The sequence below is a fragment of the Chenopodium album genome, chromosome 1 (assembly GCF_948465745.1).
Source record: "Chenopodium album chromosome 1, dcCheAlbu1.1, whole genome shotgun sequence".
NCBI classification, from domain to species: domain Eukaryota; kingdom Viridiplantae; phylum Streptophyta; class Magnoliopsida; order Caryophyllales; family Amaranthaceae; genus Chenopodium; species Chenopodium album.
The window spans coordinates 87,401,561-87,469,503 of NC_137834.1; the positions used below are offsets into that span (position 1 = coordinate 87,401,561).

Here is a 67,943-nt window from a genome sequence, read left to right on the forward strand (position 1 = left end):
TGGTTCTTCTGGTGGTCAGTGATGATGGTGGCCGTGGCAGTTGTAGGAGGGGAGAGAAGGAGTTTTTTTAATTAGTTACGTATAGCCGGGGCGATGCCCCAGGTTACTACTTTTTTTTAAGTTATGCAACTATTAGGAAAATGCTATACATAGCCCTAAGGGCTTTATATAAGCATTAAAAATACTCTAGAAAATTGTTTTAATTTCGGAAATCATGACAAAAACACACTAATTACACTAATTTGTGCGTGTTTTTGTCATGAAATCCTAATTTTATACAATTTTCAAGGGTATATTTAATTGTTATATGTAGCCCTAAGGGCTATATATAGCGTTACCCATTAATTAATTTTTTCAAATGACATATAATAGTTTAAAGGAAATTTTTTAAATTACCACAAAAAAATGTAACCATTTTTGAACTAACCACCCGTTTAACTTTTTATTTTAAATTACCACCCCTTAAATTAAATAAATGCTCATATTACCACCCATTTCAAAAATCCGATGGATTTTCCGTCTGTGGGCCCGACCTAAAGCTTATTTTGACTGATTTTTCCCCCCCGATTTTTCTCTTTAAAAACACTCTCCTAACTTCAATTCCCATTTTTCTCTTTGAAATTTGGTAGAATTTGGTAAAGGAAATGTGAATTAAAGTTTAGAGAGCGTTTTTAAAGAGAAAAATCGGGGAAAAAATCAGTCAAAATGATCAAAATAAGTGACGGAAAATCCACCGGATTTTTGAAATGGGTGGTAATATGAGCATTTATTTAATTTAAAGGGTGGTATTTAAAATAAAAAATTAAACAGGCGATTAGTTCGAAAATGGTAGCATTTTTGGGTGGTAATTTAAAAATTAACCTAGTTTAAATGTGTTTTTAACACTTTTGCAGTATAATATAAATTTGTGTGCAAGATTATAACATAATTGACAATTACTTAGATGGTTAAACAATTTGGGGAGTATATTTTATCGTTTATCTCTTACTTTAAAACACATTCAAATTATTTTATCATTTTTTTCACAAGGGCTGGTGATAAGAATCGATCCCAATATCTCTTGGAAACAAGAGGAGAGCTCTAACCACTTGAACTATCTCTCACTCTCAAATATTATAATATTACTATGTGTGTATATATATATATATATATATATATATATATATGCACATGCTTTGATATTGAGCTTGAAGTCTCGAGGTGAATAGAGTCATAACTAATAATCTTACTGAAATGATAAATATGACACTTGACAATCTTGGTGAATCCAATCAATCCATAAATGGTGACAAATGAGCTATTCAACTATTGCAAATAAATTTTCCTTTTCGAGGGCATTCTCCAATTCACTGAATTTTTCTTCAAACAGAAGGAGCTGAGTATCAAGTTCTGTCACCACAGAATACCAATCAAAAGCACAGTCATTCTGTTTTACAGCTTTCAGTATTGGATCAACAGATGCATGCCTTTCCATAGCTGTAAGCTGTCTGGATGATCCTATCTGCACAGGAAGGCAATCCATTCTTAAACCATAATTCAATCTCGCAAGCCATGATATCAATTAAAAACAATGACCAAAACAAAAACGGAAATGTAATAAAGGAATTGTAGTGTTATAATCAATAAGAGCAGTTTTTTTTTTTTTTTTTTTTTTTTTTTTTTTTTTTTTTCACATAGAGGTAATGATGATTATGCAAACCACCATCATCAGTCAGATGATCGGCCGCCACAATGAGTATGTGATCATTCACAAATCACAACCCTACACGAACTTTGTTTTAACAAGAAATATAAACTTCGGAAATCCAAATCAGAATTATTTCTCTCTTCTAAACTTCAAAACTCCAATTAAAAAGGTCTAGCCATGCCATATAAGTTTCGCAAATGGTTGTGTTATAATTCCAATTTTCAGGGATAGAGAATGGGGAACAATAAACATTTAAAAAAGAACAATGAGGAGAAGTTGTGGCATTTACTAGCATATATGAGATAGATGATTTTGGATGGACACTCACTTGAGGATACTAAAACCCAACAGCAATAATGAGCAACATAAAGACTTTTAGTTCAAATTCTTCTTTCACTCTTCTACATACCTTATAATCTTATATAGTGTAGCAGGCCAACATGTCACAATCCAATTAAAAGGAAGCATTGAGAAACGATATCATATGCTTCGACAGCAAAATTCAAGGGATTATATGTAAAAGTAAGCTACAGAAATTACTTGATTATGCTGATTTTCGGAATTGCTGTGTTTCTCCAATGGCACAGCTAGCTTTTCAACAGCCTTTATTTTGTCAACTACCTCTCTGAATCGATTCAGGAGTTCCTTCATCTTAAGAGAGCATTCCTTAAGTTGAAGTGCACATTTTTGTTGCAGCGGAGAGAGTTCATGGAACTTAGCCTACATCAATTGCTAAAAATTAGCAAGGGAGATAGAGAGGAGTCAAAATTAGAGATGAAGGCAATAACGCATCATCATTATTTTCAAAACCTCTGTCACATCTATAGTATTTATTCAAAATAATAAGGAATGCTCCTTTATTCAAGTCACATCTATAGTTACTGCCTTAACCTGTAACTGAAAATTCAAAATTTCACGAACTACGGCTATTCAAAGGCAGGTATACTTGAGAATTAATATTCTGCTGTCTAGACTCTACTCCTCCTTTATTTAAGACTGCCCTCTTTTATGTCCTCTTGTCATTAAATCCTTTTCATCTGTAAGTTATAATCAGAAATTTAACACTCAATTGACATACATCTACAGGATCTTACACATATTAGGAGGGGGGGGGGGGGGGGTGCGAGGAGTTTTTTTTTATTTTTTTTATTTTTTATATTATATATAAAAAAAGGGGCAGAACCTTTATATACTCATCTGGAATCCTTGATTGTGCAATTGAGAGGGTTCCAAGACGCTCAGACCTGACAGAAAACAGAAAAAGTCAACATTGCTTAACAACCTATTCCAGTTATATTCTACTCTGTAAATTTATAATTAGACAAGCAAGAGGATGATTTTTCAAAAGCCATACTAATTTTGTAGATTTGTAGTCATTAAAATACTTTCATCTTCAATGTCCACTATCTACTATTTGATATACACCGTTGGGTTGTTTGACTAACAAAAAAAATTTATAAATTTCTTTGGGGAATAAAAACCATTTGATAGTTTTACTGCAATTGCTTCTGAAATTGTTATGATGATGATTCAAGTGTCTCCTACAATAGTTTGCTGCCATTGAAGACAACTACTCAACAATGACAGGAAAAAATATCAGTATACGCACCGTACTCCTTTCCCTTGCCATTTTTCTCACATCAGCCTTCCCCAAATACATCCCTACTATCAATCCATTAACACAGGTTTCTATTCCCTCCATTATTTTAAGTGCATCGGTTTAACTAGCACGTTAAAAAAAAAAAAAAAAAAAAAAAAAAAAACTTGAAGAGAAAATTTCCAAAAAGAAAGTGTTGCACTAAAAAAAAAATAATAATAAAAAAATAAATAAAAATTCATGCACTTAAAAAAAGCGGAAGGAGTGGTAGCCAAAATCTTTATCATCTCGTTTTGGAAACATCCTTCAGCCCGTTTAAATTAAAAGTAAGCCCACACAAATAATGACACCCCAATAAGGCGGATTCTCACTGAATTTCGTATTTCCTGCAACCTTGAAATTAAATAGACCTTCAGAATGCTCAAAGCCATCAGTTTTTTCTATAGTCTGCAAACTAGATTAAGCTAAACAAGGAAAAATGCACAATCACCCAAAAAGGGAAAATCATAGTGCAACTTGAATTGTACAACCTACATATTAGAATATGAAAGTTCCAGTCTTCCAGAGCGCCACCATGTCTATAATAGAACTATTTTGCATAATATTCTCTATATGTGGAACCTTTATGTACTTCCCAATTTGAATCTTAAAGTGCCCCAAAATAGCAGCCTATGCTACTCATACTACTCGATAAACTTGCCATGCACAGATTACACATAAAACTTCAAATGGGTGTTCCTAGTCCTTCCTACTGCATTATCATCCCTCCAGTTCAATAGATAACATAAAAGAACCTGACACATTCATGTTGGACACTTTCCATGAGTGCAACCAACAGGTTTGAATTTCACCGAGCCACATTGATAGAAGCAACTAATTTTGTCTACTGCAAAAACACAATTTTAACTATTCAAAGAACTATTTTAATCAAGGTACCAATAATAGTTGCCACTTGCCAGTCAGTGGTAGAAGATGCTAGAGTAGGAAATATAATACATGGGTGTGTACACTAGGCTCTTAAAAGCTTTGGCGGTTGCTCTACAGCAGTTGTGGTAAAGAATGTTTCTTCTCCATTCATAAATTGATTGAAGGAAAATACTAAAGGGAAACACTGATCTAAATTCCATAACATCTGTTTTGTGTTAGATAACATACCATGATAACATGAAATAGTGTTTTGTCTGAAATAACATATCAAGAAATAAAGCACAAAACAAGTTTTCTTACAAAGGAACAAAAATAGTGATTAAATACATACCTGTCTTTCGGCCAGAGCCAAGATTGGGGCGGCCAAAATAAATTAGAATAGCCAAGGGGTGATTCAAGTAAACCAAGATGAGAAGCATCTTCCAAATGCCAAATTCTAATATGAAGATAATTAGATACTGATGTCATAAATTTAACATAATCGTCATCGTATCCATCGTAGTTCAAAAAACTTTGTTCATTAAAAAGAATACAATTCTTTCCATAAGAACCATGGAGCTTCTCAGCTTCCACGGAAAAGGAAAATTCAGGACTAATGAAAAAAGTTTGATCACCAAGACTATTAACCTCAACCCATTTCTTGTTATTGAGCTCATAAACCTTGCCATTCTCCGCACTAATATTACTGCGATCAACTAAATACAAGCGCCCCAACGACTCCACTAAACGTTTCCGGTTTCCACCTCCATCAGTGATGGGAGAGAGGATGGCATGATTCGCATCCATTTTCAAACGGTTAGCACAACCTATCTTAATCTCATACATACTTCCTCTACGATCAATGCCTAAAACCCGACCCTTAAATTCAACAATATCATCAAATTGAATTCCTTTACCATCATGTATAATTTCCCATTCTGTTTCAGAACCCACATTCTCAAAACTTAAACCCAACCTAAGCAACCCCAATTTCCCAAAATCAGAAAGTACAACAACAGCCAAACCATTATCATTCGAAAACAAAACCACTTTATGAACAATCCCAAAAACAGATGGTTTAACACTCCCTTTAGAAAGATAACTAAGATTGTAAAATCGACCCAATTCAGAAACGCGATAATCAAGCAAATTTAGGGTTCGAGGGAAATTAATAGGCATAGAATACGGAATCCTACAAAAGGGTTTACGAAAACTGACCTTTCCAGAAACAGATTGATCCAGAAAAAGAAGCGAAACCCTAGGCATCCATGATGGAAAATCTTCATCGATTAAAGGGCGATAAGCGTAGATAACAGTGGCAGATAAAACGACGGCGTCGTCAGTTGCATTGGGGTTTAAAATAGAGGAGAAGCGATTTAGAAGAGAATTGGGCGGAGATGGGATGGTGAGAGGCAGAGGAGGAAACAGAGTGGAAAGAGGGGAGGAGAGAGAATAAGAAGAGGAAGAATACCATGATTTACAAACACTGCGGAAGCTAAGGATGTCAATGGGGTTCAAGCATTTGGCTATGGAGGTTAGGAGTTCTTCATGAAGGTCTGACCATGGCGGAATTATACCCATTTTACAGAGAGTACTGTATCAGTTTACAAGAGTGTTACTCCGTATTGATTAGGAAAACTCAACAATAATTTATACAGTAGTAAAAAAAAAAAAAAATTAGTACCTAGGGTAAATTCAAGTTTATCTCCTAAAAAAAAAAAAAAAATTGTTCAAGGAGCAATTTAAACAATAATAAAATTAAAAAAAAAACCTAATTATATTTATATTTTGACTAGGATGGCTAGCAAGCATGATGCTTTTGTAACAAAAAAAGTGCACTTGATGCTAACGTGCATGAATGATGCATGCGTCGTCATGGCTAATTATCTCTATTGATTTTACTTAATGTCACAAATTTAGTTGTTGACATCATTAGTGAGAAAAAAACATTTAAACTAATAATTTTACATCAGCTTTTATATGTGGCAAATCATCTAGTATGACCAACCATAATAGGGTTACTTCGTTAATGCTAGAGGAGTTTACTCGATCACTAACCCACTATGGGGGAAGGTTCTTAGGTTGCAGGGTCAGATATTTGAAAAATAAAGTGTAAGCTAAGTTTAATTCAATTTGCTATACCATTTATGATCTCCACAACTAAAGATGTTAGTCATCGATTTTCATTTAAGGCTTAACATGACTGGTTTACCATATCATGGGAAGAAGACAACAGTATACAACTATGATAATAATGATACTGTAGCATAACACCATTGTTATTTTCAAAAGAAAATATCAAATTATCAAACATGTGTTGCTATCTATTCGTTGTGGAAGATGAGTCGTCCATTCTTTTCTCACGCTGAACAGACCGAGGAACAAAGGCCAAGCCACGGTTGTGGCGACGGCCAAAGCTGATGGACGAAGGCATGGAGTCAGAGGTACTTAATTGAGAGATAGCAGAAGTAAGATCTTCCATGGTGTCGTCAACCTCAGCATCCAATGGCATTACATTTGAAGTTTCCTCTTTGCAAGAAGCTTGTTTACGCCACTGCTTTTGCCTCTGTTTCTTAGACAGGTGCACTTTCTTATAAAACTCAAATGTTGTAGGAAATTTGTGCTTGTCCACAAGATGTTGATGTCGGGCTTTGTAACTTTTGAATTTCAACCCGCAAGTTTCCACCAAGCACTCGTACTGAATATGAAAATAATCAATCTTAATTTCTGAATTTGGCTTTTAAAAATGTGCACTAAGTAACAAACACCACCTATTCATCATAACTTCTAACAAAAGTGCATTGACAAACAACTTTTTCTTAATTGGTAGTTAGTTACGCAGCTACATTGCCACCACTTGAAAGTGAGGAAAGTAGCATAACTGAACCATTCTGCCATAGTGCCATCCTATCAACCCCCACCCTATGGTCTTATAGTGTGCTCGTGAGAGATAATTAATCGTCTCCATTGCTACAGTTAAGTTTTCCAAGATTATAAAAGATGCTATCAGTTTAGTAATATCTGTGTGCCCGAGTACCTTCAGAAGTAATATCAAGTATCACCAAGAGGAAAACTTCAAAATTTAACTAATGGTGGGGGGAATATGTGTGATTAGGTGAAGATACCAAAGCATATGTGGATAGTTAATACTTACCATAGGATATCCCCTTGCAACTTTGGCCTTGAAGTAAGAATCATGCACTTCAGACACATGTATGCTAAGCAAGCGTTGCGTAGGGTATGCTTTATGGCACACTGAACAGGATGCAGTATGGCTCGCATTATAGTGATCCTCAAAACCCTCCAATGAATTTAACCGTGCGCCACAACCAACAATTGGACAGAAAATCTCCCTGCTATCATATCATCACATTAGCTAGGCTCATCCGATAAAAAAAAATCATACAAGCAGGACAAAGATTGAGCATTTAGTCATCTAATTATCATATTTAAGCTTACCCATCTAGCTGGAAAAGGAAGAGAATGACTAAAGAGCATATATAAGCTCCTTTTTTAGCATTTGAACAAATTAGATTGGAAAAACAAAATACTTGAAACAACTGATAATATGATACTGTATTACCTTTCATGATTGTCCATGTCGATAAGTTGTTTCTTTTCATCTTCAGTCAAGTCAATTGCAACCTGGAGAAAATGGATATAAGTCAAGAAAAAGAAAGAAAAGAAGCCACTTTGTTATTAACCTCAATACAGGGTCTATATTACAAGAAAGCTTAACCAGGAATTGAAAGGAAACCGTAAATTTAATAGTCAGAGTACACAAATTGGAGAATGCTAGGATGTTAAACGAACTAATTCTGCAGTATCATCTCTAAGACTCTAATATTAAGAGAACTTCCCAAAGAGAAGCTTAAACTAAAAGTCAGGATTCATTTAAATGAACAATGAGTAAGAGCCAACACTTATCCCAATATGCCATTATGTATTTATGTTATGAAGAGTAATGAGAAGACCGTTTGATAACTCATGGTTTTCCATTTTCATGAAACCCCCCTCTCTCAAAAATTAGCTTCCTCATGATGTCGGACAAAATTTGTTATCTTTCACCAAATAATACCCCAAAGTTCCACATAACATTTGACTCATGGTTTATAATTGGATTTTCCAAAATATCCAACTTAAAATGATGCAGCTATCATATACATCCCTTAAAGTAAAATCATACCATATCCTTAATTACGAGGGAACGGGACAAGGGAGGCAGTTACGAGCTAAATAACAACTGTACTTTCAGATTGAGTTTATGAATTACAAATGTATATATACTCACTTCATCTGTTTATTTTATTAGTTGCAACTTGCAACTTACCTATGTTACTCCGACTCTTCAACTATCACGTATGTCAGATTGTCACCTCATAAGTCAAAACTCTCAAGTCACAATATTATTTTAAAACATAAAATTTTCATAATTTTACTTCGGAGTATAACATAGGGAGAGTATCAAACTTCATTTTTTAGCAGCTACGCAAATCTCAAACATTAATTTTCCTTTCAACTCTAACAGAGAATAGGCTAAACTTTAATTACTTCTATTTAAGTAAGAAAGCTGTCTCATTAAATCTCAATTATTAACTATTGGAACAACCAATTAACTACTTAATTCAAGCAAATTAAAACCTAATTATAAGTTTATAACAGCAAAAAAAAGATTACAACACACAATATTGCTCAAAAATACTGTAATTTAAGTAAGAATGAGCTTAATCGAAGTAATTAGTGGCATAAATTATGAAATTTGACAAGGATAAAAAAAGAATAAAGACCTGTTTATGAAGAAGTTGTCGTTCAATATCGCCGGAAGAGAAAAAGGAAGAATCAGGTGCGAACTTCCGACAAATAGGCTTCCAGTAACAAAACTCTGATTTGGATGTACCTTGTTCGATTTCCATCGCCATTTTTATGTAGGAAGAGAGAATTTGAGGATGTATTTCAAAAATTTCTGGATTATTCTACCGTTTGACACATTGATTTTGAAGAATTTTTGAATCTGGGATATTTGGGTTTTTGCTGAGGTGGTGTCTCATATTGGGCTGGGCCTGTATACTTTAATATTATTCTATGGGCTGAGCCTCATTCAAATATTAAATGTCCTCAAAGTCCAGTTCAATGTAAATTACTATGTACTTCCTCTGTCACAAATTAGATACGTGTTTATACAAAATATTTTACTAGTATTTGTATAATGGAACATTAAGGATTTAGTGGTTTGTCAATAAATATACCAAAAATTTGTTGGAGAACAATGTTGGGATTTGTTGTGGCGTTAATACTGTTGGTGCAAGCCAACACTAGCTCAAAACCCATACGTCACTCTAATTACAAACAACTCTGTTCCTCATTAATTATTCTAGATCGATTAGCACGGTAGCACCATACAATATCACCAAAAAAAAAAAAAGTACATACACAATTGATAATTAATGTTTTATTAACCAAATTGCACCAAACAACTTATTCACCTTAATAATTATAACTCAAAATAGTGTTGTAAATTAATTATGCATTGTTTAGTATTACTATTTTAAAAGTGAAACGTAAATTTGATGGTAAATTTCTTACTTATGTACGAGTGAAACTCTATTTAAGACAACATCACTAGATTCACTCCTAAGTCCTAACAGAGAAGGCCAGGGCTTTATATAATAAGTTGGATGTTTCGACCATAGTGTACAAAATTCTTGTTTCTCTTCATCAAGCTCAATTATATTATTACTAGCAACCTTTAAGAAATTCTTTCAAGAGAGAAAGCAAGAAAGAAAATGGAAGACCAGAGAATACTCTGCTCAATTTTGGTGATCATTATGATGGTTATTGAGGGAGGAGAAGCTCAACTATCGGAAAATTTCTATAGTGCTTCCTGCCCTCGTCTCAAAAATATAGTGAAAAAGGTTGTAATTAAGAGATGCAATCAAAATTTCGTAACAGCTCAAGCAACATTACGTCTGTTTTTCCATGATTGCTTTGTTCAGGTAATGATCTCCATGATATTTCAAATTAACAAGGTTTGTAGCTACATTTTTAAAACACTACTCCCTCCGTCCCTTAATTATATGCCTATTTCTTTCCTTTATTATTCACATAATAGATGGAAATAAACATATAACTAAGGGACGGAGGAAGCAATAAACATTTTCAACAGTGTTTATGCGATGAGTTAAGAGGGTATAGGCTAAATGATCCAACTTCAGAATAAATGAATTGATAGTCAAATGAATTTGCACCAAATCAATTGTAATAAAGTACCCTTGAAAGAATTGAAGCTCTAAGACTACTAGACAATGAAAATAATATACTTGTACTACGTATCTATTCTTGAGTGAAAGCGTTAACCTGATAATCCCTTTTGTGTTTACAGGGGTGTGATGCTTCAGTCATGATTTTCTCTCCAAATGGCAATGCAGAAAAGGATTCAGAGGACAATCTCTCGCTAGTAGGAGACGGCTTTGACACAATTGTAGAGGCCAAACAAGCCGTTGAAGCTGTTTGTCCTGGTGTAGTCTCTTGTGCTGATATTCTGGCTCTCGCGACCAGAGATGCTGTAGTTGTGGTAAGTCCATCCCATTTGTACCTAATGAATCATCCACATTGGAAACTCTAACACGCGTACATTTACATATATATTACATACACCTCATCAATCAATTACACCCCTTCAATCTATTTTAAAATTTTCTGATTCATGATTAATTATTCCATGTGTTTTTAGACAGGAGGTCCTTCATACAATGTAGAACTTGGACGTCGAGATGGGTTAAGGTCAAAGAAATCAGATGTCACAAAACATTTACCGGATCCAGACAACAAGTTTAACGAGCTACTTAACATGTTCACCAAGCATGGCCTGAACCAAACTGATCTAGTCGCGCTATCAGGAGCTCATACAATAGGTGCAGCCCACTGCTCCAAGTTTTCGAAACGTATCTACAATTACTCTCAATCCAGCCCTGTTGATCCTACCATGAACCCCATATATGCTCTACTGTTGCAGCAACAATGCCCACCAGGTGTAAACCCAAAAAAAGTTGTCCCCATGGACCCTGCAAGGCCGAGATCGAAAACATTCGACAATTTGTATTATCAAAACTTAATTGCAGGAATGGGGTTGTTTACTTCAGATCAGGAGCTCTTTACTAACCCAGCTTCTAGACCAACAGTTATTGATTTTGCCAATAATCCTGACAACTTTAACGCAGCTTTTGTTACTGCGATGAGAAAGCTCGGTCGAGTTGGTGTAAAGACTGGTAAACAAGGTGAAATCAGAAGGAACTGTGCATCTTTCAACACTTGAATCCTAAAGAATTTACGACAAAATTTAGAGAAAAACCGTAAATGTTCAATAGTTAGCTGTCTTAGCTCTAATATTAAATAAATCATCAAGTAATCATACAAGCTATAACCTAGCAAATCTATATCAATATGGAAGATATATTCGACAATATATTGATTATATCTCATATTTCTAACAATATACAAGTATATGTACTGTGATATATACAAGTATTAAGTATATATTCATTGTTTTTCTGATTTTATCAACCTACATGATTTTTTTCCTTTTGCCAAACATCAATATAATTAATAAGACGCATTATATAATATGGTGATTGTGTATGCCTTGTTCTAGCATAAATTGTCTAAATGATGAAACACAATTACAGAAGTAATGAAGTTTTTTTATTTATTTGATGATTTAGACATTTTTGAAATAAATGCAGCTAGCAAATAATAGGTGGAACATTCAAATAAACCTATAGTAGCTAAAATCCGTAAAAGCTATCCTTTAGCTTAAGAATCAAAGAATATCAGCATTCATTTATTCATGTCAACTGTCGAGTCATATCGACCTTAGCACATGAAGGAGTAAGAGTAAGACTACTACTACATAGGTATGTTGCTAGCTTAACTATAAAACACTAACACAATACATATAGCTTGACAATATTAGTGGTCCGAATTGGAGTATTAGAGATTTAGAGATAATGAAAGTAACATATCTTGTTTAAATGTCTTAATTTATGGGGTCTAAAATCCAGAATTTTAGCATATTGAATGGTGCATAGGTTGCACTCTTGGCAGTCCAAAAAGGGCTTTAAGCACCTAAAGTTGAAATTTTCACTTGTTTGTCCATAAATGTGCAAACAGTACGTACTCTTAATAGACATAACCTTAACTAGGATATTATGTTGTATTGATGGATTCAGTGTATAACCCTTATGACCGCCATTATGAAGTTTCCCTATAGAATTCTCATTGTGCAGCAGTATATTAGTAAAGCGTTGCAACTCCAAAATGGGGACTATATTATGAAACGGAGAGACTATTCTGCATTTATACAAGCCTATGACCTTTATATATGTTCAAATGAATCATCTATAAGACTATAAGGCAAAAACTGGCAACTAAAACCAAAGGCCTCAATTCTGGGGTGTTTGGGCTTTGCTGAGGTGTTGTTTGATATTGGGCTGGGCCTTGTAGTCAGCATCACATTTTCGTAATAGTTTCAGTAAGTGTGAGATCCATATTTAATGAAAAGTTACTAATTTATTTATATTTTTACCAATTAATAAATATATATTCCGTATTATATTTTGCTTGGGGGTTGATAAATTTGTATTTTCACCTATAGTATATGGGTCCACACTCTCAACTTCTCAAGGGCCTCAACCCATTTATATATTGTCAAACGCGGGTCTGGGCCACTTCACAAGTCCAAGGAGGTTCCATCCCAAAACCATATGGCAATAGGAGGAGTAGCCCCTTAGCCTTATAAAGTGTTTAACTCTCTCTTCTTCAACCAATGTGGGACACTTACATGTGGTGACACTTGAGAGGTTTATTCTTCAACATATATCAATTATTAATTTATTATCTTTTGCTATCTAAAATAAGTGATAATATTATAATAATGTGTACTTACACATTTCATGACTATTTTCAGTAATCTAAAATGTATAAGCTAGCTTAGCTACTCTATAATAGAAGAACTCTTGTGGAAAAAGTTAATGACAACCAAATTAAAAAAAACGAGTTCATAATTATTCTAAAGAAGCAGCGTATATAAAAAGATATACCAATAATATAAAGTGTAGAAGAACAATGTTGGGATTTGTTGTAGTGTCAATATCAACCTTGTTGGTGCAAGCCAACACTAGCTTAAAACCTATACGTCACTCTAATTATAACATACAAACAACACCGACCCTAATTAAATTATTCAAGATTGATTAGCACCATAAAAGTACATACACACTTGATAAATATATTTTCCTATATTCCTAACATTTATAGATAATTCGTGGAAAATTAGAAATAGTGAGATGATAATTAAATGATTTATATACCAAATTGCACCAAGCAACTTATCCGCCTTAATAAAAAGAGCTCTAAATAGTGTACTCCGTAGTAGATTATGAAATTACTTACCACCTACATTAAATATTAGTTGCAATTTTAAGGTATTTTTTATGAGATACTATAAAATATTCTAAAGTTACAATTAATATTTAACGGAAGTATATTTCCTCAAAAAAAAAAAATTTAACGGAGGTATTAGTATATACTCTTATTATTAAACACCATCTTTGTTATTAGAAAATTTTCATAAAATACCCTTGTACATAGTTTAAAATAATGAACCAACAGGTACCCCGGCAATTTAAAATACTAGTATGCATCATGTGCCTCTCAGATTTAACAGGTCTACGTATGAGTTAAGCTAATCAACCAAGCGAATGAGTCAAGCTAGTCAACCATGCATATAATGAGTACTTATCGAATAAACTTCTATCCTTAACTTGGAAAAATCTTCAGAATTTAGGACACTGATATAGTAAAGTTATAACCCTAAAATTGGGGCAATGGAACAAGTAAAACTAATGAAGCCAAAATTCCAGGCTGTATAAATGAAATTGTCCAATTTGACCTTTCTAATGGAGAGCCACGTAGAATAGAACAAAACTGACGTGGCTTAATTTAATTGATTAATCACAACAGTTTAGGCCATAAGACAACATCACTATTCACTACTACAAAGGATTTATATAATAAGTTGGGTGCTTAGGCCATAGTGTACAAACATCTTATTTCTTCTCTTCATCAAGCTTAGCTTATTGTACGGAGTATACATTATTATTACTTATTAGCAACCCTATTGAAATGTTTTCAAGGGAAAAAGCAAGGAAGAAAATGGAAGATTGGAGAATACTTTGCTCAACTCTAATGATCATTATGATGGTCATTGAGGGAGGTGAAGCTCAATTATCGGAAAATTTTTACAGTTCCTCTTGCCCTCGTCTCGAACGTATAGTGCAACAGGCTGTTAAGAAGAAACATGATCAAACTTTCGTAACAGCTCCGGCAACTCTACGTCTGTTTTTCCATGACTGCCTTGTTCTGGTAATGCTCTTCCATGCAATTATGACATACCACATACCTATCATCTTAAATGCAAATAAACATTTTGTATAGTGTTAGTGTGACGAGTTAAGACTATACAGAGTAAATGATTTACTCGTATTATGCAATGTTTTAACACTATTTTACTCAAACACCCTTGAAAAAAATAAATAATAAATAAATAAAACTTTAAATATTGGTCACTGTTTCAACTATTAGGTAGCTAGGCCATATGGTTATAAGGACGCCTCAAGTTAGTTCTTATCTTAAGCCATTATACGTGCACCAAAACACTCAACAGAAAAATACAGTAGTCCAAGACTAGTAGACAAATAAGAAAATACTCAAATTAAGTACTACTTAAAATTTTATCTACTCTTGAGTGTGAGTGTTTACCTAATAATCCTTCATTTTTTTACAGGGGTGTGATGCTTCAGTCATGATTTTCTCACCAAATGGCGATGCAGAGAAGGATTCAGATGATGATCTCTCGCTAGCAGGAGACGGATTTGACACGGTTATAAAGGCCAAGCAAGCAGTTGAGGCTGTTTGTCCCGGTGTAGTCTCTTGTGCTGATATTCTGGCTCTTGCTGCCAGAGAGGCTGTAGTTCTGGTAAGTCCCACGTTATATTGGGAGATCTAACACGCGTAAAGTAACATATTGCAATACCGCCTTTATATATTACATACGACCCATCAATTACAGCCCCTCAAGGCCTCAATCGTCCCTTATTGATAGTTAATTTCGTATGTTTTCAGACAGGAGGCCCTTCATTCAGTGTAGAACTTGGACGTCGAGATGGGCTAAGGTCAAAGAAATCAGATGTCACAAAACATCTACCAGAACCAGACCACAAGTTTAACGAGCTACTTAACTTGTTTGCCAAGAATGGCCTGAACCAAACTGATCTAGTCGCGCTGTCAGGAGCTCACACCATAGGTGCAGCCCACTGCTCGAAGTTTTCAAAACGTATCTACAATTACTCTCAATTTAGCCCTATTGATCCTACCCTGGACCCCTTATATGCCCTACAGTTGCAGCAACAATGCCCACCAGGTGTAAACCCAAACATTGTCGCCTTTTTGGACCCTTTGAGCTCGAATACATTCGACAATACATATTATAAGAACTTAATTGTAGGAAGGGGGTTGCTTACTTCAGATCAGGAGCTCTTCACTAACCTGGCTTCTAGACCAACAGTTATTGATTTTGCCAATAATCCAGGAAACTTTAATGCAGCTTTCGTTACTGCGATGAGAAAGCTTGGTCGAGTTGGTGTAAAAACTGGTAAACAAGGTGAAATCAGAAGGAACTGTGCAGCATTCAACTCATGAATCCTAAGAACATTTATCCCTTAAGACAACAAAAAAATTGTACTGCAATATATATTCATTATTTCTTACAGCATCATAAGTTAATTCAACCAATATATTTACATTATTAATTTTTGTTTATTAAGATGCAAAGTAGGCACGCAACAAGGTTACGTGCTATCCAATTTTCGTAAAATACGTATATACTGTATGAACTGTAAGAAACGGGTAAATGACGATGAATGTGTATGCCTTGTTCTGCATATGTTGTCTTAACATAATTACAGGAAAAATTAAGTTGGTGGTTGTGATTATTTAGACATTCTTGAAATAAATACAACTTGCAAATAATAGGTGTAACATTCATACCCGGCCAATAGCTATAATCCGTAAAAGCTATCTTTTAGCTTAAGAATCAAAGAAGATGCATTGATTATTCATGTCAACTGTCGAGTCGTATCGACCTTAGCACATGAAGCACTAAGACAATAAGTACCTACGTATGTTGATAGCTTAACATAAAACACTAGCATATTTTAGTGGTCCAAATTGGTGCATTAGAGATAATGAAAGTAACACACACCTTAATTATATACTTATATGTCCTTATCGAGCAAGTTTGATGGGGTCTAAAAGTCGGAATTTTAGCATAACACAAGCAAAATATGCAAATAAAGAGTACGAAAAAACCCATAGTTATAGACTCAAATAATTAAGTTATTTGATCTACTTACCTCCCCTCTGCATTCCACATATATGAATTTTTATTTTGAGCATATTCGAGTCTCATGAGTCACAATCCATGCTGCGCCCACTTGATTGGTTCGGTTTGAAATTATTTGTCCCAGAACAACATGGTAATGTCTACGTATAAATACTGAATATACTTTGACATTAATTTCACTGATGTATGCTTATTGAAGAGTGCCTAGGTTGTACTCCTAATAGACCTAATAACCTAATTTAAACTAGATTGTGCTGTACTGTACTGATGGATTCAGTGAAACATGATTATCTTGAGTTGATTTTTTTTATTGTTTTCAAATTATAGAATCTAGAACATTAGAACAGCCTAAGGCAGAATCCAGAACAATATAGAATCCATACAGAATTGCCTATTTCTGAAGTCTGCACTAGAAATCTCACAGTACAGTTTATTTGCTAAGTATTGCAAAAAAAAAAAAAAAAAAAAAGAGAATTCGGCACTTATACAAGCTTATGATCTCTATTTATATATGAAAACTCGGTCTATAAACATGAATCATCTCTGAGGCAAAAACTGCAAGCTAAAAACAGAGGCCTCAATACAATTTCAATCTGTCTGATAATGGCCTGACAATGCAACCAACGCTTACCATGTTCTAGTAGCCACTTAAACAATTTAAAGATTGAATGCACCTACATTTAGTGACATTTTCTCTATATCTAGTGGAACGACCATTATGTATTAAACAACTCTAGGATGACGAAACCCATTGACCAAAATGTGACACGATTAGGTAGAAGCTGATTATGCATATATCCTAACCCAATTACTTCTTAATGGAATGGTGAATGGCCAATGTTCTCGCACTGTTTTTGTGTAAGTCTCTTGTAATTTAGCTCCCATTGGCTACATAAATGCTTATAACCTTTTAAAATTACCTAAAAAGCAACAGGTTATTGTCAGTAGGCAATGTAGAAGCTAGGAAACTAAAAGGATTCTAGCTGTCCAACTGTGGAGGGTATTGTTACAAAGGCTGTGTTAGTAAAGTTCCAACAGACATTTGTTACAGCTCAAGCAACTCTTCGTCGTTTTTCTATGACTGCTTTGTCAAGGTGAGAGCAATGATCAAGCCTTCTAGTTTTGAAATATTAAACAACTGCATAGATAAAATTTACATTCTATGCAACTTAAACAAATTTGTACCTTGTTTCTGTAGGGTGGTGATGCATCAATTATGATTTTCTCACCAAACGGAGATGCAGGGAAAGATGTTCCAGAGAATCTCTCGCTGGCTGGTGATGGATTTGACACAGTCATATAGACAAAACTTCTCTATAATTTCTCGCTCTCTAACCCAGTTGACCCTACACTTAACCCTGCCTATATTGAGCAATTCCTGCAAATCTGTCCAACAAATGAAGAATCATTCTAGGAAATGTCATTTCATTTAACATCCAGCTTTAAAGTTCACGCTTGTACATGTTCTGTTCAATGGTTTCAATGCCTGCAAAATAATGTGCACATAAGTGATGTTATTAGCATTGAAATGCATGAAGCAAAACTGATGTTAGTTGCCTCAGAAATCTGGCTGATGCAGGACTTTTATCTTAGTAGTTCATCTTTATGCTCACAGATAGTCTAACATGGGATAACAATTTGACTTCAGAATTTCTTATCTTCATGTTCGTTTCATTATAAAAGATTTGGAGATTAATCCCCTTTATCAGCAAGTGAACATCAGTCACAGGTAGCCAGAAACATCAGAAAATTCAGCTACATTGTTAGTATTATCATATTATAATGTTTAATTCCCAAAATAATAATCCTATACCAGATTAATCACAGAATTATCCTTAAAATGTGCAATACATAATATTAATTGGAATGCATAAATTTATCTGAATTAGAAATAAGTGTAAAAAATCATTCAGCTTTTACAATGGAGTTGATTCCGTCTAGTTTTCCTTACTCTGCACTACTATTTCCTAGATCGACAGTTTCCGTAATGAAGTGAAACAGTACTCAGGATGCAGAAAAGGGTATAATTTTTTCTTGCTGTAGATTATCAGAGCCTAGAGCAAAACACGTAACAGGAGCTAGTAGACAAAGAAGGCAGATGCTGGATCCGAGGCGGCGAGTGTTTGGCTTGATCCTTATTTTGCGGTTTGTTTTTGGAACTAATGTTGCTCAAGTTAATCCATTTCTGTCAGTTTAATTAAGGACCAAAATATAACCACATGTAGTTTAATTTAAAGGACAAAATTCAGTCTGTCTTGATTCCCTTTTCAAAGGGAAAAAAAAAAAAAAAAAAAACATTTACAGTAAAGTATGTAATAAGTAGCAGTATTAAACTTCTACAGAGTATATGATTAGGCTTAAAATTATGCTTAACATTTGTCATTTAAATTGCACTTGTACATGAATATATTTTAACGCTCCGCATCTCTCGTAGCTGGTAACATGACTAAGCATGAAGTTTATATAGACTCCCTCCGATCCTTTTTGCTGTTCCCATTTAGAATATTTTTGTGAAATACTACGTATATAAACAAAATTAAAAAAATAAATAAATAAATAAACAGAACAGAGAGCGAATGAACAAGAAAGGTCATTATACCACATATGGAGAAAGAATGATCTTATTCAAAAGAAACCTCCCAGAGTATATCACAGTTTGGAGGACAGATACTATAGTACAACATCTAGAGACAAAATACCGGTTTACATTCAATCTCAAATAAGTACTGACCTCCAAAACAATAAGGTACACACTTGCTTCAGTATCAAGCAAGAGAAGGTCAGGGCGTACTGTCGTCTGTGTACAGGTCTGTGTACAGGATTGAGATAGAAAGAATATTGTATCCCACATTATGAGAAATCTAACAAAAACTTGTGGACGTGAATCACAGAATGAAAACAATAGTAAATAGCCCCATCTCCCCAGATCAGGTACGTGGTTTCCCATAGAGGCTAGCGTAAACAGGTTTAGTCCGATATACGAGGGTCATGGTCATGAAAATTGCGATAATGCATAATCCAGACATGATCATGGAAGTAAGGAAGAAGCATATAGAACCTTCACACTTTGATGCTTCTGAAGTAAGGGTACCATTGAAGAAAGAACCAACATGAGGATGGCGTTGCTGTTCTTGTTTCTCTGCTTCTCGGTCATATATACTGCTAGCTATAAGACCAGAGAACACTAATGAACCACCTGGGTTAGCCAAGGTAAGGAAATTATACAATGCTCCAAAACTCTTCAAGCCAAAGAGCTCAGAGGCAGTAGCAGGACCAACAGACCAGTGTGCTCCATAGCCAAGCCCAATCAACAGGGTTCCGACATACATTGCCCCTGGCCATCCCATTGCAATGAAGAAGTGGCCAACTGCCAGTATGACTTGAGCCACAGCCATCGCCACTGGCCTCGGATAAGCATAATCCCTGATCACAAGCATTAATAGTAGGCTTATAAATGTGCTACAATAGAAATAAGAATTCATGTCTAAGTAAGTTACTGAGACTGTTTATTTCTCCTCAAGTGTTTGTTTTGGATACTTCACCCTCCAACATGAGTATGGACACTTCACACTTCTTTATGGTTTTAAAAAAACACGCAATATCTATAAACTTACACAGTTAAACGCCTAGTAACCTAACTTCCAGTTATGGTGAAGTCTGAGTAGCATAACTTCATAATTCATATCATAGTCAGCAGAAATTGAGTAAGAAAATGTGAACCAGAGTCATACCTGACAACAATCTCGGACAAATAACCCCCTCCAACACGGCCAAGGAAGTTCCAAATACTAATCATGGATACAAATATATGAGTATTATCATAGCCTAAAGATTGGCTCATCTGACCAAGATTGTCAATTACAGTCAAACCAGAACCAGAAGCAAGCACAAACGGAAACCAGAGAAGCCAGAAATCTGCCTTAACGAGAGCTTGTGTTAATGTAAAGTCTTCTCCCCTATGAGGACCTCTTCTTCTCTTAACCCTGACTGCTCCCTCTGCCGCTGCTTGGGCAACCCTGGCTTGCAGCTGAGCAATTCTTTTTTTCCTCTCCGACCTTGGAAGCATGTCTACTTCCTTTGGTTTCTCATCTTCAAGCTCACTAAATACAACTTCAGTATCAGATTCTGCTGCTTTTCCAGATTCCTTTTTCTCAGACTCCAGAAGAAGAGCTTCCTCAATCGACTGTCTTGGTTCTTCGGTAAAAGTCATTATTACTGGAATGGACATAGGGTACAACAGGATTACGAATAAGATCGAGGTGAATATGATAACAATAGTATGACTGACATCAATCAGATCTTGAACAAGCATCACCCCCATCAGATAAGCAGCCAGCACAAGGCAAGCACTATAGACAAATGAGAAACTTCTTGCATCAGAAGGCCGGATTTGTCTGTGACCTTTGACAGGTCTTATTATGAACATAAGGGAAATAACTACCATAGTTGGTCCAACTGCGATCATAAAGACAAGTGATGCTTGGTCAGGACTATGAATTAGGGCATAGATTTGGGTCAATATTGCTCCACTCAGCCCAGCAAAGCCTTTCAGAATACCCACAATTGGACCTCGGTTTTTTGGAAAGTTTTGCACACAAGAGACAAGAGCAGCTGTATTGAAGTATGTTTCCCCATTTGTTCCAAGAAATATAAGAAGGCACATCTGCAGAACAAAGTATCCAGTAAATACAATTTGATCTTGACCAAAGTAGTTCATCCGTTCAATAGGTCGTTACATTACATATCATATATTCTCAATAACACTTTGCAATATGATCTCAAGCATCTAACATAAGCGTAACATGTGAGTATAAAATAAGAAATCCAAGATACTTCTGGAGCCACAGATATGTTAAGCATCTAAACATACTTTGAATGAATTTCATGCCTCAACAAATCAATCCTGCAGGAAGTAAAACTATACCATATCCCTGAGAGCAGTAGAGCATGACAACAGAGCAAGTTATAGAGCACACCTTAGGTAAACAGTTGGTATCAGTGGCAAGGCGGTGGTGATGCGTTGCTTATAGAGATCCATAAATGCCGCAAAGGTAATAGTTCAAATTACTAGTATATTGACAATAGGAGATCACTAGTTTTAAATAACTAAAAGTTATCCACCTTTATGTTGTGTTATTTCAAATCTATGAGAATCTACTGTACATTAAAGTAGACAAAAGCTCAAGGATCAAATACAATTAGGCTAAGCATAATCCAATTTCATTATACAGCAGGTGTTTTCATACGTTTGTGATGTGAAGTGACAGAGTTGTTCAGCAGTTCAGCTATAGGCCTACAGCAAATATCCATTAAGACGAGTATCTATGCCATGGAAAAGCCACCCAAACAGGAATTCAGTGCCACATGAAAATTCAAGGAGAACAAGAAACAATCACTTCCCCTGCAACATGGAATAGGATACAACAATCAATATTTTTAGTAATTTGAAGTTCTAGTTCTTCTAAACCAAACCATTTTGCCTTTTTGCCCAAAGTCACAATACCATCATTCATAGCATCTAAGAACCTTGCTTAGTTACTGAAAAGTATCGAAAAACAACCCCTTTTAATTGTAGTATTAATTTTCTTTTAGTCTCTACTACAAGTAATCATACACAACTATTTCATCTACACTAATTTATATAATTTCACCAATAATACTTTTGAGGGAGTTGTTTAACATGTCTAATAAACAATTATAATTTTTAGATCCACACCAGATTGTTGCTTGCTGAATATGAGTATATGACTAATCTTACATCACAACAAAGAAGGCATTGAAGTACTCAAAAAAGCAAGATCAATCACCAAAACACCAAACTAAACATACTTAAATCAATCACAAGTTCACAACAACTCACAAAGTCATTAATCCAGTAATCAAACACCATAATCATCAACCCAAAATCACTAATTACTTGCAAAAAAAAAGTTACTTAAGCAACCCAAATCATTCACTAATAGATTCATAAAAGTCAAATGCTTGTATGATCATGGTTCCAAAAAAAGACAGCAACTTTCAAATACCCAGAAAATAATTATCATTGGAAAGAGTAAAAAGAAAAGGAAGAGAGAGAAAACTCACTGCCCACAGAGGCAAAGGGGTGGCTTTACCAGTGATGATGAGCCAAACCCAGCCATAACCCACCAAATTTTGAATAGCACCAACAAGAAGAGCAGCCCACAAAGGCAAAACTTCACAAATATAACCAGTCAAAAACCCAACACTATCTCCCAAATCTTTGGCAATACCCAATCTTGCTACTTGCCTTTGATTATAGTTCAAATTACTCTTAATTACTGGTGAAATACTCCCAAACATATACCCAATTCCTGCACAGGCTTGTATCCATATTGCTGCTACAAATACTAGCCATCTATTGTTGATAAATGCTTTAAATCTCTCATTAAATTCACTCATTTTTACCCTTTTTTTGTGGGTGTTTCTTTCTTTTTGCAATTCAAAATCTGCAAAAAAGAAGAAATTTGTCCGATTTTTAATTGCTTATCTTTAGTGGGTTTTGATTGATTATTTCTAATTTAGGAAGATTAAGGTTTGAAATGTAAGAAAGAACACGAGGGGCAGAGAAGATAGGATAGAAATATCACAAAAAAAAAAAATTTAAAATAGTGGTGTACTACTAATGAATGCCTAGCTGTTTATAAAATAAGTATTGTTGTATTCAACTTGGATTTTTTAATCGAAAGCAGAAATCAGCAACAAAGTAGGTCCAGATTTAATAGTTTTGTATGCAAATATATACCAACCAGGTCACACTGACGGCCTTTTTTTTCTTAGAGATGGAAGGAAGGGATCAAGGACGGCATTGTGCTGTCCGGTTTCGATTAAATGAAGATACCAAATACAAGTACATTCCAAATCATTATTCTTAGTTATAATAAACATAATCAAGTATTTATAGTCTAAGTATATTTATATTGATGTGAAGTGTAAATTATAATTTTCATTGATGGCTATTGGCTAAGGTAGAGCTGGCAAAAGTTCACATGATACTAGCCGGACCAAAAAAAAAAAGTGTGTTAGTGTGATTCAGTTATACCTTACAAGTTTACAACGTCTTCATATTATATATTTATATATCCCCAATCACCACCTTCGTATAATTCCTTCGAAAAAGAAAAAAAAAAAAATACCTTTGTCAGTGCTTAGTTATATTTGCATGGTTAAGATTTAAAAACTTTAACCACAAATTCTTATTAATATACAATATACAGATAGGGCTATTATATGAGATAATGCATAAGTTTTTTTTAATGTGTAGTATAAAAATATCAATTGATACTTTGATAGAAACTTTGATTAGTGCAATTTGTAATTAAGGATATTAATTATCATATTTATCAAAGGCTTGTATGGTATGGAGTATTAGAGAGAATTTTTGTTTTTTTAAAAAAGTCGCTTAATATCTCTTACCGACCATGCTGCCTGTCTATATCAATATCACTATAATGGTGTAATGCCACATACTTGGTATATTTACTCCAAAAAATCACGTTTCCAATATAAAAGAGCATCATTATTAGCTCTCAATAAGTCTCTTTCAAGGAAAAAATAAATAAAATTAATAAGTCAAAAATCAATAATTCAATATCCATATATTCTATGGTATGTAGATCTACCCTGATGTAACCCTTATAAGAGAAATAGAGATAAGAAAGGGCTCCACGAAACTAGATTCTAAAAGCAAGTAGCATATACTCTTGTCTCGCTAAAATTTGTTACCCCGAATACATGTAGTACAAACCCCTGTGGCCCTGCAGGCTGAAGCCATGCTAAAGGTGGGCCGTGGGCATGCACTAGGTTAGCACTCGGTAGTCCGACATAATATTAGGTTGATACAATATAAACTTGTAAACTTGAAACTTCATAAAAGACATGTTGAATGGTCATGAATCATACATAATAGGAAAATTTGTAAATTACTACCGCAAGTTAATATTACTTTGTAAATTACTACCGCAAAATAAAAAAAGTTGTGAATTACTACCGCAAAAAATTTTAAAATGTTGCGATTACTACCAAACCCCCATTAAACCCAACTATGACGTCATTATATCACTTTGACCCATGGTTAAAGCCCTGAACCATGACGTCATTATATCCCTAAACCATTTTCTTTTTTTTTGGGGAGGGGGGGGGGGGGGGGCTGGTTAAAGCCCTTAACCATGGTCAAACACGGGTTAAAGGGATATTATGACGTCATAGTTGGGTTTAATGGGGGTTTGGTAGTAATCGCAACATTTTAAAATTTTTTGCGGTAGTAATTCACAACTTTTTTAATTTGCGGTAGTAATTTACAAAGTGATATTAACTTGCGCTAGTAATTGACAAATTATCCTACATAATATTATTTTAATTTTTAAAATTTGATACTCCGTAGTACAAGCATCATGGTCTCTTTGGCGAGCACATCAACTTGGTTATTTTAACTAGTTTTTGAAGGTTTGGTTGATTAAAGAATGAAAAAAAAAAAAAAAAAAAAAACCACCGTAGTTTTGAGAAAAATTGCCCCCTCGCTGAATAGAGGGAGTGTTTTTAAGATCACCAATTAATATAAGCAAATCACATTATTAAACAAATATGTCGATATGTCCGAGTGGTTAAGGAGACAGACTTGAAATCTGTTGGGCTTCGCCCGCGCAGGTTCGAACCCTGCTGTCGACGATTTTCAATTTTTTTTTTCATTCATCTTCATAATCTAAAACCCATCAAAACGGCACCGTTTCCCCCTTCACTCAGTCTCTAAAACCCTGCTCTTTTTTTCATTCCCTTGACAACATTCTCCTCATAAATCACAAACCCCATCACCGCCGCCGCAACAACCACCACAATCTCCGGCGCAAAATCTAGAGAGAGAAAATGGAGCAAGGTGATCAAGTAGCAAGAGCATTCGTAGAACACTACTACTCAACATTTGACACAAATCGTGCAGCTTTAAGCAGTTTATACCAAGAAAGCTCAATGTTAACTTTTGAAGGTCAAAAATTTCAAGGTGCTCAAAATATTGTTGGTAAACTTACAAGTTTACCCTTTGAGCAGTGTAAACATTCTATCACTACTACTGATTGCCAGCCTTCTAGCTCAAATGGTACTCTTCTTGTTTTTGTTAGTGGTAATCTTCAGCTTGCTGGTGAACAGCACCTTCTCAAGTTTAGTCAGGTAAATTTTCTCTTTATTTTGTTGATGGGTTTTTAGTATTTGGATTATTTGTGTTGTTAGTTGTTGTAAAATGTTCTTAAGGGTTGGTATCGAGTGCCAAAGGGTACTGATGTAGACGAGATTTAATCCGGGTTGATTTGATTCTAGGGTCCCTTTCAATACTTTACTTTGGTGGGTATCAACCCGGGGTATATACCTTTATATGCTAATTGACATTAACTTCTAATATCAAATGAGCTTATAATTTTGTTATTTTTTTGGGGTCATTTTCATGTGGATTGGTATTGGTTAAATTTTGGAGCTTTCTTTTGATTGTTTGTTAACCTAATTTTATTGGGTTTGGAAGGTTAATTTGGAGAAATGTTAATGTTATTGGATAAATAGGCGTTAATCTTCAAAAATTTACAGCAATGAACCCATTTTGATTGCAATTTGCAAATAAGTGGAAGATTCATGCTCTTTATACTCAGGGTGCATTTGGTGTGGTTGAAGGAAAGGAAGTGGAATGAGATAATTAAAGGGTAATGATATTCATTGCTTTAATGGGTTCTTTGGTTTTACAATGGAATGGGATTGAATGAGCTAAGGAAAGAGTACTGATAAATTGTTAACCATTGCTTCTATGGAATTGTTTGGTTTTCCAATGAAATCAAATCGAATAAGACTTTAAAATTACCCCTATTTTTACTTTAAATGGCAATTGATTGAGACTTGTCCAAATATCTTATGTGATTAGTATTTGGGATGGAGAAAGATGGCTATTACAGAAATTTGAAGTGATGTTGGTGATTAGTGGAAAATGAAAGTGTTGTTGGTAATCAGCAGCCTACTGGGGTTGAATGAGAGCATCGTGTTGAGTTGTTGACAATGGCATTATATAGAGACCATTCAAAGATAACATAAGATTCAATATACTTGTATTTGGTTTGAAATATTTTTTGAGAAAAAGTTTGGAGAGCTATAAAACTTTCTAAGCATAGAATTAGCATGTATTCCTTGGCTCTAGCAGCCAGCTCAGCATCACTCAACCATACCTATTCCTTACAGCTTCGCTTAGTCAAGCAGAGTAGTAATTATAGTAGTGGTGGATTGCCATGATGCTTTTGCTAGGAAAAGTATATTTCTCATTTATAGGATTTTATACTTGAAAGTATAAAGTGATGGTTGTATGTTGATGTGATGATATTTGATGTTTTCAGGTGGGATTTAGTTTAAGTTGAATAAGACTTCATCTAATCTGAGTTGCAATATATTATAATTCGAATGAGTTTGTCAAGATAGTTCTGTATATCTGTACCAATGAAGCTAACAAGCAAGTCCCTTTTTTTCATTTAGTTGATTGGAATAAAAGATAAGGCATTATAGTCATGCCATCCAGAACAATAGTGTTTATCTAGCTTTTAAACAAAAAAATTCCAAGTTCTAGCCACAAATGTGATTTTCCCTTAGTATTATCAGAGAAAGTAGGAAGTGTGCATTCCTTCTCATTACTCTACATCGCCTCCTGTGCTGTTTCTCGAATGCTTGTCAAAGAGATCTTGCAAGATTTACATTTGTCTGTACTGTGTATAATTGTACAAAGTATATGTTAGGGATTCTTGTACTGTTAACAAACGAGCCTTAGTTTGTTGAATTAAGTCATGTACGGAGTACTAAATAAATGTATTCCCTATATGATTTTATTTAAGATAGCTTGCAGCTCTTTACCAATATTTAGGTCAAGACTGTAGCTTTCTTGAACTTGATTAAGAAAAAGAAATTCAAAATTTCCAGTCATGAATATTAAAGTATATAGACCAATAGGAGCCACCATGATTTGGAATTTTGGTAGCCATTGTGTTATGTTTTTTCGTATGACTTTTTGCTTAAAAGTACATATTACACCAACCCTCTGAAGTTTTGCACTGCAATAATACATCCTCAGCACGTAATTAGCAAATTCTCTAAAATTCTTGTAGTCTATCTACCTTACTCCCGAGCAGCATCAGTTGTCCACACCTATTAATTCCAGCTTCTCTTAACTGAATAACTGAGTAATCAGTAAATTATAGTGCAAAATTGACGGAATTGATTGTGTGGTTGGTTATCATGCTAAAAATTCTTGCCTTGGTTAAGAGGATTATCTGACATATGACGTGAGATTCTAAACTTATGCTTGAAAATGACTATTTATTGATGCTTGTTTGCATGATTAGGGTATTTGATGGTGTTATTAGGTTAAATTTAGCTTAGATTGAACTGAACTAAGTGTAATCTAGGCTGCAACTTGCAAGATGTATGAATTATTTAACAAAGTTCTGTACCGATTGATTTAGCAAGCAAGCCGTAATTGGTTGAATGTACCATCGTAGTGCAGAACAATTTATTAAGACAGGTCTTTAACGATATGGCAATATGTAGGCCTAGCTTGCAACATGTTTGCAATTAGATGATGGAAATTGAAAAGTATCTAGTCATAAAAGCTTCAAAGTTAAAAAGTAATACATAATACACCAATAAAGGAGAAATTGTGGTTTGGCAGCCATTGGGTTTTATTTTCCATGACATATTGCTTAGCTTGCTCTGCTCCATGTTGATCCTACCCTTATCTAATATCGTTTCTTGGTGAGTGCAGATGTTCCATTTGATGCCAACCCCTCAGGGAAGCTTCTATGTGCAGAGTGACATATTCCGGCTTAACTATGCTTGAAACTACATTATCACATTAAATTTCAGTTTAAAAACACGAAAGAGGTTTTGTAGTGTTCAGCTACCGGATCAAAGTTGCTCTTGTATGCTGTTGCTTGAGAGTAATGGTTAGTCCACAAACATGAATGGAAATGTAATTTTGCGGATTACTTGTCGAATTTGTTTTGATCGTATTTTGGATTTTCTTATGAAGTTTTGGACACGCTTTCGTATCCATATGCATTTAGTCCCTCCGAGAATATTAATGTTTGTCCTTTCCTGCTGATACCATTGTTGAGCTTGAGCTATATATTTTGTTTGCCTTATGTTACCAATGAGACAGAACTCACATGTTCATTAGGTTACTTAATCACATAAAGTACATTCAAATCCTGTTAATTTCATGTTACTATTGACCTCATGTGATCACCAACTTATGTTAACCCAATTGAAAATATTGATTAGTACAAATATATTAATATGATGGGTTAATTAATCTGGAGACAACACACTTATGTCCAAGATTCATCACGTGAAGGCCCACTTGTAATGCAAAAAAAATTATTTTTAATTTTAATTTCCTAGCTTTTGTGATATGATCACCATTAGCGTACGAATAACATTTAGAGACGGAGGGAGTAATATGTTTTTGTTTTCCAACTGGCCAACTTGCAATTAAAGAACATAGAGGGTTTATCAAGATTACAAACAGTTAAAGGTGCATAATCGAGCTTATTAGATTGTACTGTATAAATTAGGAGCTTGTAGACTAAATATATACTATACGTGATCGATCGCAATAGCTTGATTCTGTCGTCATCTTAACTTTATTTTCTTTTGCAGCGGACACTTTTCTTCGTGAGCACTCTTTTCATTTTGTCACAGCCCTTCATCTTTTATATAACCAAACAAATGCAAACATGACTTCATTATACACTGCTTCATTAAAAAGAAAGTGAAAGGTAAGATCATTAAACAAAGAGAAGCAGAATGGGAGATTGGGGGCCAGTTTTTGTGGCGGTGGTGTTGTTCATATTACTAACACCAGGGCTTCTTGTACAGATTCCCGGTCGCAGCAGGGTGGTTGAGTTCAGTAGCTTCAACACGAGCGGTCCATCCATACTGGTTCATTCGCTCATCTTTTTCACTTTGATCAGCATCTTATTGTTGGCTGCTGGTGTTCATGTCTACATTGGCTAACAAGGAGGATTGCCCTGTAAGCTCTGTATGACACTGATCATAATTTATGTGAGTTTCTTGTAAAAAAAATATTTGATGATGGAACATAATTTATGATCCTGATTAGTTGTACAAGGTAAAATTTTCCTTGGTACCGGAATTTTTTCTCTTTTTTGTTTTTTTTTTAAAAAAAATCTCTTATAGATTTTGTCATTTTCTTGCCTCCACTTAACTAATTTGGTGGACTAGATTTGTGTTTGTTTGTTGATTTTTAAACATCAGCAAGATTTGTGTTTGTTGATGTGATGTAGAGTCTCATAATTTATCACTTAATACAATTCTTAATTTACAGAGGAAATTCTTCAATTTCTATATGTCCATTTTATTAGGGGGTTTCACTGAAGCGGGTACTCTTTCTCCTTTCCGTTTTCGTAAAATTGTCCCATTGGAGTAGTATGATACACTAAAATTTTATTGCTATCTTTACGATATAGAGCAGTTGCCGTATTGGAAACATATGATTGAATTGAGATTTTATTACTTGCATACTTTTCCATATCTTAGCTCAAGTCATTTACTAATTACTATAATGCGATGATGACAATAATATTCAATAATGAAGGGAAAGCGTGCTTGTTGCTTCACATATATATATATACTATACGCTTAACATCACGTTTAAGTTGTACTCTTATAAATCCATCAAATTTCGTATTTTTACGCTCTTAAAGGAGAAATAAATCAGCAAAGATAGAAAAGTCAATAGAAAGGTGCAATACTACTATGGAGATACATTTGAGTCATACATTCTTAGCTATAATAATAGCAACATTTCTGTTCTTGCTGTTGTCGCCTGGGACAGTGGCTCAAATACCCGGAGAAGCAAAATGGGTCGAATTCTGCAACGTTAAAACAAGCGGGAAGTCGATTTTCTTTTACGGATTTCTCTACTTCCTCATCAGTCCTGCTAAAAATCAATAAGCAGGCTCTTAGAACATCCAGTTATCTTCTCTTAAATTAAGATGTTATTGTTGGTCTTACAACAGTGATTAAGTATATTAGTATATATGTTGTTCATATTGATAGTTGATTTAAGTCTAGTACAAATTAAGATATTATTCAATTTCACAGATGAAATGTAATTCAAGTTGTTGAGTTTAAGGAAAAGCTTCATTTACAAGAGTTTAACTAAGCATCACTATAGGTACGTCAGCTAGTTCAAAATTATAGGCCACATTCATCATTTATACGAGTAATTTTAGTAATAGTTGTAAATCAACATATGGGTATTACTGTATACATACGAAAATTTCTTAAGAAAATGTAAATCAAATGCTACCAATGTTTGGTCAAATAAGTCAAATGTGGCCTTTTTGTTAAAACCCCCCAAAAAAACCTAGAAAATTGTATGTTAAACGTCTCAACGGATCATACTTCAGTTCACATACCATTAGAGTGCTAAGTTAGTTATTGGCCAAAGTAATTAACCTGAGTACTTCAAAATAACTGGCCAAGTCCGCATATTCGAGGCGAGAGGCCAAGATTCATGGGCAGCGGGCCTCTATCTTACCAAAAAAATAGGGAAGTGGCAATTAAAAAATTAATTTAAAAAAAATAAAAAAGAAAGACATAAATTCATTTAATTGCACACCAAAATTGATAAATATATGAATTAAAATAATGGAAAAATGGAAAAAAAAAAAAAAAAATTCAACCTTTAAACTTTTTCCTTACAAAAATCCAACTTTTATACCCCTCCTTCTCCAACAGAGGTTGGATTTAAATTATACTACAACCAGAAATGAGTAGAATCCCTAGTCCCTGATAATTTCAGAGACAGGGATACTCCTTAATGCAGACCAAACTTGATAATTTGTGAGAAAAACATTTTACTACAAGAAAAAAAAAATCTCAAATTCCTAAAGAAACTTGCAGAATAGTACAGCATCAATTTGTGCTCTTATTTATGCTGAAGCAGAGCTGAAACAGAAATGCAATCTGAATTCAACAAAATTAAAGGAAGATAAAAATTGCCTCCCCTCCCTTCAGATGTAGTACTGAAAGCTAAGCAGCTTCACTCCAGAAAAAAAAAAAATAAAAAAAAAATCTTGCAGCCTCTTAGACGTAGAGATGGATATCAAGAAAAACAAGGAATAACATAACCAGCAAACCGTAGATAACAGCATGGAAAAGAATGGATGCTGCACTGGTCTTCATGTTCATGAAACTTACTGGTTGTTGCTTTCCCGGTATTTGAAGAATCAAACCTGGTTGGAGGAATGCAAACAGGGCTGTAGCTATGAGCGGTGAAGCCCAATCGTTCATTTTTTCTACAACTAGAACAAAAAGCTAATACTATGTGGAGATGAGAGACAAGTGATATGGGCAAAGGCAGAGAAAAAAGGCAAAGCCAGGAAATGAGAATGTAAAGCAGGGGTCAGACCCAAATTATTATGCAAGTGCACTACGATATGGAAGAGAATAGGATACCCATAAAGCTAAATAATTGAAGAATCAATAACCCAACTTTCCCTCTTTTAACATTATCTCATGACTTTAATTTGCCTAGATAAGGTAGCATTTTAGGAGTCAAGCTCACATGGACCTTTGAAGGGTGTATCTAGTTGTGCTTTCAGTTGATAGCTGCCCGTTGTCCCTATTTGTGTATTTCTTTTGAGAGCTAAAATAATCTCGATCACCTACCAATTACATGGGCTAATATGAGTTGCTAATATAGTTTAGTGGTCGGGAGGGACAGGGGACCCTACAGCAGATAAAGTTTATTCTACTTGGTTAAAATATACAGGCATGCCCATTCCACTTAGCAAGAGTCAAATGGAGGCCTTTCCAGTCATTAGAAAGTAGCAAACAGGAATATCTAGAATTCTCTATTGATGTTTAAGGACTAAGGAAAAAAAAAATCCTTAAGCTTGCGCAATATAATCCATTTAGCGGAAAGCTAGACATTTTATATCCTCTGATTTGTCTGAATTGGAGACGTGCATCATCAATGTTTCAATGTATGACTCCTAGGGCACAGTATTTGCTGTCAAACTAAATTGGTGAGGATTTGAGAAAAATTGATCAATGGGACCCAATCATCATAAAAGGGAGGGAAAAACTACTGCTAATTAAGATTTTTACTCATGGACATGGTTGAACATCAATATATTAATCTGTCTCTTATTTGTATACTTGGTCCCTTCATGTATCAAGATACATATCATTTAGACTACTACAACTCAATAGCTTCCCTAGTCACAAAGCCCAATCCAGTTGTTGATAAAGTCATCCATTCTGTTGAAATTCATACAAGTACTACATATGATTCCTATATCTCATTAGAATTAAAATTAAATTATATTTGCAGCAAGAGAATTTGAGGACAAGAAAAAAGAAAAAGAAAAAGGGAAAAAGGAAAGAAAATGCGTATACCCCATGTTCACTCCAAAGCCTGGTTTCCATCACTGGTATTGGGATCTTGGGCTTGGATAATTGCAGTCACCAGAAATCAATACCTGTACACTACTGCTTGACTTAGAATCGACAGTTCGACACCTAAGTTCCACAACCCGGTAGCTTGCAAGTTTGAACTCATTTGAAAATTACCAACACGGTCAATCATGGTATGCACAGAAGGCATATCAACCAAGTGATCCAACAAGCCAATGAAACACTAGGTAGTCTAAAAATCATACAACTCATCTAGGTAAGCTAGCATAAAGGCTTTCCTCAAACATCTCAGTTTCAGTAATCTGTACAAAGCTTTGACCTTCGTCTGAAATGGTCTCGACATTATCCTTTGCACGACTCCACAGCTCAAACATACAAACATAATGTTCTAATATAGGCACAATACCACACTCTTCAATCATGAATTTAAAGTAATTTATACCTTCATCCACTCTCTGTGTTTGAAGACAAGCACTCAATACCCCAACAAATGTGATTGCATCAGGCATTACCTTTTCCTTAATCATCTCCTCAAAAATTCCCAATGCCACATCCCCACACCCGTGCACACCCAAGCTCGAAATCATCGAGTTCCAAGTAGCTAAGCTCCTTCTTTCCATCATATGAAACACTTTTATTGCCTCTTCTAAGCTACCACATTTACTATACATGTCAAGGAGGGCAGTTCCAAGGTATACATCCAATTTAAACCCATTACTCAAAGCATATTCATGGACCCAAGCCCCTAAACTAAGACTCCCCAGTTCTGTACAAGCTCTCAGTAAACTAACAAGAGTAAACTCATTAGGTTTTACTCCTTCAACCTGCATTTGAGAGAACAACTCGAACGCCTCTTGAGGCCTCCCATTAGACACATACCCATTAATCATAGCAGTCCAAGAAACCACATTTCTCACAGGCATTTGATCAAACAGTTCCCTAGCACAATCCAACTCCCCAAACCCAACCAAACCCGAAACCATCGTAGTCCAAGACACAACATTTTTCACAGGAATTTCGTCGAACACCTTGCGTGCACTCTCTAAACTCCCACATTTCAAGTACATATCCAAAAGGGTATTCTTAACAAACAAATCTTTACAATAAAACCCAGATTTAATAACAGAAGCATGAACCTCCTTACCCTTTTCAACAGCCGAAGAAGCAGCGCAAGCTTTGATGACGAAAGGGAAGGTGAATTTATCAGGTGGTACCCCAGCACATATCATAAGATTGTACAAAATGAGAGACTTTGAAGAAGAAGAATTGATTGTATGAGCTCTGATGATGAGATTCCAGGAAAAGGTTGAAGGAGATTGAATTCGATGGAAGATTGAAGAAGCGTAGTTGAGATTGCCAAATGAAGAATAAAGGCGGAGTAATTGGGCGGCAAGAATGGGGTTGGTAGATAGTTTTGAACGGATGATTTTGGCATGGATTTGGGTAAGATGTTGTGAGTTGGTGCAGTTTTGAAGGAGAGGTTGGAAATTTGGAGGAGAGAGAAAATCGGGAGGGAAGGAGAAGCATAAGGCCATGAAAGCAGCTACTCTGAACTCAGAGCATTGCTGCAAGTCTGCAACTGCCCAAGGGCCAAGGGGATGTGTCCGTGGCTCGTGGATGGATTAGGCGGGCCACCCAACTGCTTCTTCGTTCACACATTCTTTATGGTTACTTCAATCCGATTATCTATGTTGAATCCTCGACTTCTAAGGGCCTATTTTGATACGATTATTTATTTATTGGAAATTTTGCAAAAAACTACTTTTTAAATCTTGTTTTTTTTCAAATAACCACCTTTTAAAATTGCAACAAAATTTTCAAAATTGATGAATTTTGCAACTTTTTTAAAAAAATTGGTTAAATGCAAAAAACAATATTTAAAAGGTGGTTTTTTGCAAAAAAATCCTTATTTATTTTCAGTTCATTTCAATTCACTTCTAATAAGTTCAGGTCAGTTTAGTTTAGTTCAGTTCAACTCTAATAAGTTCATTTAAGTTCAATTCAGCTCTAATAAGTTCAGCTCCTAATTTCCTTCTCTTATAAAATATTCATTTCAGTTCATTTCAGCTCTAATAAGTCCAGTTCAGTTCAGCTCTAATAAGTTCAGTTTAGTTCAGCTCAGCTTAGTTCAATCAATGAGATCAGGTCATAAAAATACACATTTTACTTTTATTGTAAGAAAATTTTTGTGAGTATATGACAATATATTAATATATTATTATGATTGATATATAGAGTAGGAGCATTTTGTAAACTTAAGGTCACAAAGTTTAATCTTATTAGAAATGTACATGTAATAATAAAATAACGGAAGAATTAATTAAGTAATTTAGGAGTATGAATTTTGGTTAGGGTCTAGAATGAATTTCTATCGTGTGATTCTCTAGTCTTGTTCTGATGCACCAGTAATTACTTGGGAATATGAGATCTTGATAGTTAAATTTTAATATGTATTTTTAAAAATATCAAATTCAACCAATTTCATTGTGTAAAACAACTTGAAACTCCGTAATATAGAATAATAAATAACCTACTTAATAGTAATCAGTGTATACACCTAAATTACATACTCCCCCCGTCTTTTATTTATGTCTATTTTTCTCTATTATGTGGGTAATAAATGAAAGAAATGGGCATACGATTAAGAGATGGAGGGAGTACGTAGTAATCAAATCAAGTACAAGTATTTTGTACCATGCAAAGCTTGGCCTAGTGGGGGATCGAACCCCAATAGAGACACTTTGGGGTGGGGATATCCTTACCATTTCCTTTGCCCCCCACTTTTAAGGTGCTTAGCTCATTAACTTGTGAATTGTGACAGGTTTCTGTTTGATAGAGTTCTTTTCCTTGCCCCAAAAGAAAAAAGTCAAGTTCAGCGTGACTCAAAATTTTAATAGATTCTACTTAATCGAACCTAATAAAACTCAATCTAAACACCCAAATTAGTATAATTTGAATGAGTTTCTAAATTAAGGCGATTAACGGGTGGGTGAATAAAAATTAATTTTAGATAAAAAACTTGAGAAAACTATTTTGACCCTTTAATATTAAAATAATTGTGATATGTCAAATATTAACATAAAAAATAAAATATAATCGTACCATACAAATTATAATATGCAAATATTATATATGTATAAGATATTTATATTTATGTTTAAAAAATAAGAATATTTATAATATTAAACGAATGGATGGATGAGTGACGGATGGGATTAACCACCACCCGAATCCGACCCGATCCATCACCCGATTCACCCGTCAACTGCCTCTCATCCATATAAACTGGATTTTCACCCGTTTAATAAAGCAGACCTTGGATATTTCCATCCTTAACCACTTCCAAGTTCCAAGACAATTGACTTTGACACTCACATTACACTCCTCCATTTTTCTTTACTCTAATAAAAACACTGCACACTTCTCAAGTCCTCTCTTTTCCACTCCCTTAATTTTCTCACTCCTTTTTCTCTCCTCCTTCACCGACTATTCCAGAAAACCACCCAAAAATCCAAAAAACTTTTTAATTTCCTTAAACAGGGTAAGTGGGCCCCGTCAAAGTAACCGGTAACCGGGAAGAATAATAGAAGAGAGAGAATGGCAGATTGGGCACCAGTACTAGTAGGAGTGGTACTATTCGTGTTATTGTCACCGGGATTACTGTTTCAGTTACCGGGTTACAACCGATCTGTTGAGTTTGGAGGTATGAAGACTAACGGCAAAGCCATCTTTATTCATACTCTTATTTTCTTTGGTCTTTACACTATTTTCATCCTCGCCGTTCGTATTCACATCTATACTGGCTGATCTAACGCTTCTTAATCTTCAATTTGCTTTCATATTTAAATAATTTGTATTTTGGGTTTGTAATTTTCTAATTTACTGCTTAATTAATCAATTAATCAGACTCTTGAGCAATGATTGCTCTTTTTTGGTTATTGTTCAATTTAATTTGTAGAATTATTAATGAAAAAAAAAAAAAAAAAAAAAGCAAATGGCTAAAGATTGGGTTCTTTTTTAGCGTTACTTTGCATTTCTCGCCTTTTGTTTTTCCTTCTTTATTCCTCCCTTTTTTTTTCAAGCTTTTTTCTTTGCAATCATATTGGGATTCGATTTAGTTGCTAAAACAAAGTACTCGTAATTCTTTAGGAATTAGATGTGCACTGCCGATTTACAAACGTTTCGATTAATTACTACTTGCTCGCTAAATCGCTTATGGCATTTAGCGAGCAATGATTATGAATTTGTATGTAAATTTACTAAACTCGTAATTCTTCGAGTCAATGTCCATGGCAATAAAACTCCGTCCACGGCTCACGGGTTGAACTCATGGTGTAAGATTATTTATTAAAATGAATTGAGGATCTAAATTTGGATAGGAATGTGGCCTATTTAAAATGCATTTGTTTTACTGTCTATTACTGAGCTTAATTATAGCAAAGAATAAGATACAACAAATTTGAGACTTGGTGGCATGATGTAAGTGCTAACGAGGATGGTTCATTTCGGAGATGAGATGCATTTGCATCGAATTCTGTCCATAGAACTCTGAACTTCCTGCATATTCGTTATTGCCATTCGAGGGCACGGGATATAGATCCTGGTCGATTATGTCAGTTGTCTGAATGTAGTTCTGCTTCACCAAAGGATGCTTCTTCAGTCCCCCTAATTTAACAGCCACTTCCTTCATTGTCGGCCTATCTTCATGCTCGACGTTTAGACATTCCTTTACTAGTTTAGCCATTGTAACTAGCTGCTCTTTGCTTGCTTCCTTCACTAACTGAGAGTCTAGGATTTCCATCAAGTGGTCTTCTTTTATTGCCAAGACAAAGTATGCTGCCAAATTTCTCTCTTCCATTTTCCTGTCCAAGGAGAGAGGTTTTTCTTTGGTAATCAGCTCAGCAAGAACAACTCCAAAGCTATAAACATCGCTTTTCTCTGTAAGCTGGCTTGTATGGAAGTACTCTGGATCTAAATATCCCAATGTTCCTTGAACTAATGTTGTCACCTGAGTTTGATCCATCGGTACCAGCCTAGAGGCGCCAAAATCAGATATTTTTGCTGTGTAGTTTTCATCTAATAATATATTGGTGGATTTAACATCTCTATGAATTATTGGTATTGAAGCGGCTGAATGTAGATATGCTAGTGCATCAGCAGCCTCTGCAGCAATTCTAATGCAATTTCCCCAAGTAAGCCAAGATATGCCACCCTTAGATCAATGGATATGCTCAAAGAGAGTACCATTTGAGATGAACTCATATACGAGCAAAGGAACCTCTGTTTCCAGACAACAGCCTAAGAGTTTTACTACATTTCGATGGTTAATCTGTGTCAGAATAACCACTTCGTTGATGAATTGCTCAACTTGAGTTTGATCAGCCACTCTTGATTTTTTTATTGCAACTTCGCGACCATCCTTTAGATTTCCCTTGAATACTGTACCATAACCACCTCTACCCAAAATACGATCTTCATTGTAGTTATTTGTTGCGGCTTTTAGTTCATCAGCAGAAAATATATTGGATGAATCCATAGTTCCTCCGGTTTGAAAAAGTTGTTGCCTGAATAATAATCCTCCATTTTGCTCAAAAAATTTCTCCCTCATTCTAATTAATTTCGATCTCCTGATGGTAAAATATATCCAACTTGCTAATATGAGCAAGAACAATAATCCAAAGCTCATGCCTGCACAACAATTTCAGGCAAAAGTTACATTGGGATTTAATAATGAAATTTCATCTTAGCTAGACTGTTTAATTAAAGTTGCAATTGAAGTTCCGTTTAGTCTGTAAAAATTATTGCAGAGGTTTTTCTTAACTACGGCAACCAGCAAGGCTAGGCCACTAGGGCTTTACGCGAGCATAACTATTAGCCAAAATGCTTAATATTTCTAACGGCATTGCTACGTAGCAAAATTTTATAAAGAATAAGGTAGTGAATCCATATAGCTAAGAATACTGAGAGACTGAGAGGGAACTTACATAAACTGAACCTGGTAGCAAATAGTGATGAGTGAATGCTATAACAGGCGGTGCCGTTGTTTAAACCATCACCCAAATATCCTTTGGGACATGAGCATAAGTAGCTGCCTTTGGTGTTGCTACAAATATGAGAGCATAAATTGGTTGGAGCTCCACACTCATCAATATCTGCAAAATACGAGTAAAAAAGTTTAGGTGTCATGGGTGTCAATATATGGGAAAACTCATTTATTTATGGAAAATTGACAATATGATACGTTCTAGTAATTCTCCATCAAAAGGGTAAAATTTAAGTCTTTTGATTATGTTGAACTTACATGTATAGTGTCGTGCCTATATCAAGTCTATCACACAGTTTGATTGTTTTGATGATGTTGAACTTACAGAGTTACAGGTATAGTGTCGTACCTAAATCTAAGTCAGTAAGCGTGTCATTAGTAGTGGTCAATTGATATTAAATCATTATTTGTGAGGCTCATCAATTTACAAATTTGAAAAGCCTTTATGTCCTACAGTACATTTTAATTAAAGACTTTTTATTATTTATATTCTATTTTACTTGGCCTACTTTTTTTTTTTTTTAAGAATCCTAATTACTTGATTAATTTGTTATAAGAAATTTATCCCTTTAACTTTTAATTTGTTTTGAGTTTGCTCTTTACCACCCATTTATTTATCTCTAGACTATTTTCACTTGCATAAATCTCACAGTATTATTTTACATTTATTAACTTTGTATATCATTGCTATTAAATTGTTGACTCGTTTTTATAACACTCACTCTTCATGAGCCCTACCCGAGCCCTTAATTTAATGGAGATGGTCTTAAAAGTTTATTGATAATTATCCACCTTATTTCAATCCAAACCTATGAAAATTAAATTTTTGAATAATTAATAGAAGATTTCAACTTGTCGTGTGCCACTGCATTTATATCCAAGGAAGCATGAGTGCAACGTGACACATACATATATAAGGTGTAAGATGTGACTTTTGTAGTAGTGACTTTCTAACAATATTTTGTATTCCCTCCGTGTTTTTTTAAGTGATACATTTTTCATTTCCGGCCGTGTTTTTTTAAGTGATACATTTCCTTTTTTGGCAAAACAATACATTAAAATATTATATATCTTTCCTCTCATGGCCCCCACCCAAACCCACTATTACTTTTTTATTATATCTTTTCACTCACATTCATTACTTTTCAATAAACTATTAATCCCATTATCTTTCTTTAACAATTTTTTAATACTCCACTACCCCACTTACCTCTTATTTTATTTAAGTCAATTAAATTGCCTAAAACTATGTGCCGGTCAATATGTATCACTTAAAAAAACACAGAGGGAGTACTAGTTGGTTACACAATCAATAACAGAGGGGGATTAATATATAGGAGTATAATGGTGGTATTTAAGATATGAGATCAAATTACGTCTACATCATTCTCCTGTGAATGTATATTTTGGTTGATGTATGTAGGACGATTGGACAACAAACTCATGTTGACTTCAACCATAAATATATAGGCTTGTACTGCACATCAAATTAATTAATGAAAAGGAAGGAAGTAGAAAGGGACCTGTACATCCAGGGGTAAGATAAGGGTTACCGTCATAGCCAGGAAGACAATTGCAACGGTATCCTCCAGCTGTAGCAATATCAAAATCAGTGCAGTTGGTATTTTGATGGCAAGCATAAGAAGATAACTTCTTCTGAGCTTGAAGACAGGTTTGACGAACTCCTACCACCCATTGGAGCACAACCGGAACATTGTCAAGTGTTCTTTCCACGAATGTAAGGTCGGAAAGGTCAGAGACGTTGAAGCTGAACTTGTCTTGTTCTGCTAAGAAAGCATAGCTACATGGATTAAAGGACACATTAGTGTGATTGCTTAAGCTTACCGTGCTTATGTAGAATGCTTTCAATCCTTTTGGTATGGATGTTTGGCAGCAACCGGTTCCTGAACACGACCCATTTAGCACTTGTTGTGGCTTAGAACATACTGCAACACACCCACTTGTGAAGGACCGCCCAAGGCTACCTTGGGCTTGGATCACAGAAACATCATCGCAACCAACGACAGTGAACTTATTCGCAGTGTCTGAAAACACAAGTGGCAAGGAGTTGAGGCCTATCATTGCTATTACGGATTTCATAACCTTCCCACTTTGGTAGCAACTAGTTGCAATAAAGGTCCTGATTCGCATCTGGCTTCCGATATGTCCATGACCTCCAAATTACTCTTGCCTAAGAATGATTTTGGAGGATCATAGGAAGTGTTACAATTTAGGCCGATACCAAATGGGTAAGGCACGGTAATGTGACCACACTTACTTGGGCAACCAGGTTTCGAAATAAGGCTAGTAGTGGTGGCGAAAGTGGTCATGGCTAAGCTCATTAACCAGAGCCATGACAAGAGGTACCGAAAATAAACTCGTATCTCAAACATTCTTAATGTTTGTTAAAGGCTTATCTTTATGTCAAGAATTGTGACTACAAAAACACTTAAACACATAGGATGCAGTGAACGATTTTATGCTTACGAAGTGTACTAGTTAATGAGCTTAGTAGTACCTTGTTGGCACAACGCACACGCTGTATAAATAGACTTTCAATGAAATAATTTAGTCCACTTATCACTTATCAGGGCGTTACTCATTACTAAGGTTCATCCATATCACTGGGTGTCATTAAACTCACACTATAGTTATTGTCTCCATCCATTTGTAGTCTTGTTTGTTTAATTACAACTTTCATATATAGTTGTAGTTTAAATTCTATTTCCGTATATACTTCATTCATGACTTCATATTACTTACGTAATACTACCTTAGTTTAAACAGGTATGTTGACCAATTATATTTTGGAAATTTTGACAATTACCACCTACTATTGTTTCTATTTTAACAATTACCACATACTATTTTATTTTTTTTTGAAAATTACCACCAACTTTTTAGTTAAACACCAAAAGTTCCCACCTAATTGGCTCTCAACCACCTTATAATGTCATATGGGCCCCACATAATACCTTCCTTTCCTTTTTCCCTCTCATTTCTTATTTCTCACTCGATACTTCGCTCCCAAGTTTAATTTTTCGCTGAAAGAAATCGAAAAAGCAAACAATATTCAATCAATTATTTGGTTTGGAGAAGTGAATTGCAATGTTTGATAAATGTGCTAACAAGTTGCATTTGCAGAAACATGACTTAAACGTAAAAACTCCACAGATTTATTTGATCTGTGAAAATAAGAAAATTAAAACATTACTATGATACACAAATTAAATAGTCATCCCTGATCAACTTATTGTATGGATATAAGACCATCTACTTATTAAAGATACTATAAAGACATATCAGCTGAACGAGAATAACGCGTTTCCATGCTAGATGTGGAGGAAGTTGCAACATTGTCATGGAATGAACTTTTAGTTGTTCCAGCAGCCAACACTACTTGCTCATCAACTTTTGGGCTCATTTGTACTTCTCTGGTTTCGGGCAATTTGAAATTATGTGATTCTCCTGTCTCTAGTACTATAAGAACTTCTTTCATAGTGGGTCTTCTCTTACCTTTATGATCCAGACATCGCATTGCAAGATCAGCAATAGTGTAAACCTCTTCCTTCGAGCCCTCGTTTATCACTTGAGGATCCACTATGTCAAGGAATTGAGAGTTTTCCATATGAGAAAGAAACCATGACACCAAACTTCTATCTTGTTCACTTACAGCACGTATAGCTTGTTGTCCTGTTAAAAGTTCAACAAGGACCACACCAAAACTGTAAACATCACTCTTCTCAGTATATTGCTGAGTTTGGAAATATTCAGGATCCAAATAACCAAATGTTCCCATAACACGAGTGGTTACATGGGTTTGATCGGGAGCCACATTTTTAGATAGCCCAAAATCCGATAACTTTGCCCTATACTTATCATCCAAAAGGATGTTTGAAGATTTAATGTCCCTATGAAGGATGGGAACATTAGAAAAGGAATGTAAATAAGCAAGTGCCCCAGCTAAATCGGAAGCTATTTGCAGGCGCATTCTCCAAGTGATAGGAAACTCTTCATTTAGATTATGGAGATGATTGAAAAGAGTCCCGTTGGGAATAAACTCATAAACTAGTAAAGGAACTTCCGATTCCAAGCAACATCCTAGGAACTTGACTATACTCCTATGGATTATTTGAGACATGATAACCACTTCATTGATGAAGTCTTCTTGTTGGCTATCCTTCAATGTCTTAGACTTTTTTATGGCAACAAGTCTCCCTTCACCTAACATTCCTTTATAAACAGTACCTTGTCCTCCTTGTCCAAGTACCCTGCTCTCATTAAAGTGGTCAGTGGCTTTCTCCAACTCATCGATGGTGAAGAAATATGTTCTTTCTACAATGCGTTCATCGGACGACATACGATGTTGCAACAACAAACCACCATTTTTCTGAAAGTTTCTCGCTTTTTTCTTGATAGCCTTTCTTTTTTTGATCACTATGTATAACCACCAACCAATTGGAGGCAAAAGTAGCGATCCCAAAGTAGCACTCACATTTACAGCTACATTTGGACGATCCGTTACATGATCTTTAACACAAGAAGTTGAAGTTCCATTCAGCCAACCATCTCCAATATATCCAGTTGGACAATAACAATTGTAGCTACCCGGAGTGTTTGTACAACTAGGTCCAAAAGAGCAATTGTTGCTTTGTGCACACTCATCTATATCTGCGAGTAATTTATACCAATAGCGTTAAATAGGAATTGAACCAATCATTTGCTATTTCTTCGGTTGTTTTTATTATTTTTCTTCTTGACTTTTACTTCGTATAATAAATATTTACAAAATTTGATAATGAAAATTCGAGAAAATTACAAGTTTATCTTCATAATAAATAAACAAAAAAGTTTATCTATTAGTGACATTTACCTAAATAAGCCAACAACTTTAATTTTTATTAAATGTAAATTCCATAGATAGTGATTTATTTATGAAAATGCCTAGAACTTAGATTTTTTTAATTAATTTATTCACATAAACACTACTAGATAGACGAACTTTACATATCATGAAGATAAAATGGGGTTTCCTAAAAAAACTCAATATATACTTCGTATATATATAAAGCTCATTTATTGAGATCATGTGAAAACCTAAGGTTAAAATGAAAATTAAGAACTAATCTAGGCCCTTAGATTATTATAATCGGACACATAAGGTGTTCTCTACTTCTCCGTGCTCATTGATGACATTTTTTGCAATTCCGCAGCTTTTTAAACCGATTTGCAGTTTTTCTCACTTTTATGACAATTTCATTTATTTTATAACTATTTTTTTTATTTATTTTTACTAATTTTTCATTACTTTTTAGAAATGAAATTGAAAACTACTTTATAAAGCTGAAATATTACAAAAATGCCATTAATAACACTGGAAGCATGTGGACTGTTCAATTAACATGATTTAAGGACCTAGATTAGTTTCTAGTTTCATTTAAACCTTGGTTCTCGTCAAATTATTCAAATGCCATATTTCTTTTTTTTTTTTTTTAAATGTTCCAACTTTCTATTATAATATATTTTATTTTTTTATGTATTATTTTTTAATTTTTTTAATTTTTTATAATCTCTCTACTTTTCCTTTATTACTTTTATAACATAGAAAATTTCTACATTTATCACTCCTTAGTCCTTACCCCATTCACATAAAACTATATAATATTTTTCGCGTTATTTTATTATTTATTAGGAAAGATAAATATTGTGAATATATTTTGTGATTATCTTTAGGTTATCTTGGACTTGCCCTCCAAGTATCCTACTCTATATATACTTTTGTATGTGGCCGTTTATATAAATGAGAAATACAGAGAATACTTTAAACCTAATTTAACATGGTATCAAGAGCCTTGTGAGATCCACAAAAATTTTTCCGATCATTATTTTTCATAAATTTTGTTCGTGACTGTGAGTTCTTTGACTGATTTTCATAAATTATTTTTTTTAATTAATTTCTTGCGTGAGATTAAGAGATGCAAGGGGGAGATGGGGGAAAATCGAAGGTCGACTTGACCTTTCACCTAGGTTCAAGTGACGGGCCAGGTAATGTCATCACTCCGATTCAATTACGGGGAGACAATTATGATGAATGGGCTAGAGCTGTGAGGACGGCTTTGAAGGCTAAGCAGAAGTTTGGCTTTATCGATGGCTCGGTTGCAAAGCCGAGTGACTCTGAGAAAATTGAGGATTGGGTGGCTGTACATTCTATGTTGGTGTCTTAGTTATCTAATACCTTGGATCCAATTGTCCGGTCGACTCTAGGTGATTATGATGATGCGAAGTTGCTCTGGGATAATCTTCGTAATCGATTTTGTGTTGTGAGTGGAACTCGGGTCTGTCAATTGAAGACGACCTTGACAGATTGCAAGCAAGGGAAAACAGAACTGATTTCTGTTTACTTTGGTAGGATGTCAAAGATTTAGGATGAATTAACCACTTATGTTTCGGTGCCGGAGTGTAAGTGCGGGAAGTGCACATGTAACATTGTGCAACAAGTGGAGAAATTGAGGCAAGATGATTTTATTCATCATTTTCTGATCGGTTTAGACTCCGCATATGCGGCTTTAAGGGCTCAACTTCTAGCCCAAGAACCTTTGCCGACGGTAGACAAGGCATATCAACAGGCCATCCAGGCTGAGCGCTTGCGGGGAGGGGATGTGAATGCCCCTACTGATGATCGAAGTAATGCGGTGGCCTTCAAGTTGCAAGGGAAAAAGCCTCGTGGTGAAAGTAGTAATAAATTTTGTGCTCACTGTAATAGGGAAGGTCACGATGAGTCGGGTTGCTTTCAACTCCACGGCTTTCCGGATTGGTGGGGAGATCGTCCACGTGGTGGGCGTGGACCAGGTCGTGGTGGAGGCTCGGCTGGCCGCGGTGGAGGATGGACAGGTGGCAGGGGCAGGGGGGGTGGTGCGCCTCCTGCTCGAGCAAACAAGACTGGTGGGCAGCAGCTCTCGCAGCCTTCACAAGCTGCTGCCGCAACTGCCTCAGACGGGGCAGCTCTTGCTGGAATTTCATCGGCCCAAATTCAGCTGTTACTCGATCACTTGAACTTTATTATTAAACCCAAGCTTCACGGTAAGCAAGATATGGGTTGGATTATTGACACCGGTGCCTCAAACCATGTGACTTGTGATGTTTCTTTATTGATGAATGCATCAAATGTGAGCCATTATCCGGTGGGATTGCCGGATGGAAATTATGCAAATGCTTCTAAATTGGGATCGGTGACATTGCAAGGAGGCTTAATCCTTAAAAATGTTCTTTATGTGCCTTAATTAAATTGCAATTTAATTTCAACGACTCAATTATGTGATGAATCTAATTGTGTAATGCAATTTACTAATAAACTTTGTGTTATACAGGACCTAACGACGAGGAAGGTGATTGGAGCGGGTGAACGAGTAGATGGACTTTACTATTTCCGGGGTGTTCCTACGGTGAAGACTTTGAAGATAAAGGTGGATGGGTCGACAAAGTTGTGGCATCAACGGTTAGGGCATCCTTCGGGAAAAGTACTTCAACAACTTCCGTTTGTGAGTCATAGTCGTAGCAAATTTAATTCATGTGATGTATGCCCTAGGGAAAAACAACATAGGAGTAGTTTTCCTTTGAGTCAAAATAAAGCCAGTCGTATTTTTGAACTAGTCCATTTAGATTTATGGGGGCCTTACAAGACACCATCGTCTTGTGGTGCTCACTATTTTTTAACTATCGTAGATGACTTTTCTAGGAGTGTGTGGATTTATTTATTAAATAATAAAACGGAAGTTGAGTATATGTTTCATAATTTTGTTGCTATTCTCTTGTTCTTCAATTTTCTCAAGAAATTAAAGTGGTTCGTAGTGATAATGGTACGGAATTCAATTCGTTGAAAGAGTTAGACGTCAATTTTCTCAAGAAATTAAAGTGGTTCGTAGTGATAATGGTACGGAATTCAATTCGTTGAAAGAGTATTTTTTTGACAATGGCATTTACTTTGAGACTTCATGTGTGGGCACACCTCAACAAAATGGGCGTGTCGAGAGAAAACATCAATATATTTTAAATGTTGCTAGAGCCCTTAGATTTCAAGAAAATTTTCCTATAAAATTTTGGGGGGAGTGTGTGCAAGCGGCATGTCATTTAATTAATAGAACTCCCTCTAGATTGCTTAATTATAAGACTCCTTGTGAAATTTTATTTGGCAAAACACCTTCATATGAGTATATTCGGGTGTTTGGGTGCTTGTGTTATGCATATAATTTGAAGAGTAAGGGTGATAAATTTGCAAGTCGTAGTAGGAGGTGTGTGTTTCTCGGATATCCTTTCGGGAAAAAGGGATGGAAGGTGTACGACTTGGAAACTTGTGAAATTTTTGTGTCAAGAGATGTGACATTTTTTGAGACCGACTTTCCTTTTATTGCTCCTAGTGAGAAGACAATAAAGGTGAGTGTGAGTGGTGGAGATGTTGGGGATAGTGATGATGAGTGGTGCGTCATGATGGAGGGGGAGTGTGTGAGTGAAGATACGGGGGTGGAGAGGGAGGCAGCAAGCTCCACAACCCACCTGCGGCAGGCAGCTCCAGACCGCAGGGAGGTCGCGGAGGAGACTGCCAACCTCCCTTACCAGCACGCTGCATCATCTGCGGCTGCTGGAGCTAATGGGGGTGCTGGTAGCACGCAGCAGGGGGCTGCTGGGGGTGCTGGCAGCACGCAAACCGAGGGAGAAGGGGGTGATTGCAGCACGCAAACCGAGGTAGAACATCAGCGTCTAGAAGCTCAAAATGGGCAGTGTGAGATAGATTGTAATGCAACAAGGGACACCGAGGCCTTGGGTAAAGGCATGAGACAAAAATTTCCGAATGTGAAGCATCGTGACTTTGTGACACACACGATCCGAAATATAAGTCCATCTACATCATCTCAGAGTTCACCTGCGACATCACTTTCCTCAGGTACTGTTTACCCTATAACACATTTTATTGATTCTCACCGGTTTTCTGTGAAGCATAGAACATATATTGCTGCCATTACAGGAGGAAATGAACCCAAAAGTTTCAAGGAGGCTATGAAACACGAGGGTTGGAGGAAGGCAATGACAGATGAGATACAGGCACTTGAAGAACAGGGTACTTGGGTACTAGAGAAGCTACCACCGGGTAAAAAGGCACTTGGAAGCAAGTGGGTGTACAAAGAAAAATACGATGAGCATGGGAATTTGCAGAGATTAAAAGCAAGATTAGTCATCTTTGGCAATCATCAGGTTGAAGGATTAGACTACAATGAAACATTTGCTCCGGTGGCAAAAATGGTGACTGTTCGAACCTTTCTTGCAGTAGCGGCAGTGAAAAATTGGGAAGTTCATCAAATGGACGTTCATAATGCATTTCTTCATGGTGACTTGGAAGAAGAGGTATATATGAAAATTCCCCCTGGTTTTGAGAAAGATAATTCTGACAAAGTTTGCAGGATGCAGAAATCGTTGTACGGGCTTAAACAAGCCCCTCGGTGCTGGTTTGCAAAGCTTGCTACAGCTTTGAAAAATTATGGCTTTAAACAGTCATATTATGATTATTCTTTGTTTACTCTGACAAAGGGTAAAATTCAGCTTAATGTGTTAGTATATGTAGATGATTTAATTGTTGCAGGCAACGATAAAAATGCTATGCTCAGTTTTAAATCATATTTGGGAGATTGTTTCAAGATGAAAGACCTTGGAGTGTTGAAATATTTTTTGGGGCTAGAGGTAGCCCGGAATAAACATGGAATTTTTATTTGCCAGAGGAAGTATGCACTGGATATAATTACTGAGGCTGGCTTGCTTGATGCTAAACCTGCAGAGTTCCCTATGGAACAAAATCACAAGTTAGCATTATCCCAGGGAGAGTATTTTCATGACATTGAGAAATATCGTCGCCTCATAGGGCGACTAATTTATCTGTCTGTTACGAGACCCGATTTAGCATATTCTGTACACATTTTGTCACATTTTATGCAGAAACCCAGGATTGATAATTGGGAAGCAGCTTTGCGAGTTGTTAGATATTTAAAGAAGAGTCCGGGACATGGTATTTTATTGAGATCTGATAGTGCATTACAGTTAGAAGGTTGGTGTGATTCAGATTGGGCAGGTTGTCCTCTCTCCAGACGATCCTTAAGTGGTTGGTTTGTGCTTCTTGGCTTGTCTCCAGTGTCATGGAAAACCAAGAAGCAGCCTACGGTGGCTCTTTCTTCGTCAGAAGCAGAATATCGTTGTATGAATGCAACGACTTGTGAATTAAAGTGGTTGAAGCGACTACTTGGAGATTTAGGTGTTCGACATGAGAATGGGATGCACCTTTATTGTGATAGTCAGTATGCGTTATATATTGCGCAGAATCCAGTGTTTCATGAGCGAACAAAACACATTGAGTCGGATTGTCATTTTGTTCGAGATGCAATTACAGATGGGACGATTATACCTTCGTATGTTCCTACGACGGTTCAGTTGGCTGACATTTTTACAAAAGCTTTGGGAAAAGCTAAATTTGAGTTTCTACTTCGCAAGTTGGGTGTCCGAGATCCGTTCTCTCCAACTTGAGGGGGGTATTAGGAAAGATAAATATTGTGAATATATTTTGTGATTATCTTTAGGTTATCTTGGACTTGCCCTCCAAGTATCCTACTCTATATATACTTTTGTATGTGGCCGTTTATATAAATGAGAGATACAGAGAATACTTTAAACCTAATTTAACATTATTGCAATATAGAGGTAGAACATATTGGATATCTGTAATGTGAACATAAATATTTTATTTTAAAAAATGGATATTTTTTTAGGAACTTTTAAAAATGGATATGGTGTAATTAACTTGTGTGAATTTCCTTAAAAGCTAAGGCAATTAGTGCAATAATTATAAATGAAGAAAGTAATATTAATGTATTTTACTAACATAATAAAAACATTGTTTATCTATTGATCACAATCTTCTTATTTGATTGAATTGACAACTAGTTTAAACTTTCCTTATTTTTTTGGCTTCATAAAACATTAAAATTGCATATTAATAGAATATTTAAATGCGACTACCTATTATTTGCTTTCTTTTTTCACAAAATACTCTGTAATAATTTTAACATGTGTCATATTTTAATATTCTGATTATGGAATGATTGTAACACCCCGACCCCAAACAAATTAGGGTGGAGGATATTGTCACGAAACAAAATGCGCATTAAGGGCTATCAATTGTCCTTATAAACCAACACAAATCCTTCCAACACATTTTACCCATATTCTAAGACTACTATTCCCAGCAAAGCACGCTTAACTGAAAAGTATCTAGAAAAGTAGGAATATGCTCCTTTAAAGTAATCATAAGGGGTATTACAATGATAAAAAAATATTTTTTTAACAAAACTAATTATTTAGTAATCATCATGTTCGCTTGATGATTCAATTAAAATTTCCCTTTTCATGAAGTGCTCAAAGTGATGAATTTGGCGCAACTGAAAAAACAGAGGAAGTACAGTATGTAGTTAGTAGTAACTGACCTGTACATCCGAGATACGGATTACCCTGATAACCAGGAAGACAACTGCATGTGTATCCCCGACCGGGACCATTGTAATCGTGGCAGTTGGTTTTATTGAGACAAGCATATGTGGACAAGTTTTTCTTAGCTATCTCACAAGTCGCTGCCGAATTACTCGTATCATCCCAAAGAGTCCATTCAAGCACAACCGGAACACTGTCTGTGGTTTTCGTGACGAAATCAGGGTCACTAAGGTCAGCGCTTTTGAACTTGAATTTTCTCGGATCCCCTATGAAAGCGTAGCCATATGGATTGTCTTGGTCCACTCGTGTGTGATTCTCATAACTACCTAATCGTAAGGTGAAGTTATATAGCCCATTTGGGATGGTTGTTTGACAACAACCAACACCTGAACACGACCCGTTTATAACCGCTGATACATTGCTACACCCTACAATGCACCCGCTTCTGAAACTAGATCCCTTAGAGGCCCAAACAGTACCAAGTACGGCATAATCATCACAACCAATCGCGAAAAGCTTGTTTTTGGTGTCGGATATAACCAGTGGATAGTCAGTTAGATCTGTGTCTGCTGCATACACTGGAGTTGACTTGACAAGTTTTCCTTGTTTGTAGATCGTAGCTGCCACAACGCTCTTAGCAAGCAAGTGTCCCTCAGTGGTTATCTCAAGGACCTCAATATAGTTACTGTAATTCAGAAAGGGTTTTGGAGGACTAAATGTCTTGTTGCAAACTATGTTGTAGTATTCATTCAAGGAACATAATGCCCCGTCTTTACCGTAACCGATACCAAACGGGTACGGAATAGTTACGTTTCCGCAGCTACGTCGGCAACCGGGCTTGGAAATGTTATTGGTGGCCAAACTAACACTGGCTAAACCCAACCATACCAGTGGCAAAAGGAGACACAAGCTAAAGCTTCTTACCTCGAACATTTTTTTTATAAAGTTTTTTGGTTTTAATTTATGGCTTATGAGAATGTGTCTTGAGTTATGTTTTTTTTAGAATAATGTGAATTGAGAAACCATACACAAAGAGGCATGAAACTAGTATTTGTAAACCAGCCAACAAACTTTATAGTACGGTGTGCAATAATTGAGATACATTCACTTGAGTCAGCCAAGCTTTTTGAAAAGGATATTTGATGATTTCCTCACTATTCATTATTTTTTATGTGACAAATATTGTTACATTATTTAATTACACATTATAAATGACTTATCTTTTTACTTATATATAATTAATATAAATGTTGTTTCATTCTTTTTCCGTCCCAATTTGTTTTTGCCTCTTTGCCAATATTTGAGTCAAATTTTACCAATTTTGACTATTATTTCACAGTAATCTAGAGCATCCATAATGGGTAAAAAAAAGTCCTACTTTATAATTATTGAGCAATAAATTAATAGTTGTAAAAAGAGATAATATAATTATGTGGGATCTAACTAGCTTGTTGGATTCATCCTATTGTAAATTTATTGAAATCAAATTTTTTATAATCTTTTATGAAAAAATGAAGATATTATTTTTAAGACGAATATTGAAAACTGTGAAAAGTCAAATAGTACTAAAAGTACTCATATATATTTCCATATTTTTTACTTTACAAATTTTTAATATATTTTGTAAAAATTAGAAATATATTTTGTAAATGTTAATATATTTTGTAAAAATTAGAAATATATTTTGTAAAACAATTAAAAATTAGAAATATATTTTGTAAATGGTAAACACATGGATGATTTGATTATATATGACCGAGTACTTTATTTATAATCAATAGTCATATCATTATTGACTTATTGTTTGTGGTAACGTAGGCCATCTACTTTTTTTCTTTTTCTTTTTCTTTTATTTAGTAATAAAGTTACATGTAGTGTGAAATGAGCTACCTGAGCTCAAAATAAAGTTTTGGGCTATGCATGTACTTAGGGGTGAACATGGTCTGATTTGGTGTGGTTTGAGTCTAAACCAAACCAAACCGTAAAATACGATTTGGTCAATTTTCCAAACCAAACCAAACCATATTAGTATTGAAACCAAACCAAACCAAACCGTAATAATACGGTTTGGTTTGCGGTTTATGATGAGACGACATTTTTTCCTAAAAATTGTCAAATATTAATAAATTTATAATAAAGTTCAAATAATTAGCCAAAGGGATTAAATTCTACTACAAATTTTTAATAAAAATAACAACCAACTAATCAAGTGCTAAGTGCTAACACAATAACACATAATAAAAATAGTACATAACAAATTAACAGTGGAAAAAAAACATAATACATTTGTGCAGAAAAATAATTCATACTACATCATACTACATTATAGTTTTGAGATTGAGTATAGAGTATAGTAGTATACTAACTGTATAGTCTTCGAATGATTTTTCATGTTTTTTTGTTTTTATTTTTTTTTATAATATATAATAACTATTTTAATTTATTTAAAAATTATTTAAATATTAAAATGCGGTTTACTGGTTTACGGTTTGGTTTGGTTTATAATTTTTGAAAAACCAAACCAAACCGCAAACCGTATTTCCCAAAAAATCGAAACCAAACCGTATTTTTCCAAACCGCACAAACCAAACCTTAACCGAGGTTTTTTCAACATGTAAATCGATGAAAAAATTGAATCGGGCTGCAATTTACAATTTATACGAACTTTTGGGCTGCAATTTGCAAAAAAAAAATTTAAATGGCTACAATTTGCAAAATACGAACTTTAAATGACTGCAATTTGTAAATTTTCCAAAAAATAAACACAACTTTTTATAATCAATCTTATTGTTATAAATGTACTTTGTGTATATAAATAAAGTTTTAAACTTAGTCACACATGACATAATTAATAAATGGTAATCTATTAAATGAAAACATAAATAAAGAAATGGAGTAGATAGAATTTAAGTACACTTAATTAAGAGAAAAAAAAAATGAAGATATGTATTCAATTAATATATTGTATGAACTCATTAATAATCACTATCAACAAAGTAGTATATTAGTACTTGATAAATAGTTAAATGAAAGTAGTTAGGGGCTTAGAGACTCATAATACCTTATATAGACTCATAATATGTTAAATTTTTTACTTTATTTTTGTTTAATCCATTATGTTTGTTGATTTTCATTCATATATTGTTTGAATTTAGTCTTTTACAAGGCTACTATAATAGCCCTGTAAAGATGATTAAAAACAACAATATAAAGCTAAAAGCAAAATATATACTTTGTAAAAAGAGTGTTTATAGATTGATTATTGTGATATAAAGTTTATTGGGGCCGGACTATTAATTTTGGTGGAACAAAGGACTTGTCTCTTTACTCTTGATGAGGTTGTATAATGTTTTTTGCAATTATATAATTTTGGATATTTAAACTTTATGATTTTATATATAGGAAACAACAAAGAGCAACAAAAACATCTATATGCGAGGGTGATTCAAGATTATTTGGTTTATCTTAGCATTAACAAGGGAGATTTATTTCGTTAATCATATCTATTTGCGTTGTATATTGTCCAGATGTGAAGTTTTCGCCGCGTGCTTGGATTAGTAGCGTTATAATTTGCATTTGTGGGAATCGGGTAAACATCATTTTGATTTGTTAAATTGCTTGTTTCATTTTGATCGTTCTGATCGGCCAAGGATGCCTATTTTGATTCCTAATCCTACTATCGAGCTCAAGGGCCACTTCCTTCATGGTTGGTCTATCTTCAGCTACGAGGTAAATACATTTCATAGCTAGAATCACCATTGTAATTAGTTGCTCTTCGTTAAATTAACTTCTCTAACCATATATAGTCAGTTCAAATACTACCTTTGTTTTTTAAGTTCTTTACACTCAAGTAGTGTGTGATGGTAAAGATTCACTATTATTATAAATATCTATCTAAACTTTATCATGTGTGTTCCGTTCCTTTTAGAATTATCAAGCTGTGCATTTTCATCACATCAACTAATGTTATATGACATATTATTTTTAAATCATACAATATCAAACATATTGACAGTCAATACATGCGTTGGAAACCTTAAAAAAAAAAAGGTGTAAAGTAAGATATTTGGAAAAAGAAGGTAGTTCTTAACAATACAAGGCCTGAGCATAACATCTCAACATATTTGATATGTGACAAATAAGGTACTATAAACTAATGATACATAAAGTTATGTAGAGTAACTTATAGCAAGGGTTTATAACCAAACTAAACTACTAAAAAATTCTACGTCATCTGGGATTGAATAATAAAGACAGTTCAGCTGATTGACAATAACGTGTATCCATACTAAATGTGGAGGAAGTTGCAACATTTTCATGGTATGAGTTGTTAGTTGTTCCAGCATCTAACACTTGCTCGAATTGTGAGTTTTTTTCTACTACATTAGTTTGGGGCGACTCTTCTGTCCCTAGTACTAGTAGAACTTCTTTCATAGTGGGTCTTCTCGTACCTTTCGGATTCAAGCATCGTGTTGCAAGATCAGCAATAGTGTAAATCTCTTCCTTCGAACTTTCCTTTACCGATTGAGGGTCCACCATGTCAAGGAATTGAGAGTTTTCCATATGAGAAAGAAACCATGACACCAAACTTCTATCTTGCTCACTTATAGCACGTATTGCCTTTTGTCCAGTTATAAGCTCAACTAGGACCACACCAAAACTGTAAACATCACTCTTCTCGGTATAATTTTGAGTTTGGAAATATTCAGGATCCAAGTAACCAAATGTTCCCATAACACGAGTAATTACATGGGTTTGATCAGGAGCCACACTTTTTGATAACCCAAAATCCGATAGCTTTGCCCTGTACTTATCATCCAAGAGAATGTTGGAAGATTTGATATCCCTATGTAGTATAGGAACATAAGAAAAAGAATGTAGATAAGCAAGTGCTCCAGCTAAATCGGAAGCAATTTGTAGGCGCATTCTCCATGTGATTGGAAACTCTTCATTGAGATGATGTAGATGATTGAAAAGTGTTCCATTTGGGACAAACTCATAAACCAGTAACGGGACTTTCGATTCCAAACAACATCCGAGTAACCTGACTATATTCCTATGAATTATTTGAGACATGATAACCACTTCATTAATAAAATGTTCTTGTTGGCTTTCATCCAATGTCTCAGACTTTTTTACGGCAATAAGTCTCCCTTCACCTAACATTCCTTTATAAACAATACCTTGGCCTCCTCGTCCAAGTATCCTGCTCTCATTAAAGTGGTCAGTGGCTTTTTCCAACTCGTCAATGGTGAAGAAATGTGTTCTTTCCACTATATGTTCATCAGATGACATACGATGTTGCAACAATAAACCACCATTTTTTTGAAAGTTTCTAGCTTTTTGCTTGATGGCCTTTCTTTTTCTGATCACTATGAATAACCACCAACCAATTGGAGGCAAGAGTAGCGATCCCAAAGTTGCACTCACATATACAGCTACATTCGGATGATCCGATATGGAATCTCTAACACAAGAAGTTCCATTCAGCCAACCATCTCCATGATATCCTTTTGGACAAGAGCAATAGTAGCCACCTGGAGTGTTTATACAAGTTTCAGAGCATCTGGTACTTGTAATATCTGCACACTCATCAATGTCTGCATAGAGGAATTTATACCAAGCAAGAGCTTTATTTAGTTAGGAAACGAACCAATAATCAATTACTACATCAATTTCTTTTTATTTGTTACATTTTGATTTTGATGATAAATATTTACCAACTATGATTTATCATGCATAAAAATTCACTATAATTCTATATTTCTATATATAAAGTGAAAGGGGTTTTGGGTTATAAATTTCACTTTACCAAAATACCCCTCTCATTTTTGTTTTTGGTAAAGTCTCCCTTCACCTAACATTCCTTTACAAGATATAACCACCACCCAATTGGAGGCAAAAATAGCGATCCCAAGACTGCAAACGTATATTCAGCTACTCTTAGTAAGGAATTAACACAAGAAGTTCCATTCTTCCAACCATCTCCATAGTATCCATTTGGACAGTAGCATTCGTAGTGACCCGACAAAGTGTTTCTACAGTTATGAGAGCAAAGGATTATATCTGATGCACACTCATCAATTTCTGCAAGGAATTTATAGTAATAGCTTTAATTAATAGGATTTAAACCTAGCATTTACTAAATTATATTACTAGTATCTTACTCCACCAATTCCTTTAATTTTTATTCATTACATTTTCACTTTTATTTGTTACAAACTTTTCCGTCAAAAAAAAAAAAAAAAAAAAAAAAAAAACTGACCTGTACATCCGGGGGGAAGATAAGGATTACCCTGATAACCTGGAAGACAAGTGCATGTGTATCCCCCACTGAAAAGAACATAATCGTTGCAGTGGCTGTTATCCTGGCAAGCATAGGTAGACTTGTTTCCCTTAGCAATCTCACAATTTTTAGCATCCCAAATATACCATTCAAGCACGACCGGAACGCTGTCTCTAGTTTTAGTGACGAAATGAGGGTCACTAAGGTCACCGACATCGAACTTGAATTTACTCGGATCCCCTATGAAGGCATAACCATATGGATTATCTGCGCTCACTTGTGTGTGATTCTCAAAACTACCTAATTTCAAGCTGAAGTGATACAGGCCACGTGGGATTGTTGTTTGACAGCAACCGACACCTGAACACGACCCGTTTGTAATTGCTGATACATTGCTACACCCTGTAATGCACCCACTTCTGAAAGTAGATCCTCTAGAGGCGAACACCACGCCAAGTACCACATAATCATCACAACCAATGGTGAAGAGCTTGTTTTTGCTGTCGGATATAGACAGTGGACCTGTCTCTTTAAAATGGACTAGAGTTGAGGATACAACTTGTCCATTTTTGTACTGGTTAGCTGCCACACCGCTCTTAGCAAGCATGTGTTGCCCCTCAATGGATATCTCAAGGACCTCAATATAGTTACTACGATTGTGATTCACAAAGGGTCTTGGAGGATTTAAAGTATTGTCGCAAATTACGTTGTAGATTTCATTCAAGGAACATGCCCCATCTCTGCCGTTGTCGATACCCCACGGGTAGGGAATAGTTACGTTTCCGCACCTGTGTCGGCAACCGGGCTTGGAAATATTACTGGTGGCCAAAGTAAGACTAGCTAAACTCAACCATACCAGTGGGATGAGGAGACACAAGCCTCGTACCGCAAACATTGTTTTGTTTTTTTTTAAGAATTTTTTTTTGGCTTATGAGAATATAATGTGTTTTGATTTATGGTTTTATTCACAATGAGAAACCATACACAAAGAGGCATGAAACTAGTATTTGTAAACCAACCAACAAACCTTACAGTACAGGATGCAATAATATAATTGAGATACTTAGAAGTACTACCTCCGTTACAGGTTATGTGCAACGATTTGACATAAAGCAGAGAAAGAAAATGTCTAATCGTTGCACATAATCTGTAACGGTGGTAGTAACAAAGTTATATGTAGTGTAAAATGAGCTAGATGAGTTCAAAATAAAGTTTTGGGCCATGCAAGTACTTGAATGATTGCAAAATAGAAATAGTACGATTTTGTCTACTGTAATAGAATATTTTCTTTTGATTATAATTTTTTCAAGTTCATTATAAGATTTATAACTCATGCCATATTCTTTTAATTTAAAAATAAAAAACGTACATTAGTTTAGTTTTGGATTACGAAGTATATAATCTTCGAACTTGAGATATATGTTCTTTACATTCTTTTTAATAACACCACAATTTTTGTGCATGAATATTAGACATGTATATTTTTTTTAACGTTTGTTTAATCCATTATGTTTGTTGATTTTTATTCATATGTTGTTTTAATTTAGTCTTTTAATTTACAAGATTACTATAATACCCCTGTAAAGATGATTAAAAACAACAGTATAAAGCTATAAAAACAACAATATAAAGCTAATAAAACAACAGAATACAGCTAAAAGAGTGTTTATAAAAGATCCATTATTGTGATATAAAGTTTTTTGGGGCCGGACTATTAGTTTGGGTGGAACAGAGGACTTGTCTCTTTACTCTCGATGAGGTTGTATAATGATTTTTGAATTATATAAATATACGAAGTATAATTTAAGAAAATTTTGTATTTAATCACCTTTTTAATTGTGGAAAGCTAAACGTCGCCCTCGAATCTCTAACTAACGCCCGCAAAATAAACTAAAATTACAAATTTACCCTTTTTTATCAAAAAAATTTCCCCCTCAATTTACCGCCTCTTCATACTACTATACCCACCACCACCACCATCACCTCCTCCTCTTTTAACCACCAACTCTTACCTCCGGTTTTATGATCTACAATGACAAGTAAGGACAAAGGAAAGTCGATCGCTGACGGAGAAAATGTTTATTTTTTTATTTTTTTTGAATTTGCGGCAAACGCCTAGATTTTTCGTACGTCCTAGGCTCAAACGCCTAGTTCTTGTGAACAACCGTGTGGTTGTATGAAAAATCTGGGCGTTTGAGGTGAAACGCTATTCGAAAAAACTAGGCGTTTCAGCCTAGGGTATTCTAAAAAACTAGGCGTTTCCTGGGTTTTGAATCTTTTTAAAAAATTTATCGCGACGTACCGATTTCATACGGTTTGACGAGCCTTCTACAAGCGTCTAAGGTTGTGTTTCTTGTATTTCGCCGTTGTCCATAAGATCTAACGAAATTGATTTTGCAAAATTTTAAAAATTTGTTTGATTTTGAAACTCACGGTGGTTTGGGTGGTTGTTCGATGAGCGTTGGTGGCCGTTGACCACTAGAGAGAACGGTAAAAAATTTTGTGTATAGTAAAAGTGTGAAATTGAGGTAAAATTAATTATTTTTTATAATCATTATTATAAGGATTAAAACGTAATTTTATTTTATTTTGCAGGCGTTAGTTAGATATTTGAGGGCGATATTTAACAACCCCTTTTAATTTTGATTTTTTGCATATAACTACCTTTTTAAAAATGTTGTAAAAGAATTTCAATTTTAAAATTTTTGTTGCAACTTATCACTTTTTTAGCCAAACCCACTATGTTCTCCGATGAATTGGTGGTAAGTTGCAACAAAAGATTTTCATCACATTAACGTTTTATTATTTTAAATCATACAATATCCTAATATCAAACATATTGACTGTCAAATTACATGCGTTGGAAACCTTAATACAATATTACTATACTGTAAAGATAGGATGATAAAAGAACAATATAAAGTTAAAAGTAAAATATACACTTTGTAAAAGTGTGTTTATAGATTGATTATTATATAAAGTTTTCAAAGGCCGGACTATTAGTTTGGATGGAATAGAGGATTTGTCTCTTTGCACATGATGAGATTGCAGTGTATAATGCCTTTTGAAATTATACAACTTTCAAAAGTTCAACACTTCGTTGATATTAGCATTAGCATTAGCGAGGGCCCGATTCATTTGGTTAATAATATCGATTTCAATTGTATATTGTCCAGACGTGAATCCTCCCGAGCTTGGATTTGTTAAACTACTTGTTTCATACGGATGGTTGTGATCGGCCCAAGGATGCCTGTTGAGTCCAGGAACAACCCACATGTGAACATTCTCTTGTCCCACACTAATTTACTAAAGAGGGGAAGTGTAGTGGTAATGGATTCTCACATTGAAAGAATTCAAGAGTTACCACCACAATATAAGGCTAAGGGGTTACTCCTCTCATTGCCATATGGTTTTGAGGTGAAACCTCATTGGTTTTGAAAGTGATAGACTTGCACTCTCCCATGACGGATGCGGTCCAGACCCGTATTTAATAGCTATTTTGATTCCTCAAACCATCAAGCTTAAGCTTAAGCTCAAGCTCAAGGCCAGGGCCACTTCCTTCATTCATGGTAGGGTTGGCCTATCACTCTTCTCTGCCAGGGCCATTTTCTTCCTTCATGGTAGGGTTGGCCTATCACTCTTTTCTGCCAGGACCACTTCCTTCATGGTAGGGTTGGCCTATCACTTTTCTCTGTCAATAGGCAGGCTTGTTTAATTTGGAAGTACTCAGGATCCAAATATCTCCTAACTAACGTCCCTTGTATTAATGTTTATCTAGTGGAATCAGATTTAGTAGTTGTATAATTAACTTTATTAGACAAATAGTTTTAGATGTTGGATTTTTAACATACATCACAATGAATAATTGGTAAAAATATATATATTATTAATATTTTATAACTTGTATAATAGGTTATTAATGGTTATTGGTAGCATTTTAAAGCAAATTCGTTAAAAAGTTAGGCTCAATTATAAAAACGACCAAAGTTGTGATACATAATTCCCATCAATATCTCTTTGTTAGTATGGAGGCTTGCTGTTGAATGAAGATATGAAAGTGCATTAGCATGCCTCCGAAGCAAGATTAATCCAATTAGCCTAAATAAGCCAAATGCGATACACTTATTTCTATGGATACGTTCAAATTAAAGAGAGTATGTGTTGATATCATATACTTCTTCCGTATTTTTAATATTGCACCACTTGCCTTTTAAGGAAATATCACAAATATTGCACCATTTTTGTTTTAGGAAAAGAAATACTTGTGTTCACACTACAAATACCAAATATACCCTTACTTTTCAACACTTAATTTTTTTTTTTTATGTATACCATCACATGGGCAATCTTGTATTTTTACCTTTCTCTCTCATCCTTTTTTCCACTACCAAAAATCTTGTGCCAACCTCCTACGGTACAATAAAAAAAGAACGGAGGAAGTATCTAAACTTTATTACGTGGGTTCCTTTTAGATTTATCAAGATGTGAATTTTCATCGCATCAATGTTTTGTTATTTTAAATCATACACCATCAAACATATTGACAGTCATTCAGTCAAGTTACATGTGTAGGAAAAATTGAAAAAAAGTGTAAAGATATTAAGAGAAAAGAAGGTAGTCATTCAGTCAAGTTGCTTGTGTACTATCCTATTTTCAGTTCTTAACATGATTAGCTGCATTCAAAATTAGTTCTTAACATATTGGTCACATCTTTTTTTAATTTGGCGTTAACGTTGCTTACTTTTTCCTCTTGATAAAGGCAATTGACCACACATGGCTCATGAAAATGATTAATTGTTGCGTAGTCGGACGACTATGGACAACTACGGTCGACTATAATAAGAGATTAAATATGAATCGTTAGTATATTATTTATCTAATCTGAGTCGTCCAATCCAACACCTATGATACACAATCATCAAGGATTGTTTGGTTAGTATTTTTTTTTCACGCATGTTTTTTTTTTCAATTTAAAGAAAATTGATTTTTTAAAAAAAAATCAAAATTAGAAGGAAAAAAAATCAAATTTTAAATGTAATGTAATTTTCAATGGATTTAGTAAAGTTTGTTATTAATATAATCAAGCATGTTATTTTTAAACAATAAATTAAAGGGCCAATTTTAAAATATTGCACAAGTTCATATGAATCATGTCAATGATATAGTTATTTGTATTTGTATTTTTAGGCCCGCCCCATATTATAGAATATAGAGATACCTGAACTGATGAGCTAAACATTAAGACATATTCTCTCCATTTGTATAAAGTTTCTGAGTGAATAGCATTCCTCCATTTTGCTCAAAGAATTTTTCCCTTATCTTCAAAAGTTTTCTTTTCTTAGTAATAAAAAGTATCCAACTAACTAAAACCAGCAAGAACAAGAGTCCCATGCTCAAACCTGTGCGCACAAGCAAATTTCTGAGAAAATTATTCATAACCTTAGGCTCATCAATATGTTACACCATAGGGCAATTATTCGAAAATTAGTCAATATTCCATCCGTATTTTATTATTTGCTTTATTTCTCTATGTGCAAGATTTTAGAAGAAATTGTAAAATATAATAGGAAAATTTGACAATTACCACCTTTTATTATGTCCATTTTAGCAATTACCACCTTCTACTATTTTTTTTTTTTTTTTGAAAATGACCACATTTTATTTTACAAAACATCAAAAGTTACCACCTTCTCAACCACATGACGTCATCTTGGTCCCACTCCTTCCCATTTCTCATTCTTTCCTCGATTCTCATCTCTCCTCTCACTTTTTAACCCCCAAAAAATCAAAACACTTTAATTCACTCCTCTAAATCCAAATGGACGAACAATTATTGGTGGTTGCTGCAACATGACAACACTTCCCAAAAGAAAGGTATGTTGTTCATCTTAATTTCTTAATTTAGGGGTTTTCAATGCGTTTTAGGGTTTATATTGTAATTTTGCAAATCAAATTAACAATAAATTAGGGTTTTGCGAATCAAATTAGGGGTGAGGGTGTTCAATTGGTGAACTAATTGACAACAAATTAGTTCTAGGGTTTGTCATTTACACTTTATATTATCAAATTACCTTGCTTTTTACTCCGTTTTGCTATTTCTAACAACCAAAGGTCTCCTAGCTTGGTCCCCTCTTCAACAATGATGTTTCCAACCCAATTGTACTATGATATTGCACCTGGAACAAGGTACAATTTCGGGCAATTTAGCATCTACTTTGACCAAGAATTATGAGGGAGAGAGAGGATGTGACAATAAGGAGTAAATTTTCAGAAAGTATTAGGTGGGTGAGGAAGAATTGATTGCCATTAATGGTGAAGGAGAGAGAAGAGACACAGGGGAGATGAGAATCGAAGTGAGGAAGGGGAAATAGGAGGGAATGGTAAAGGGTGGGGCCAAGATGACGTCATGTGGTAGAGAAGGTGGTAACTTTTGATGTTTTGGAAAATAGAAGGTGATAATTTTCAAAAAAAAAAAAAAAAAAAAAAAATAGAAGGTGGTAATTGCTAAAATGGACATAATAGAAGGTGGTAATTGTCAAAATTTCCAAAATAATAAAATATAAAGAAAGTGAGATTGGAAGAATAAAGTATGATAGTTGAAAGACAGAAAATATGGAAATATTACAGTATGATAATTGGGAATCCACTAGAAGAGAAAAAATTAATAATATGTGAAAGGTTTCTAAAAAAGAAAATGGAGCGAGTAATAATATACAACTGCGAAAGGAAAGTACAACAAGTGATAAATTACGGAGCAAGGGAGTATAAATGTTTAATAATACAAACTGTAAAAGCAGCAATATGATAAATTTAACAGAAAATTGTCAAAAATAAGCAACTCTTTACACGATTAGCTTTGAATAAGCAAATTTTTTGTTTAACTAAGGCATTTTCTTTAGAGAAAATCCTTGTTAATATAGCATATTAACAGAGCGCGTTTATATGGGGGTATACCTGACTTTTTCGCGACTTTAGTAAGGGCACAATTGTAATAACGGGTCAGGACCTTTAACTTCCACTTAACTGACGTTAACTCCTCCTTATTGTCATAGTCCCGTTCCGTAAACTGATAGGCGTGTCGCGTACCTAACAAAAATAACCTAACAAGACCACTACTATGTAGACGGGCAAGTAAGGGTCGGATCCCAAGAGACTATGGTTCAACTAATTAAATAGACTCAAATAAATACTAAGCGAGTAACCAATCAATATCAATAGATCAAAACTAGAACAATATTAACTAATAAGCAATAAATAATAATAATATGAAATTAATCAAGAACTAAAAACATCTAAGATTAAGTATCCCCACTAATATGAATCAATGCAATAGAACAATTCCTTTCCCTCAATTAAATCAATATATATTCCACAGGGCAGATGCTCCCTAAAACAATACTAAGAGTTTCTTTCGATCAACTAATAGCTTCCCTAACATGCAATCATACCTATTTCCATGGAATCATGCATATTAAAGACATTGAGAACGACATCCTATAAGTCCTAGCAAGAACAATTAGCTATTTTCATGCATAAAAGCTCCAACTTTTAATTAGGGTTCTAATATCAATTAAGAATCAACTTTCGTTGTAAACCTAATCATATTCAATAATACTATTTCTAGTTAATCATTGATAATAAAAACCAACCCTAACAAAGAGGAATTATAAATTAATTAAATTGGGAATTGGGAAATTAAATAACACATTAATCCATATTAGGGTTCAATCTAACCCTAGATTATGAAACTACTCACACATAATAATAGAAACAACAAGACAATTAATTAAAGAAAACATAATAACAATAATAAAATAAGAGAATAAGGAAGAGAAATCAATACTTGGAATTGGAATTAAATATGAAAACTTGAATCTTGAAAATAATAATGAAGAACGTAATACCAAAAGCTCTAAAATAATGTATGTAAAAGTGATAAAAAGTAGTGAATAAAAGATTATCTAAAACCTATTTATATCCTCTCATAAAACTAGGTATTTCTATCTTAATAGGACTCCTAAACGCTGCCCAAAACGAGCTGCCACAGGTGAGTTGTGGCATGAAGAAAACCGCCACAACCAGGCTGTGGAGCGGGCTGTCTTCGCCTCTCCTTTGCTCCAATAATGGACGCCCACAACCATGTTGTGGCCATAAGGTTGCACGCCACAACCAAGTTGTGGAGTAGGCTGTCAAAATGCTCCATTGGTGCTCCATTGGTGCTAGAAACGCTCCATATAAAGAAATATCTCGCGATCAAAATAAATTCCATGCAAATAGAGCCCTATTCCTATAAAAACAAAAACAAACAAACCAAGAAGAGGTAGTATCGAAATAGGAAGAATAATAGCTCAAAAAGATTAGGAGAATGAAGAAAACACAATAAAACATGACCAAATATCACATATAAATCGTGTATAATATCGTGTTATCAAATTCCCCCAAGCTAAACCTTTGCTCGTCCTCGAGCAAAGCAACGAATAAATAAATCAATACTTCACCCCAAAAATAATCAAAATCAAGAACAACCAATTCAAGGTAAATCTAACAAATATGCTTCAAAGTCAACCAATCTCATCCATTTAATCACTCATCCTCCCTAACAATTGTCAAATGGAGCAAACCACGAGAGCATATAGAATTCAAGACTAGTACTCACACACTCGACTCTCATTTATGTGGCGAGTAAAAGATGTACTCGATCACTCTCCATCCCAACCCCATCATGTGAACAATGCCCTCCCAACTCACGCACTCGTGTGTTTAAAAAAAAAACATACACTCAACCTAATAGTCGACTCGGAATATGTCAAGTCATTCCTTGCATTGATAAGTAGCTACTTTCACATTCGCACAACTCTATGCACAAAGGTCGGAAGGTCTTTAAAGCTTGTAATTAAGGTCAGAGTAAGAGGTAGGATAAATTTGGGAAAATGTGAGAGAAAAGCAATGCTTAAGGGAGCTAAAATCCTAACAAAACCAAGACCAAAAATAGATAATGACCCATCATTTCCAACATAACTCAACTCCACCAAAAATTCACCAAACATAAATCCAATCATATAAAAAATTTCCAACACTTACAATTACACTCATAAAAATATAACAATGTAGAACTTGAGTGAATAAACAAACTTTGAACTCTTCAACTTGATTTTTCTTATTGAAGCTCATTTTTTCTTCTGATGAACCTTCACTTAGAACAATTGAATCATTAAACAATTTTTTTCCTTTTGAAGTTCACTTATTTTTTTTTCTTTTCTTTTTTCTTGAACTTCAATTCTCTTTTTTTTTCATGCTTTATTTTTTTTCACAAGAAATTCAACTCTCAAATCATCAAAAATAAACCACCATGAAAAACAATTACAACTTCTTAACACTGCCTAATTGTGCAAATAATAAGCACACTACAAACTCTCTCACCTCACTCACTAATAGCTCCCCCAAGCTAAGCTTAGGACTAGTAACCAATGGGGCAAAATCGGCTTGTAATGTGGCTAATAAACAACAAAAAGGTCATGGCAACAACATGGGTAGCAAGAAGGGAACAATTGTATCTAATATCGTCTGAAGGCCACCTAAAAGAACAACGCCTTTGTCTGCCTCAATGTGCATAATAATGAGTCGTGAAACACTACTTATAGTCACAAACCAATACTCAAATTCATTGACATACCAGGAACTAACACACATTCCTCACCAAATCAACTAGTCAAGCACTATATTCACAAGTAGTTGGACAAAATTGACGCATGTTAAGGCATCAAATCAATCAAATTTCAAATCATGGCTAAACTATCCACAATACTCATCATCATATACCAAGAATCAAAACAAATTTCAAGTATGGGGCACAGGAAAGCATGATTTATCATTCATTGGAATGTATTTTTGTAATTTTTGAATTTTTCTATATTTTTTTTTCATTTTTTTCAAAGCGGTAAAACTATACTAAAAAGCAACAAATCTATACTAAACAAAAATGTACCATGCATACACAAGAACCTCCCCCGCACTTGAATATTGCAATGTCCACAATGCAATAATATGATATGAATAAAATAGGGGGAAAAAGGCACTCACAAAGCTTCATTGAGGGGGGAAATGAGGAAGATTTTGAGATCCTCCTGATTGAATCCAACTGCTCAAGGTACCAAGAAAAGTGGATATGGACACCAACTGCTCTTTAATCTCTCTTTGCTCATTATTGATCTTATCAATTGAAGTAAGGAGGTATGTGAGAACCTTCTCTGTCAATGTAGAGGATGAACTAGCGTCATTGGAGACATATGGTGCAGGCACTGGCTCAGAAAGAATTTGAGTCCGAGTTCGAGGGTGAACACCAACAAATGACCAGTTAGCCTTATCACGTAGAGATAATGCCTCTCTAGGGGGTAATTCGTCTTCATCATTTCGAATACACCAAAGAGTGGTGCCATCTTTCTTGCGAATCCAACCCATTAATGAACATGCAGGAATATCTATGCAATCGGTTCCCTCAATGGATTCTTCCTTCATAAGACGCTCCTTGTGTCCCAAATGAAGAGCAATAGGAGTTATGAGACCGCCAAGAACGATTGCTCCCTTTTTGGTAGTGGTGTGTGCCAACTCTTTCATCTGCTTGATGAGGAATGCACCTGTGTCAATGGGTTGAGCATGAAGCATTTGATATATCATGAATAATTCATCCTTTCGAGCCTTGCTCCCCTCTTGACGACCAAATACAGTGTTAGCTAATATCCTTTGGATATATCTAAGCGCTGGATGGCGAATATGATTTGCTGGGCTCATCTTTGAATCGTATGTACTCTCACCGGTTAATAGCTTCCAAACAGGATCTGCAGACCAACGCGGGGGAGTTAGTCTCAGGCCACCAGGGGGTAACCCAAGCACCTCATTAAACCTTGCCAAAGTCCAAGTATGCTCTTCATTGTACAACTGAAAACTAATAGACCCTTCACCGCAACC

General features: G+C 34.9%; 8 protein-coding genes, 1 non-coding gene and 3 pseudogenes across 18 annotated transcripts; 5 read left to right on the plus strand and 7 right to left on the minus strand.

Moving 5' to 3' along the window:
• Positions 1-1,258: 1,258 nt before the first annotated feature.
• On the minus strand, positions 1,259-6,059 carry LOC145624974 (F-box protein SKIP23-like). Its single transcript, XM_081678061.1, has 4 exons — positions 4,543-6,059; positions 2,871-2,931; positions 2,228-2,407; positions 1,259-1,501 (listed from the first exon to the last, which is right to left on the minus strand). The coding sequence occupies exons 1-4, from the start codon at positions 5,769-5,771 to the stop codon at positions 1,298-1,300; spliced, it is 1,674 nt and encodes a 557-aa protein (XP_081534187.1). The 5' UTR covers positions 5,772-6,059; the 3' UTR covers positions 1,259-1,297.
• A 291-nt stretch (positions 6,060-6,350) lies between these two features.
• Positions 6,351-9,206, minus strand: LOC145624981 (uncharacterized). Of its 2 annotated transcripts, none has more exons than XM_081678071.1 (4): positions 8,978-9,206; positions 7,774-7,835; positions 7,345-7,543; positions 6,351-6,888 (listed from the first exon to the last, which is right to left on the minus strand). In XM_081678071.1, the coding sequence occupies exons 1-4, from the start codon at positions 9,107-9,109 to the stop codon at positions 6,511-6,513; spliced, it is 771 nt and encodes a 256-aa protein (XP_081534197.1). In that variant the 5' UTR covers positions 9,110-9,206; the 3' UTR covers positions 6,351-6,510. The 2 variants fall into 2 exon arrangements, with proteins under 2 accessions (XP_081534197.1, XP_081534192.1); XM_081678066.1 differs by having other exon boundaries at positions 7,345-7,546.
• A 743-nt stretch (positions 9,207-9,949) lies between these two features.
• Positions 9,950-11,502, plus strand: LOC145624992 (peroxidase 55-like). Its single transcript, XM_081678076.1, has 3 exons — positions 9,950-10,183; positions 10,570-10,761; positions 10,921-11,502. The coding sequence occupies exons 1-3, from the start codon at positions 9,974-9,976 to the stop codon at positions 11,500-11,502; spliced, it is 984 nt and encodes a 327-aa protein (XP_081534202.1). The 5' UTR covers positions 9,950-9,973.
• Positions 11,503-14,298: 2,796 nt separating this feature from the next.
• Positions 14,299-16,186, plus strand: LOC145560984 (peroxidase 55-like). Its single transcript, XM_081621823.1, has 3 exons — positions 14,299-14,609; positions 15,031-15,222; positions 15,369-16,186. Exons 1-3 carry the CDS (start codon positions 14,370-14,372, stop codon positions 15,942-15,944), a joined length of 1,008 nt encoding a protein of 335 aa, XP_081477949.1. The 5' UTR covers positions 14,299-14,369; the 3' UTR covers positions 15,945-16,186.
• Positions 16,187-19,224: 3,038 nt separating this feature from the next.
• Positions 19,225-23,381, minus strand: LOC145561002 (protein NUCLEAR FUSION DEFECTIVE 4-like). 2 transcript variants are annotated; one of them, XM_081621825.1, is made up of 4 exons: positions 22,732-22,853; positions 21,894-22,048; positions 20,379-21,310; positions 19,225-20,070 (listed from the first exon to the last, which is right to left on the minus strand). In XM_081621825.1, exons 3-4 carry the CDS (start codon positions 21,308-21,310, stop codon positions 19,575-19,577), a joined length of 1,428 nt encoding a protein of 475 aa, XP_081477951.1. In that variant the 5' UTR covers positions 21,894-22,048; positions 22,732-22,853; the 3' UTR covers positions 19,225-19,574. The 2 variants fall into 2 exon arrangements, with proteins under 2 accessions (XP_081477951.1, XP_081477950.1); XM_081621824.1 differs by lacking the exon at positions 21,894-22,048 and having other exon boundaries at positions 22,732-23,381.
• Positions 23,382-25,250: 1,869 nt separating this feature from the next.
• Positions 25,251-25,332, plus strand: TRNAS-UGA (transfer RNA serine (anticodon UGA)). Its single transcript has one exon. It is a non-coding gene; the product is annotated as a tRNA-Ser (tRNA).
• Positions 25,333-25,416: 84 nt separating this feature from the next.
• On the plus strand, positions 25,417-28,725 carry LOC145624998 (nuclear transport factor 2B-like). The gene is made up of 2 exons (XM_081678083.1): positions 25,417-25,827; positions 28,442-28,725. The coding sequence occupies exons 1-2, from the start codon at positions 25,528-25,530 to the stop codon at positions 28,514-28,516; spliced, it is 375 nt and encodes a 124-aa protein (XP_081534209.1). The 5' UTR covers positions 25,417-25,527; the 3' UTR covers positions 28,517-28,725.
• Positions 28,726-29,307: 582 nt separating this feature from the next.
• Positions 29,308-37,152, plus strand: LOC145561084 (uncharacterized). Its single transcript, XM_081621827.1, has 3 exons — positions 29,308-29,679; positions 29,923-29,928; positions 36,706-37,152. Exons 1-3 carry the CDS (start codon positions 29,485-29,487, stop codon positions 36,931-36,933), a joined length of 429 nt encoding a protein of 142 aa, XP_081477953.1. The 5' UTR covers positions 29,308-29,484; the 3' UTR covers positions 36,934-37,152.
• On the minus strand, positions 30,340-34,804 carry LOC145561028 (pentatricopeptide repeat-containing protein At3g26630, chloroplastic pseudogene; annotated as a pseudogene). Of its 5 annotated transcripts, XR_014093636.1 has the most exons (3): positions 33,109-34,804; positions 31,906-32,970; positions 30,340-30,640 (listed from the first exon to the last, which is right to left on the minus strand). The product of XR_014093636.1 is annotated as a pentatricopeptide repeat-containing protein At3g26630, chloroplastic pseudogene, transcript variant X3 (transcript). The 5 variants fall into 5 exon arrangements; XR_014093657.1 differs by lacking the exon at positions 31,906-32,970 and having other exon boundaries at positions 30,340-30,637; XR_014093646.1 differs by lacking the exon at positions 31,906-32,970.
• Positions 37,153-37,288: 136 nt separating the features above from the next.
• Positions 37,289-41,499, minus strand: LOC145638174 (wall-associated receptor kinase 2 pseudogene; annotated as a pseudogene). The gene is made up of 3 exons (XR_014114628.1): positions 40,693-41,499; positions 39,111-39,278; positions 37,289-38,814 (listed from the first exon to the last, which is right to left on the minus strand). The product of XR_014114628.1 is annotated as a wall-associated receptor kinase 2 pseudogene (transcript).
• An 896-nt stretch (positions 41,500-42,395) lies between these two features.
• On the minus strand, positions 42,396-51,625 carry LOC145638184 (wall-associated receptor kinase 2 pseudogene; annotated as a pseudogene). The gene is made up of 2 exons (XR_014114629.1): positions 50,689-51,625; positions 42,396-43,840 (listed from the first exon to the last, which is right to left on the minus strand). The product of XR_014114629.1 is annotated as a wall-associated receptor kinase 2 pseudogene (transcript).
• Positions 51,626-54,764: 3,139 nt separating this feature from the next.
• LOC145638195 (wall-associated receptor kinase-like 8) lies at positions 54,765-57,873 on the minus strand. Its single transcript, XM_081689158.1, has 2 exons — positions 56,958-57,873; positions 54,765-56,292 (listed from the first exon to the last, which is right to left on the minus strand). The coding sequence occupies exons 1-2, from the start codon at positions 57,871-57,873 to the stop codon at positions 54,923-54,925; spliced, it is 2,286 nt and encodes a 761-aa protein (XP_081545284.1). The 3' UTR covers positions 54,765-54,922.
• Positions 57,874-67,943: the final 10,070 nt, after the last annotated feature.

Excerpts from the sequence above, each read along its gene's own strand:
- LOC145561002 (XM_081621824.1), bottom strand. The coding sequence starts at position 23,067 with ATGAGTGAATTTAATGAGAGATTTAAAGCATTTATCAACAATAGATGG. Across the intron at positions 21,311-22,731 it reads CCCCTTTGCCTCTGTGGGCA|ATGTGCCTTCTTATATTTCT; the intron begins GTGAGTTTTCTC and ends TTTGTTCTGCAG. Across the intron at positions 20,071-20,378 it reads TTGTCCGAGATTGTTGTCAG|GGATTATGCTTATCCGAGGC; the intron begins GTATGACTCTGG and ends GCTTGTGATCAG.
- LOC145624992 (XM_081678076.1), top strand. The coding sequence starts at position 9,974 with ATGGAAGACCAGAGAATACTCTGCTCAATTTTGGTGATCATTATGATG. Across the intron at positions 10,184-10,569 it reads TCCATGATTGCTTTGTTCAG|GGGTGTGATGCTTCAGTCAT; the intron begins GTAATGATCTCC and ends TTGTGTTTACAG. Across the intron at positions 10,762-10,920 it reads CCAGAGATGCTGTAGTTGTG|ACAGGAGGTCCTTCATACAA; the intron begins GTAAGTCCATCC and ends ATGTGTTTTTAG.
- LOC145638195 (XM_081689158.1), bottom strand. The coding sequence starts at position 57,873 with ATGTTTGCGGTACGAGGCTTGTGTCTCCTCATCCCACTGGTATGGTTG. Across the intron at positions 56,293-56,957 it reads TCTTCCCCCCGGATGTACAG|ACATTGATGAGTGTGCAGAT; the intron begins GTCAGTTTTTTT and ends TCCTCTATGCAG.
- LOC145624974 (XM_081678061.1), bottom strand. The coding sequence starts at position 5,771 with ATGGGTATAATTCCGCCATGGTCAGACCTTCATGAAGAACTCCTAACC. Across the intron at positions 2,932-4,542 it reads TGGCTCTGGCCGAAAGACAG|GTCTGAGCGTCTTGGAACCC; the intron begins GTATGTATTTAA and ends GTTTTCTGTCAG. Across the intron at positions 2,408-2,870 it reads TTCCAGATGAGTATATAAAG|GCTAAGTTCCATGAACTCTC; the intron begins GTTCTGCCCCTT and ends CAATTGATGTAG.
- LOC145560984 (XM_081621823.1), top strand. The coding sequence starts at position 14,370 with ATGTTTTCAAGGGAAAAAGCAAGGAAGAAAATGGAAGATTGGAGAATA. Across the intron at positions 14,610-15,030 it reads TCCATGACTGCCTTGTTCTG|GGGTGTGATGCTTCAGTCAT; the intron begins GTAATGCTCTTC and ends ATTTTTTTACAG. Across the intron at positions 15,223-15,368 it reads CCAGAGAGGCTGTAGTTCTG|ACAGGAGGCCCTTCATTCAG; the intron begins GTAAGTCCCACG and ends GTATGTTTTCAG.
- LOC145624981 (XM_081678066.1), bottom strand. The coding sequence starts at position 9,109 with ATGGCGATGGAAATCGAACAAGGTACATCCAAATCAGAGTTTTGTTAC. Across the intron at positions 7,547-7,773 it reads GACATGGACAATCATGAAAG|CAGGGAGATTTTCTGTCCAA; the intron begins GTAATACAGTAT and ends ATGATATGATAG. Across the intron at positions 6,889-7,344 it reads TTGCAAGGGGATATCCTATG|TACGAGTGCTTGGTGGAAAC; the intron begins GTAAGTATTAAC and ends TTTCATATTCAG.
- LOC145624998 (XM_081678083.1), top strand. The coding sequence starts at position 25,528 with ATGGAGCAAGGTGATCAAGTAGCAAGAGCATTCGTAGAACACTACTAC. Across the intron at positions 25,828-28,441 it reads ACCTTCTCAAGTTTAGTCAG|ATGTTCCATTTGATGCCAAC; the intron begins GTAAATTTTCTC and ends TGGTGAGTGCAG.
- LOC145561084 (XM_081621827.1), top strand. The coding sequence starts at position 29,485 with ATGGGAGATTGGGGGCCAGTTTTTGTGGCGGTGGTGTTGTTCATATTA.